Source organism: Carassius auratus, unplaced genomic scaffold (genome assembly GCF_003368295.1).
Source record: "Carassius auratus strain Wakin unplaced genomic scaffold, ASM336829v1 scaf_tig00038321, whole genome shotgun sequence".
Classification (NCBI taxonomy): Eukaryota; Metazoa; Chordata; class Actinopteri; order Cypriniformes; family Cyprinidae; genus Carassius; species Carassius auratus.
Window position 1 is genome coordinate 506 of NW_020526435.1, and position 72,089 is coordinate 72,594.

Sequence of the window (72,089 nt, forward strand, 5' to 3'; positions counted from 1 at the left end):
CCCATTCGGGTGCAAGGTTTGTAGTTTGCTAATAGCAGCCCAAAGTTCTTTCATAGCCACGTTAGCATTAGCATCCGGCGGTACATAAACTGCAGCAGCAACAATGAAAGTAAACTCACGTGGTAGGTAGAATGCCCTGCATTTGATAATCAGAACTCCAGAATCAGCAGAGCAGTAGGTATCAACAATGACAGAGTCTGTACACCCTGATTTGTTTACATAATTGCATACTCACCCACCCTTGATTTACCAGAGATTGCTGCTACTCTGACAGCCCTGAATAAAGAGCATCCATCCATATGGACCACGCTGTTTGGGACATTGTTGCTGAGCCATGTTTCAGTGAAGAACATATCATTAACAGTCCATAAGCCATTTCTGTGTGAGAGTCCAGATCTTTAATTCGTCCATTTTGTTCAGAAGACCATACATTGTCATAAATCAATATCCACTTTAAGGGTGCTACCAGTGAGATTAAATAATTTACACTGCAAATAACAACAATAACAACTGCAATTAATGATGTTATGAGATTAATGTTTTAAAGGCATTTACTTCTTGTAAACTACCAGTAAGTGGCATTAATTCACTTAATGAGTAAGTCAATCATTCATTCAACTGATTGAGTGTGTTATGCTGGTATCTAAAATACATTCAAGGACAGCTGCCTCCTAAAGTTTCATATATTTTTCATATTCTGTGTGTTGGTCAGATAGAAATTAATATTTTCCAATAGTTTAAATAGATTTTTACCTTTAATTGGCATTTTATCTTTATAAAGCCATTTTATTTCTATTAGTGTGCATGATCTTTTGTGTCAAATTCTTACATTTAATCAATAAATTAGAATAATAAGACATCTGGGCTGTTACCAAGCAATGAAATTAGTAATCAACAAAATTCATCTTTGCAATCCAGACATAAGATGCAGCTGAAGTAGAATTTAGAAGTATTTACACACTGTTTAATGCAGAACATGAAGGCATTTAACCTGCAGTTACAAATGCATAAATAATTTGATATTTTAATCATAAAACGGTGAATGCTGCTGATATTTGAAATGATTTAAAATATGAAAAGACACTTTAAATCTGAAATTAAAACCACCAATAGATGGCAGCAAGTCACTGTTGATAAGTGAGTCATTGAACAGATCATTTGAACAGTTGATTTATTCAGGAACAAAATACTGTCTTGTTGCTCAAAGATGCAAACAGCACTGTGGCTTGTTTTGGAATCATTTTTGTTGGCGAAATAGTGTAAAAACAGGCATTATGGTGTCTGAAACGTTAAGTCTCCTAATAAAACTTTGAGTTTATTGAACTGTTTGTAAGTAAATAAATTGATATTATATTAGTATATGGTATTGTTTTGGAAGACAAAAGGCACTCTTCCGTGTGAAATTGATTAAATATGTGAAGTTTTTCTACCCCCATGTTTTGAAACTGTGATCAGAATGTATTTTAATAGACTTAATTATGCAGTCAAAGAGCGCACTGTAAATGCACACTTGCACTAGACTTAAGTAATGCATGCAATCTGTAGGTGTTTTTGAAGGTTTTTGTGTGTGTGTGTGTGTCATGAGAATATGGAGCAAAATAGCCCACTTGTCATGGGTTGCTTAACTATAGCATGTTATGAATAAACTAAACATTCAGAATTTTTACCTCAGCTGTGTGTAATACTGAATTATGTGTGCTGTAAAGTCATTGTTCTGAAGTCTCTTACACAGAGACAATTAGCCAAGAATATTTAAAATTTGAAGACTATTTAAGCCTTATATTAGGAAAACGTTGAGACATTTTAAAACTTTTAAGGAACCCTGCGGATACCCTGACTGAAGTTGCACAGCACTATTAAATGCCAGCTAAAATGCACATCCGGGAGGGAGTTGTGGTCGTAGCAGGAGACTTCAATCATGTAGAACTGAATGCAGTATTTCCCAAGTTTATCAAGTGCATAAATTTCCCGACCAGGGACAATAATATTCTGGATCATGTCTATACGAACATCCCAGGAGCATAAAAAGCTGCAGCATCTCCACATCTTCTCATGTCAGACCACATCTCTCTGGAAATGACACCCGGCATACAGACCTCTTTATCTACCAATCAAGACCAACTGTTAAAACCATACAGCTTCGGAGTGAGGAGGCTTCTTCACCACTTCAGGACTGCTTTGCATTTCTGCACAAACTCTGTCCCACTAAATCCATAGAGTGTTTCCTAACCAGAATCTGTGGCTGGACTGTACAGTGCGGTCTTTGCTAAAAGCATGAGATGTTGCCTATAGGTCAGGTGACCTGTTGGCTTACAGAAGAGATGATATACCTTTACTGAAGCAAGGTATACTGGCCAGAAACATTGCTGGAGTTTCCACCCTCCAGGACTTTTTGAGCCACTGCCCTCAAGTACAGGACCATGAAACACACACAAACACACTGAGAAATAGTTTCTTTATGAGAGCCATGGCATCCATTAGACCCCTTGGACTACACCTTCTCGCTAATGAAATAATGACACTTTTTGTTGCAACTGTTGCTGTTTGTTGTTTATTGTTGGTTGCTATTCATTATTGTTGTTGTTGTTTTTTGTGACTGAGACTAACCAGACAGACTTTCATTGTACTACTGTATGTACAGTGACAAAGTAAATTTAATTTATTCAGTCAAGTTCTATCACATTTACCACATTGAAGAAATTAGCTAATGCCATGCTCTAATGTAAAATACCTTTTTGGTACATGATGGTTTTTCATCACTGAATACCGGAGGAAGATATTTTGAACAGTCACTCTTCACAGACACAGAGCTGGGCACATCTGATCCTGTTCTTACACTAATGACACAAAGAACAGAGAGAAAAAAAAAGCTTTACTACAGAAGGTTCCTTTGTCTCAGCGGAAGAGTACTGTTTAATTCAAATTAAGTCTTGATCTGAAATTTCATCCACAAAACTGATCAGGTGAGCTACATTAAAATCTAAACTGGTAAACAGTCAAGTGAAGCATTGGTTCATCACCCTACACATTATCCATTTCACCATAAAACATATCCAAAATATATCTGAAATGAATTTATTCAGTCAAGTTCTATCACATTTACAACAGTGAAAACAATGCTCTAATGTAAAAAAATACCTTTTGGTAGATGATGGTGCTTCCTCACTGAAATTTGGTGGTTGATCTCTTGACCAGTCACTCTTCACAGACACAGAGCTGGACACATCTGAGCCTGTTTTTTACACTAATGACACAAAGAACAGAGAGAGAGAGAGAGAGAAGAGAGAGAGAGAGAGAGAGACTTGACTTTTACAAGCCTTTTTTATTCACCATAGTTAAAACAATTTTTTTGATTTATAACATTTTCTGTTCCCTCATATTTATATTTCTGTGAAAAAGGAAGCCTTGGATGAATAATTTCATGTTCATAATCACCCTGGAGTGCTCAAAATTGAGAATATGAATGGAAATATACTTCTGAGATATTTGACATAGGAATTTCTAGGAGTACCAATAACTGTGTCCAACAAAAGGATTAACAATGCAGATTCATTTTCACAGCCTTCTTTGATCATATTTACCAAGGGTGCCGATATGTATGTGTGTGTGTGTGTGTGTGTTTATATACACACACACACACACACACACATCGGTAGGCTATATATAAAATAGGCCTGTGTGTGTGTCCCTTATTCTGTCCTTTATTTTTCTATGAAAAACCACGATTGTGTCTTATTTTCCTTTTCTGAAGTTGGCAACCTTAGAAGTACAGGACCATGAAAACACACATAAAGTGACATCCATTACACCCCTTGCACTTACACCCTCCAGCTATAATAATGACATAATTTGCAACTGTTGCTGTTTGTTATTTATTGTCACTTTGTTTTTTTGTTTTTATTTGTTTTTTTTTTTGTGCCCGAGACTCACCAGACAGAATTTTGTTGTACTATGTACAGTGACAAAGTAAATTGAATTGAATTTATTCAGTCAAGTTTTATCACTTTTACCACAATGAATAAAATTCTCTAATGTAAAAAATACCTTTTGGTAGATGATGGTGTTTCCTTCAAATCTGGTGGTTTGTCTCTTGACCAGTCACTCTTCACAGACACAGAGCTGGACACGTCTGAGCCTGTTTTTACACTAATGACACAAAGAACAGAGAGAGAGAGAGAGAGAGAGAGAGAGAAGCTTTACTACAGAAGGTTCCTCTGTCTCAGTTGAAGAGTTTAGTTTAACTCAAATTATGTCTTCGCTGAGATTTCACCCTAAAAACTGATCAGCGTCAGCTACAATAGAATATAAACCAGTAAACAGTCAAGTTTCCTCACCCTGCATATTATTCCATTTCACCATAAAACATATCCATCAGACGTTCAGCCAACAGTCTGTGGGTGTGACATCTGAGGCTGAGATTGTTTTCCAACTGTCATTTTTTGTAATTACTGTTGTTACTTCATTCTGTCAAGTGTGTTGTTAAAATTATTTAGTTATATTCCCAAAACATCTACAGTCATGATGGAAGCACTTTACATGTGCCATTGTCAAGCCCTGATTGCCAGCCATATTTTTATGTTCTAAGTAATAAAAGTCCACATTATTTAAGTTTTCTATGCACTTAATGCACACACTGATGGACATCCAGCTTTGTTTCATTTTCAATACAAGTGAGAGGCGAGATGCCACAAAGAGACCGAATGTGAAATGAGAAAGCGAGTCCTAGATGTAATACGAGACACACAAAAGCGCGTCAGCTTGAAATACAATACGCGAGACATGAACAAAGTGTTGGCTTGAAATAACCAGATCGTCTGTTATACTCTGTTGCTATTGATAATAGAAATAGCTTTATAAGAATATATCAGACTTAGGAATGTGGCGATTGACCAATCAGAATCTAATATTTTAATCATATTAGTCATAATATTAATTTAAGAAAATCATCACTGTTAAAAAGGTTGTTCGTTACAAAACAATAAATAAAATAATGAATAAAATTAAACTTAAATAGTGTTTAAAATGATTCTCTGTAAACAGACTCAGTCTTACCTCGGTTTCTCTGAGAGACTCATCTCAGACAGAGAGTCCTTTTCTTGCTTCTCTGACATACTGCAGGTAAACTGGAAATGTAAACATCAGAACTGGTGTCGGTGTTCACAATCAGCTTCTCAGTATGACTGGAGATGATGATATCTTACTTAGATGACGTACACAATAGTTGCTGATGAAAAAAATAAGAATGCTGATTTAACAACAAACAGACTATTCAAAAAAACAAGCAAAAAAAAAAAAACACATCAACAGCCTAAATAGAACAAATATAATATGATTTTGCAATGTATTGTTATCGCTATATTTCAACAGATTAACAGAAATGCTTCCATATGAAGACAAATATTGTGGGAACAAACATGACAGCACTGCATTAAAAACGTTTTAAACTTACTTTCAGTATTTTCAACTGTAATTTTTTTGTGTTTGCGTTCATGTCCACAATATATTTCATTAATCTGTTATAAAGAAATAAATTATGTTAGATTAATTAACTGGCTTTCATTTTTTTTTTTTTTTTTTTTTGTGATCGAATTCTTTATTTTTACCCTGCTGAATTACAGAAATTCTAATGGTTTCTATTACAAAACCATTAAAAACCATGAGCAATTAACCATTAAAACCATTATCAAATGGTTTCCATTACATAGTGTGTTTTGGGCATATTCCATTAGGATTTATTGGTTTGTATTGGTTTCCATTACAAGTTTGCATTAGTCACGATTTGCACATAAATGTTTCCATCAATTTTGTAATGGGTCGGATGATTCCATTACAAGTTTGCATTGGTCTTTATTTGCACATATTTAATGGTTTCCATCGCAGTTTTGTATTGGTTCTGATTTGAATGTTTACCTAAAAGCTGGTAATTAGGCCATTAATAATAAATTAATTGAAATTATTAATACAACTATACACAGGTTACGTCAAGCATATCATTTTTATTTAATCTACATACCAACCTTTCAATAGCTAACAGTTCAGGTTGTTTTGCAAAGAATTAAGAATATGCACCTAAACTCTAAATTATTCACAGAATACTCAACATAGCTGGTATTAACACAAAACCTTGACATTACTTTTTTTTCTATTATTATTGTTATTCATTAATGCATTATAGAAATACAGGAACTCTGAACTGCAATTGTGGCTTAATTGTAGCTGGCTTAGACCTGCAAAAGAGAAGGAGAATTAATTAGGACAATGTACCACTTAAACCACATTACCAGTATGTGAGATTATTCATACATATATTTATATGGCAATCTCAAAAAAAAGTTGCAAAAACTCATTGACAAAACATCATCACTTTTGTCCATTAGTCATTTTATGTTCATGAGTAAAACGACCACAGTTTGTTTTGTTCAGCATCATGTCCAGGAGTATGGAAATGTAAAGCCAATGTTTCCTACAGTAACAGACCAAAGTGAAGCACTCTTGAACATATTTTAAAACAATTACACTTTAGAATAATGTTCCATTAGTAAATAAATGTTAGTTGTTCCATGGTCTGTCTGAATGCTGGATTCCTCTTGGAATTCTTGGAATACTGGTTCCAATTCAGTTTAATCACGGTTCCATACTCATGCGCTGCTTTAATAGATGCATGTATATTTTTGCTGTTTTTGAAGTAATTAATTGTTTGCAGAGAGAGAAACGCAGACAGTCTTTATATTTTCTTCTTGTTATTTCTTCTTTTTTCTTGTCATTAATTATTGCCCGCTGTTTTGAATATCTCAATGGTTTAGGTGTCATTCAGTGTTTGTTGTTATGATTGAGTGAATAAATGTGTCCCTGCAGCACAGAAGCAGTCATAAGTAACAGGTATATTTGTAGCAATAGCCAACAATACATTGTATGGGTCAAAATTATAGATTTTTCTTTCATGCCAAAAAAACATTAGGATTTTAAGTTAAGATCATTTTCCATGAATATATTTTGTAAATTTTCTACCATAAATGTAGCAAAACTTATTTTTTGATTAATAATTAATTAATTAATGCTTTGCTTTTGACTTTAAATATTTTTCGCAATACCGGTATTTAGATTTTTTTGCTCCCTCAGATTCCAGATTTTTTTTTAAATAGTTGTATCTCAGACAAATATTGTCCTCCTAACAAACCATACATCAATGGAAAACGTATTTATTATTGATATAAAAATCTAAAAAAAAAAAAAAAAAAAAAAAAACCTTATAACTGGTTTTGTGGTCCAGGGTCACAAATAGGCTTGAATAATTACATTGTCTACTTTTTATGGTAGATAGTCTCTATTCACTTAGAGTCATATTAGATAAGAGGTTGTAGCAATTACATTCGGATATGGATATGTAAATACTTACCACTGACAGTTTTATCTGGTTTATGTCTCCTCTATGATCTCCTCAGCCAGGTATTTCTGTACACTTAAGAGGCGTTTATTTCCTCTTAGGTGTGGCCTCTTCAGCTTCTGATACAGACACTCTTGTTTCGAACACACACACACACAAACACACACATAAACAAAAGTGTAAATTCAGGTACTGATGGACTAATCTCAGACTTTAAATCTGACCACTCTCAATTGGAAATTAAGTAGCATATGTGACCTGTGCTGGCATAATAAGTCACAATGACCAAAAATGAGTTTTTTTTATATATATTATTATTATCATTATTCTCATTAAAAGTCCTTCAAAATTATGTATAATTTGTTGAAATCTGACAAAAAAAAAAAAACAAAAAAAAAAACACTACACCCGTTTGAAGTTGATAGAGTTGGCAAAGTCAATTTTGAGAAAAATCAGGTTAAAGTTTTCTAAAGGTTCCAAAGCAAAATCACAGAGCAACATTGCATCTTTTCCTCAAGTTCTTTTCTTAATAATAATTCACTTTTTTATTTGACATCCGAACGAAAGCATTCAAGTAAGAAAAACAAATAATAAAATGTAAAATCCCTTTATTGTGTTCATTACAATGAAATTAATTAAAATCAGTTCAATAAAGAGCAGTGAGTGACAGTCATTCTGTGTATATTTATCAGGATATATATAATTGTAATTTGAATGTCAGATTGAAATGAACACTGCTATTAGAGTAGTTAATTGTTAGCATAAGTGTGGCTAATAATAATAATAATTAAAAAATAATAATAATTTGCATGTTTTTGTGTTTTGCTTTGGTACTGAAATTGGTACCGAGTACAATGGATTTTCACTGGTACTGAATACTGAAATTTTGGTACAGTGACAACACTAATAGTTATTAAAACTGAAGACCTTGATTAATGTGTTCAGGTGCACTGCAGGTTGGAGCAAAACTCTGCATGTAAGTGGACCTTAAGAGACAATGTTGAGTGTTGCAATATATTCTGAACATGACAATTTAAAGAAGCAGAATGACTTCTACACTGATGACTTACAACACTGATGTCCAGTCCTGGGCTGGAGGACCAATGTTCTGCAGAGTTTCTGGTGATCCTTGATCAGCTGCTCAGGTCTGCTTAACTGGGGTTGGAGCTTAACTCTGAAACAAGAGAAGACAACCAATATTATGATGTTAAAAAGTTAAAGTTAATTTGTAAATTTGATTCAGAAATATGTGCAACATCTGAAAATGCACAAAGATGAGAAGAAAGCTATGCTTTTAATGAGAACTTTCAACCCACAAAAAAAAAGAAGCAATATTAAGTCACAGATGCATTTTTATTTATACGTATTAATATTCTTGAAATATGTTACAGTTGCCTTGTGGTTTATCAATGATTTTCAGTCTCTGAAATAGAAAAGAACTATCAGTGATGAATGGCACCATACATACACCATATGTAATATTTAATAAGAGTTTTAACACTGTGTCTACATAAGACAGCACAACAAAATACAACAGAGCATTTTATAATCAGTAATGCTCACTACACTGGATGTGGCACTGCATGAGACAACAAATCACTGACAGTAAACGGATGCCTTGTTCTATTTATGATGTACTGACAAAAAGTTCTAATTATTTTAAACAGTCACTTTGTCACATCCAGTGTAGACACGGTGTAAGAGTGTGTAGCGTGGAGATAGAGAATGGGAATCTACGTCACTGTGCATTGCATTCTGGATATACAATACAAATCACCAGGGGAAAAAAATGCTATTTACATTAATATTTTTAAGAGCTTCTTGCACTTTATTAGAATTGACTAATATTTGAATCCCTTGTGTTATTAAAGTTTGTGGTCAGTTTTTTTTTTTTTTTTATGTTTCTGAAATAAGTCTATGTTCACCAAGAAAACTGCATTTATTAAATGTAAATGAAAAGTAATTTCACAATATTACTATTTTACTGTGTTTTAATCAAATAAATGCAGCAGTGGTGAGCATAAAAGATTTATTTCAAACACATGAAATATCAGACCCTTATTTTTGAATGGTAGTGTATGTTTGAGGTATTGCTTACTATTCATGGTTCATAATGTCTAAAAATGTTCTACGACAGGAGATACGACTCTAAAGCACAGCCATCAGCATGGAAGAACATAGGAACATAAGCATAAGCATACTGTCACTGTACTGGCTTTCCAATGCCGTTGCCATTGATAATAGGAGTTAGCAAGTTTAGAACGCGTACAAACAGTGTCCATGCAGACGGATGTAAATGCATAACAAATGTCAAATTTATTCTGGAGCTCCATTAAACATGATCTCTTTAACTTCTTTAAGCCTCTCTTTGTTCCCATGTACAAACAAAGCCATACCTTATGGTCTGCATACTAGTAAGAATCTACTTTCGGTCAGAAACTGTGTGCTTCCCAATTACCAATGCACACACTTGTTGCTCAGGTGCTCTAATTAAACATAGCCACAGCACCACCCAGTGGACATAAACATCACCATTCCCAAAATGGCTACACACCGTCCCCTTAATTGATTATGACATATTAATATAACAATTACAAGTTCCTACAAAATGGAGCCATGCAAACAAATTAAAACTTTGTATGTATGTAGAGGACAATAAAAACACTCAAAAAATTGAAGGCCCTAATTTAATCTCGTTCTAATAAAAGGCAAAGCTTGCTAATTAGATGTTCTAAGATGTTACTTTTAGTTTGAACTAGGGATGCAAACAATTAATCAATTATCGGTTAATTGTCGATAAGAGATTGATCGATTAAGGCTATCGATGATCGGTAAACTGATGTAATGTTGGGCTGTGTGCGGCTCAAGAGCAGAACACGTGCGAGCGGCTGTGAGTGACGGTGACCTTATATAAATGCATCATCATTAATTCACAATGTACTAATTAAGCTTTTAATGTGATGTAAACTTTAAAAGTACATCTAAATAGAAACAACACAACAGTTATTCAGCATGAAAAGCAATAGAAATGTAGTAACTCCGTAATTTCATCAGATAACTGTGATTTGCAGGGTTGCGGGACACAGGACAGATAGTCAATTCATTCCTACAACTTGTTACTTAGTTCCTGCTAAGACTTATTAATTTGTGGCAATTGTCTACCTTTCGTTAATTTTGTTCCCTAAATAACCCATGATTTAACTGAAATAAGGGAACAAATTAATAAATCGAACAAATTCTTAATTCATGAAATCTTAAATTTCCATGTTTACCGCACACAGTAAGAGATGCGATTAAAAGAGAAAGATCATAAATTAGAACTGCGAAATTAGAGGGTTGTGAAGGTTTATGAAAAGAAACCGGCAAACCAGAACAAAAGCACATTAATAAAGTCTATATCTCGAACAGCATCTAGAGGCACAGTAACGATCTAACATTTTCCTAACCCTGCAAAAAAGTATATATATATATATATCCGCAGTTTCGACCATGCCGGACCCTGGAACACACCTATATTCTAGCGATTCAAACTTACATTGCAGTCTGTTCATTATCAAAATAATAATAATAATTATTATTATATAATTTTGTACGCGTTATACTTTCATTTTTGAACAGTGTTGGGTGTAACGCATTACAAAAGTAATGCATTACAGTAACTTTACAGCATTACTTTTTGCTTTAACGCAGTAATTGCTTAATGCATAACTTACATTTCACAGGTACATTCTCCATCTGTAAATGTAAAAAAAAACAATGGAAAATTCCCATTTTGCTGTCAGAAGTGCATGATCTTTTGCTTTAGCGATTCTCCGCTAATCTCCACAGACTTCAAGAACGAGCGCCGTTGCGCGCATGGGCGCCAAACAGACTGCTCAGTGAAATAGAAGCGCAATAATTCTAATACATTTTTCTGAACTATTTACGTTTGGACATTAAATGTGACATATGTAGAATTTTAGATCCTATAGGTTATATAATAAGTGTATGATAGCACTAACTGTAAAGTGTAATGGGGTAATCGAAATAGCCTCTAAATAAGATAAAACCATATAAATAAGAAACAAATGTAAAATAAAAACTTCCCAAATGAGCTTAGTCTACATAAATGACACTTTAAATTGGCATTTATTAACAGTGCTTGTGGAGGTTTTTTTTTTTTTTCGGGCTGCGGCTCGACGTCCGCTTCCTCGTCATTTTGTTCTCCCTCTTCTCTCACGTCTACTGCACTTTCCTATCAAAGATGACCATTTCTTGGTCTCTTCAAAATTTGGGTCGTGGTCATCACCCCAGGCAACATGTCCATGTGGGCCCCACATGGTATTTATCTGGGCTATTTTTTAAAATAATTGCCTTTTCTGTTTTTCTTTCTTTACTGTCTGCACAGACCCAGTAATAATACCATTCCATCCTGTTCTGTTGAAGTATTTTTGTATTAACACTTTCTATGAAGCCCATTTTATACATTATAAGGGTATTCTTAAAGCATTATAAGGAATGCATTATAATACAACTTATAATATGTTGGATCATCTCATGAATATTCATAAGAACAGGTTTAATATATTTACATATTTGTGGTTATAGCTTTTAAGAGTATGATTATTTATAACACAATGAACAGGTTGCATCCACTTTTACAATGGATTATATTTCTTATAGTTATAATGTATTATGAATGGTTCAACCGCAACAACATAAACATTACTGCGCATGCGCACTTTTGTGTATCAACTATGACTATTTTAGTCATTCAAAGGACAACAAGGGTGGAAAAACAGTAATAAATTAAAACATAAAATTTGACAAACAGCATAAAATGCAGGCCAGTAGCGAGGCCCTCTAGGGGTGCAAGGCCCTGTGTGGTCGCACATTTCGCACAGCCCTTGCAACGGTACTGAGTGTGAGAGCTGCATGGCTTGTTGGACATAGCAAGAGTAACTAAGTAGGGCGGGGTCAATCATAGCAATTTAAGATCAAATCAGATTCACTCCTGTAATTTGGGTAAATGTGATTGTCACTGTTCTTTCTGCTTTTAACGGTCCTGCAGGTGGTGCTGCGGGCTCATACAACGCTCTCAGCAATATTCTGTCCATGATATTTTAGAAAACAATTAATGTTTCTTTTAAACGCTGTTATTCCAAACACTGTTGATAACACAGTCAACAACAACTGTTTTTTCATAGTGGGTCACTTAATAAAATCTATATTTTACTTTTTCAAATCTCATTAATAATGAAAGACATGTAACAGCATTTTATGTAAATTTACAGTCATTTATATTTGCATAATAAATACATACTCAGTCCCAAAGTGCTCTTTAGTAAACATGTTAAAAAGATGTCCAAACTGATTAATAATTTAATAGTAGTTGACTAGTAGTATATATAATAATTACAAAAATATCATCATGAGATGTTTGAGTGTAAAAGAACAGAGAGAATACAGAGGGGGGAAACACAGCTAAACCCTCCATCTATATTTTCTCAAACGAGTCAAAGGAGTACTAGTTCCTGTTCAAAAGTTATAGTGCACAGGACACACAAATAAGACATGCAGTCAACCTTTTGCATCATCTGGCAGAGTTTTGCCTCCAAATAAATGGTGATATTTCGGTACATGTTATTCAGAGAACAGGTAATCATTGTTCATTTACATATATTACCAACACTGTAACAATACAAAGCTGGTTGAAAATCTGTGAACTTACCTTTTAGTGCAATGATTACATTATCAGGATCATATTTGGCAGCTTTGTATGTTCATCTATAGTTGTCATCATCTGAAGTCATCGTGAATGTTGGCGTCTTCTGAAGGCTGGATCCAAACTGTGACTGTCGTAATCTCTAGTAACCTTGGGATGGACATCCTGAGATAGAAAGAGGAAACCAAAAGGAGAAAGATTAGCATAGCTGCTGTTCGTATTATTTCACACAAAAGATTAATTATTTCATCACATATAACTGTAGTGCATGGTTATGAGATGTGTTATGTGTGAATTATGTTCAAATCTAATTGATCGCAGTGATCTAAGCTGAATTCTTTGAATAGCGGTTTTATCTGTGAAAATACAAACCCGATTCCAAAAAAGTTGGGACACTGTACAAACTGTGAATGAAAACAGAATGCAATGATGTGGAAGTTTCAAATTTCAATATTTTATTCAGAATACATCATAGATGACATATCAAATGTTTAAACAGAAAATTGTATAATTTTAAGGGGAAAATACATTGATTTTAAATTTCATGGCATCAACACATCTCAAAAAAGTTGGGACAAGGCCATTATTACCACACTGTGGCATTCTCTATTCTTTTTATAACAGTCAGCAAAAATCTGGGGACGGAGTAGACAAGTTGCTCAAGTTTAGGAATAGGAAGGTTCAAGTCAAGTCTGCTTTATTGTCAGTTCTTCCACATGTACAGTACATACACAGAGAATTGAAATTGCGTTACTCTCAGACCCATGGTGCATACAGATAACAGTAGAGCCTAAAAATACAGATAGATACAGATAAAATCTAAAATCTATTTCAAAATGTCTCACTTTCAACATTTGATATATTATCTATATTCTATTGTGAATAAAATATAAGTTTCTGAGATTTGTAAATTATTCCATTCCTGTTTTTCTCACAATCTGTACAGTGTCCCAACTTTTTGTGGAATCGGGTGTGTAATAAAATGTAATTTATTTATAATTTAAATACACCCTAAACCTCTGAATCGTAGTGTACACATAAAAGTTTATGTGGTGTGGGGGAGGGGGGGCAACGGGACATTCAGTGAGGTCTGCAAGGTGGAAAAAGAGACTGGAGTGAGAGCTTGTGCATGCTTCTCCCAAAAGCAGTGGGATGAACCACACCCCCTTAAAAAGTTTAGTTGGGGGAAAAAAAACACGAAATAAATTCATATTTTATTCAGCAAGGATGCATTAAATCGAGCAAAAGTGAGTGTAAGGTTTGTTTTTCAAATAAATGCTGTTCTTTTGAAATTTCTATTGATCAAAGAATCCTGAAAAAAGCTTTGGTGAGCGTGAGATGTCTTTTGAAAAACAAAATATCTTACTGAAATGTTAACAATAGTGTATATTTGAGGTTAACTTACTAGCCATATTGTTAACTGTTCTTTGTAGATGATGTTGTCTGACAGGACATTAGCACTGAAGAATCTAGGAACATTCTGTAAGCAGTTTGTCACAGAGACAACCATATTTAGTATACGATGCCAGTTTTATTAAAAGGAATCAAGCTAAAGCAGAGAGGAAAAGAAAAAAGAAGACAATACAGCAAACTATATCTTAAAATAACAGCATATTTTTTTCTAGGTTTACTTATTTAATATTTCACATACTGCTTACTTATGGAAGTCTCAAAGACTTCTTAAAAATTTAAGAAGCTTTCCCTGTTCTTCTCCCATGAGAAATTGTGAAATCTTGGAGCTTCCCCTGTTGCCAAGTTTTTTTTTTTTTTGGTCCTGGAATCAATAGTTAAATAGTTAATTGTTAATATTTGTTTACCATGAGAGATCAAAACACGTGATTCAGTTTATTATCAATTAAACTGACAATAAAACGGATTCAAAGACATTAAACCATTTATATGAAGTAAATTCAAAAGAAGCGGGTCAGAAACAAGCAAGAGAAGTGTCGGGGACAGTTGTATGTAATATCTGTGATTTTAGGGACAAAACTTACCGAAAGCAGTGAAAACAGCAGCGAGAGTCAGGGATTCCCTACTTGTCACCCGTTTCCATGGCAACTACTCCATTCCAGTGTTTGAATGAGACTCCAATGTTCAACACACGCCCATTTAAATGCATCAAAGTCACACAGAATTTACATTAATAAACATTTAACATATATGTGATGAGTGGGGCGGGGCAGGGAGCCGTGGGATCGGAGCGAGGCCGGTGGGAAATAAGCAACACCAGCGACACTCACCGGTCTCGAGTCCCACAGAGGAGATGGAAGGATACAAAACAAGAGCAATGACAGTGAAGGATGAGAGAAGGCCAGGCCTGGACTTTATTTTGTATTTTCCTTTTGTTTGTGCGTGGCAGTCTTCCGTGAGGGGCTGTCGAGCTGTTTTGTGTTTATTTTATTATTAAAGTATTGATTTGATTGTCCGCCAGTTCCCGCCTCCTCCTTCCCATGATTATGAAGTTTTTATATTGTTACACTATAGACCCTTTTTGTGCGGACGTCACAGGTACGTCACGGCGCTAGCTGGAGGCAAAACAAACAGAAAACTGGAGGCGGCTCATACAAACCAACACAGGGTCAGCTACTCAGGGGGCTTAAAATGCCGTCTTGTTGTGTTGTTGGTAGCCAGAATCGACGGAGAACATTTATATACATTGTGATTAATTGTGACCGGAATTTAAGAACATGGTAAGAAAGAATAAATAAAGAAAGTTTATAATTAATTTGCAGTCTTCAGAATTTTTATTTCTAGAAAATATTTACATCTTAATAATAATTTTACTGTAATGTCACTCTTTATTTAATCTAAGGATTTATACGCCGACAGTTTCTCTTTACTATACACGCTCGGTTTCTCTATCAGGTAAGTGTAGATGTCAGGCCACTCAATCGGAGGTAATCCTGTCAGATCGTCCATCCAATGAGTGATTGTGTACGGGTCGACCAATCTGGTTCCGTCCGTTAAAGTTAACTTTTTCAAATAATTATCGCGGTCCCGGACAGTGAGTGACCTTAAATATTCAGATAAAGCAGATATATTCAGATTTTCTCCAGCCATTGTTAAAAAAACAAGCTAAGAAAACTCGCTAGCTACCGTTTGTTCAAGTGTTGAGGGGAATCTTTCTGCCTCCAGCTAAGCCCCGCCCACACAAATATGTCACCTTGTTTACCAACTGTAAAAGGGTCTATAATAAACATAATAATTGTAAAATAAAATAAACATAAATAAATAACTTATAGTAACATTTTATTTATTTATTTATTAAAATTATTAAATCATTATTATTATTATTATTTATTATTTTGACTAGTTTTATTTTGTGTTGTGTGTGTGTGAGCTTGTTTATGTGGTTAATGAGGACACAAATTTGTATAATGACATGGGTATGACACAGGTATTACAATGAGGAGGTGGTTTATGAGGACATTTTTAGTGTCCCCATAATTCAAAACGCTTATAAATCATACAGAATTAGTTATTTTGAAAATCCAAAAATGCACAAAGTTTCCTGTGAGGAGTAGGTTTAGGTGTAGGGTTGGGGTAGGGCAATAGAAAATACAGTTTGTACATAATAAAACCCATTACGCCTATGGAGAGTCCCCATAAACCACATATACCAACGTGTGTGTGTGTGTGTGTGTGTGTGTGTACCTGGTATTTATCATGTTATGAGGACCAAATGTCCCCACAAGAATAGTAGGCCTAATACCAGATACATTTTGACCTTGTGGGGAAATTTTTTAGGTCCCCATGAGGAAACAAGTTTATAAATCTGTCAGGACAGGTTTAGATTTTTTTTTTTTTTTTTTACATTTAAAGGGAGCATATATATACAACAAACATAACTTCAGTCTCTGCATGATGTATAGCCCAGGATGTTTTGTTCAGAATTTAATTAAAACTTCATGCTTGACAAGCAGCCACACAAAGAAAGGCAACTATTACACTATATCCGCCTTTTCCTCAATGAGGAGAATAACAATGTGCATGGTAAATGGTAAAATTGTTTGCAGCACAAACCAGTGTGTTCTTAATTAAGATAACATATTCAAATAACATGATAGGACACATCAGTTGTCAATATCAAGCAGAAAAAACAAACTGTTGTGTAACTGTACAGTTACATCTAAAAATAGCTGGACGCAAATGAGACCGGTGTTGTACCGAAATCCGACTCCCCGGACAAATCGCACGCCCCTTCGCGTGCACGCGCGTCACCCAGTTGAACGCAGTGCTTGCAGTTAAACCTTCAGCGGTTTATTTTTTCACAGTTGGCACCAAGAACGAACATAGAAGCGTCGTCTGATTAACAAGCAGCGAACGGATGCAAAAACGCCAACTGTGGAAGGTCGTCAACGGAATTAAACCACAATTTCCAAAGTAAAAGTGAAGTTTTACACTGAAATTATTAATTGCCACACCTTATATCGCAATGCTCTTCCCATATTTAAACACATTTAGTTTGTTAAACTGGGATGAATATATTTCTCGTAAAATATTATTAATTATAACATCTAGGTATTATTAATATCACGCAATATTTATTGTACGATCAGTATTTATTATTTGAAAGTGACAAGAGTTTTTTGTTGTGTTTCTGCATTAATGTTGTATCGTAAAATAACTTTATGTTTTAGTAGATTTTGTATAATCTCCTATTACTTTGTTTAATTTTGTTTGTTTCGTTGCCTCTTTGTCCTGGTTTATGTTTGAAATGATTATTAAAAATTACTTCAACAAAATTAAGCCTACGTATGACCCAAACAAAACCTTTATTTTTTTTTCTATTTAAATAATTGTATGACCTACTGCTGATTTAAAAAGTAAAATCCCAGTGCTGTCATAATTATCATTTTTATTATAAATTATCTCCTGTGTTTGTCCTGGTAAAACAAGTATACAATAATGATAAACGATGCAAATGTGTAAAAATTTAATTGTTTAATATTGATAAAATCATTCACGAAAAAAAGAAAAAAGAAAAGAAAATGTAGAGACGATGGGGGAAACATGTAGAAGTATTATTCGTTTGCAGTGACGCCTATCGACAAACGCCATGTTTTAAATCCATGAACTTCAAACGTTATCTATCTCCAGCAGCTTCTTAACGCTCCGGAATAAAAACAAGACATACTCTAATTCGCTTCACATTCCTGCTGTTTTAACAAATAACAGTAATCGAGGAGGTATTAAAACTTACCTGCAGTCTTGTGCACTAAGATAATAATTTAGAAGTATTTGAAACTTTCTCGATGTTTTTGTCGTTTGCTGCTTGTCACGTGGCACGATTCCAAAACAAATTCCAGTTTCTGGAAAAAGATTCGGCGTCAACTGCTTATATATTTCTAGGCTATGAGAAGGATTAACAGCAACGGCAGCCAATTTTACGTCTTCCTTTTCCAGGCCTTTCCCCAAGTTATTGTCTCCCGGTGCTGAACATAAATCACAGTTTCGAAGTTGAAGATGTTTAACGCGTGCGCGATCACTGCAGTGACAGAGCCCCCCTCAATGCTGCAGTTTTAGGGGGACAGAGCATTAAGTGACATGACACCTGACACATGTCAATAGACTGCGTCATGTGTCATTTGCTTCGGTGTGTGTCGCGCCTTCGGTAGTGACTGACATCTGCTGCTGGGTGTCGCTGCATAGGCCTAATGTAGATTGCGTGACACACACACTTAATGGCAGAAACGATATTGAATTAATTAACGACTTATTACTTCGCGGAGTTAACAAATACTGAGTTCCTATATTGAGGGTCTTATGTCCCTTAATGTGTATTTTTTTATTGTAAGTTTAATTCCAGTAGCCTGATTTGTGCAATGCAGTCAAACAAGTAAATACGAGTTTTTATTTATTTATTTTATATTTAATAATGGCATTCGACATGAAATTAATGACATTGACATTAATGGCATTTAATAATTGGAATTTGACGATGACGTTGGAGCTGTGTGTGCCTGCACAGTCGTTAGTACAGGAGAGGATATGTGAGTTTGATTAATTCATGTCATACATTTTATGAAGGCAGGTTAGGTACATATATTGTAGACCTTCTTGACAAAACCAAGAGTAAATGCCATTTCTGTGACATTTGAATATTGAATCAGAAAACATAATTTGAAGTAGGCTTCAAATATCAATAAACCAAGCTACAAATACAAATAGATACTTGTTTCTGGCAGGTCTTTGAAAGGTGTCACTATGCAACCTCCAAAATAAGAAGAACAAGTTGGTGAAACAATAATTTTAATTGGTTATGAGATCAGTTACAGCATGATTAATAATCATATAATATCATCCTAAGCTCTTACCTTATTTCAGCAGATGTTGTCCAAATCCATTTTGCCTTTGTATAATCTTGCCACATTTAAAACAATACCAGTGACTTCTTCCCACAAAAGCATGGTACTGTAAAAAGAACTGGAAGCGTAAAATGTCAATAATTTTAATACCACTAATATTAAAATTAATAAAACAGTTACAAAAGCAAAAGTTGCTCACCAGGATCACCATCTCTAAGGTGCACAGCATATTTAAAATGCCTTTTTTTTTATAGGAGCTCTTCTGATCCAACCACATCCTGTCTGCAAAGCTGACATTTTTTTTTTCCTTCATTAGCCTTAATAAAGCTAATACAGTATTTGAACATTTGAGGACCTAAGGGAATGCAGCAATACAACAATGCACCTAAAGAATACATAATTGGCAAAAAAATATATATATATAAAGTTATGTTTAAATAATTGCAATTATACATCAAATTTACAGTTTATATAATATATTATATAAATTATATAATGATAGTTTATTGCATTAGTATACACAAGCATACCATTTAAAAAATGCTAATATGCGAGCACTGCAGGCCTACTGTATACTTAACACTACAATATATAGAGTAGGCCACTAACACTGCAAATTATATATTTAGTAATAAGCAATTGGCACATGTCACACATTTTATTGAAACACGGACCACTCTCCACTGACACATGCCACTTGAGAATTGTCTAATTTCCATTGGCATGTGTCAGTGGAAAATGGCATGTGTCTAGTTTTAGTGACACATGCCAAAGTTTTAGTGACACTTTTAGTGACACATGCCACTCTCCACTGACACATTATTTACACGTTTATTATATGTTTTTCAAACATGATGTCAGTGTGTGGCACTGTATTTGAGTGGCAGATGACACAATGTTGCGCAATAGCCTACCAGTGCTTTTGTATGTGGGTGATCACGCAGACTTCCAATTATGCCATACACAGCAAAAAAAAAATAAAAAAATAATAATAATTATCATGGATCATGAATACTGTAACACTTGTATCCATTACTGTTATCCTTTATTTGTGTTTGACACTACGTGCACATCGTTAGGTGTCAGTATAAATGTAACATTGGTCATGGCCAGATTATCATATGACTTTAATATTTTATATAGTAATAATTATGTATAAATGAAATGTAATTCAGATTAAATTTATAAATGCATTAAATGTATGTATTTAGCAGATGCTTTTATCCAAAGCGACTTACGGTGCATTCAGGCTATCAATTTTTACCTTTCATGTGTTCCCCTGGAATGGAACCCACAACCTTGTGCTTGTTAACACAATGCTTTACCACTTGAGCTACAGGAACACAATGTTTTTCACAAGTTTATAATTGTAAACGTTTATTTTATTTTTTAATGGCCTCTGCATAGTCTCTATATTATTTTATAATTAAAAGTGATGCAACCAAACTGTCAAATCTTTCCAAAAAAGAAAAAAGAAAACTCGTATTTACGTATTTGAATGCATTGCACAAAGCATGCTACTGAAATGAAAAATATACCTTAAGAGGCATAAGACACATTTTAATCTCAATATAGGATCTCAATATTTGTTGTACAAATGAACTCCGCGATAAGTCATTAATTAATTCAATATCGTTCTGCCATTTAGTGTGTGTCACGCAATCTACATTATGCAGCAACACCCAGCAGCAGGTGTCAGTCACTACCGAAGGCGCGACATACATCGCAGCATCTGACACATGACGCAGTCTATTGACATGTGTCAGGTTTTAGTGACACATGCCACTGTCCAATGACACATGCCACTGGAAACCGACATGTGTCAGGTTTTACAATGATAGAATATACTTCCGGGCCTTATCTGGGCTAAATATGGCACATATGGCCAGGGGCGTAGCACCAAATTCTGGGCCCTGTATAGCCTACTCTCAATGTCAGTGGGCCCCCTACACATGCCATTGTACGATGCGGGTTAGCAAAATGAAATTCAATTTTGAATGATTTTTTTTATTTTTTATTATTTGAATATAAACAAGTATAAATAGTGTTTAAATCTATTTGGCCTACTTGTGCTCAAATACCTTTAAACCTTAGGCTACATCGGGTTTGTGTACTAACATTTTGATCCATGATACATATGCAAGTTTTAAAGGGACAATAAGTAACTTTTTAGGTATTTTATTATCTAAAATCAATATTTTTATTCATAAATATGCCCTCAATGGTGTGCAAATACCTATGCCAATGTTTAAACTAATCCTCATAAATGAAGAATTTATTATCTTTATATACATGGGACGGGTAAGTCGACTGAGGCTTCCATGTAGTTCCGCCATCTTGCAAAACTATAATAGCAGAGAGGGACAAAAAGTACTAAGCCAACACGTTTCCACAACGAGTTTTCGGTCAGAGCCAGAAACGCAGGTGCAGAGTAGTGAGATGTGCTTGAAACTGCACCGGCAAGTCTGGATTGCATTCTTATTATGGACCATTCATATGCCGCGCCACAGAAGAAGAAAACATCAACGCCAAAACAGTCAAAAATAGAACGTAAAAGGAAACGTGACCGTAGATTACAGAAAACAAGAGTTAATGTCGGGGAAGCTTTTTCTAGGTAGAAAGAGCTAATGCTGGATAAAGATTTCAAAAGAGACGCTGAAGTGGCCTGTTATCTTCTCGATAGGTAAGTCAGTGTTTGATGATGATATCTAACAATGCACATAATTCAGAAAATATAACGAATAAAGAAGACATAACTACTAATTACAATATTTTATGTTTTCCACAGTCCGTAATTCATACTGTAACATTCGTTTGTTAGTTGTCATGTTGCAGTTTGTTTGAAATAACACACCTGTTCACCTGAAGGAAAACTCGACGAAGTGCTATTAGAAGACATCCTGTCAAAGCTTTTTGGTACATATCGCCTACCTGTTACATATCGCCTACCGTAGATGCAACGCGCATTTGAAAAAGCGAGGCGCTGGAGAGCAAAATTAGTTTGAATGCAAAATACGATTTCACCACTAGATGGGAGTAATTCCTACTTACAGTCCCTTCAAATTAAAAACATTTATTTTTTTAACAGGAGAACACGAGACAACTGTACCCTCAGAATCAAATAAGCTAAGCCTGCCATAATGAAAAAAAGTCAACTATAAAAAATAAATAAAAGTCAAATGAGATGTAATCTACATCCCAGTAAATGCCCACTGACGAGTCTTTTTGTTTGCAAAATCAGTGGAGATCTGTAAAGTCCAACTGTTTGGCCAATTGGCTTTCAATTGACAGAATGGCAAGGCTGTTTAGTCTATCCTGGCCCATTCTTCATCTCAGGTAAAGGAATAACCTTTCAGTTTTGTAAATTCCCATTAATTCCCTTATATTCCTGTTAACTCCCATGGAAATTTTCCAACTTTGAAAATTCCCAGAATTTTGCAACCCTATTCATTGGCTTTGATAACATCATGAATTTATTGAGCATTGGCTATAGCTTTTAAGCACAGCACTGTGCTGCAATGCTAGGGGCTTTTCACCAAACAAAAATCATAATTTTCTTTATTGCTCAAATCAATATTACCTGTGTGCACTTGAGAACACAGTGATATTGGTAGGCACATCTACATGTGCAGAAATATAAGCAGATAATTTATTAAGGAGTTTGAGAATATATCACACATTATAAGCAATAGTAAGGCTAGTAACTTTACACTGTGCTGCCACTCTTTCCACCACTCTAATGGCACTAGGCAATAGCACACACATTGAATCAAAAGGCTTACTTATTTAAGGTAAACAACTCACAATTAGGATGCATGGGGGGAGCTCGCCCTTTGAGCAATGATCTCACCTTGTCTTTCCTCATTTCACCTTTTGGAAAGATATCAGTCATCAGCTGCTTCCCCTCATTCTGCCTCCTTTCTTTTCCCTTCCTGTGTTTCTTTTTTTGAAAGTCCGATTTGGTCTTCTTGTGCAGCATGATCAGGCTTCAAGGCTCTAGAGTCTAGACTCTACTGCGTTACATGTTTGTATGGGCGGACTAAACCATTCGGGGGGGGGGGGGGGGGTCCAGAGTGTCTGGCACTGAGTTCATTCTCTCAGTTGGTGTTATCAATATATTTTTAAATTAATAATGACATCAATTGGAGGGCCCAATTAATTCGAATTAGGCTACAAAAGGTTGAGTTTTAGGTTTAATTTTGGCTTGTTGTATGTAGGCCAGATATGGCCTATACCAGGTGACCACATGTGCCATTTTCTGAAGACACATCCGCACAAACACACATTTATTTGTCATATACGGACCTGTTATGAAGCTGCAATGGTGTTAAATTTTTGGTTTGTGAATGTAGCCTCACCAGCTAAAACCAGCTTGACCAGCTAAAAAAAAGTGCTAAGAACCCGGGTCATAAAAGTTAGGCCCGAGCCCGACAGCTCTTTTGTCTTTTGTCAAGAATGAGTCATTTATTCGTGTTTTAACAATGTATTCGTGACTAACGTAGACTAGACCACTTGGAAGTTGGAATAAAGAAATAAAATAAGTCCTCTGTAACATCGTAATATCTTAGCACAGACCTGCTCATTTAGCATATAAATAGACCAACGCACCAATAAAAACGAGTCTTTTTTTTTTTTTACAAATTAAAATAAGATACATTTTAAATGAAGATTTATTTGGCAATGAAATTAAGATAAAGGCTTGAGGTGTGTGATCTGTTGAAATCATCTCACACTATCCTCAGATAAACTCTAAGTGCGGTGTGTTGCCATTGCGACTTGCCTATGATAAGTTCACAGCTGAGTGGACATTTAACTCGCTGGATTCAGGTTCACATTTGCATATGCCGTACTACTGGAACATTTATTTGTACAGTAAAAAAAAATGCATATGATGAACTGATGAAAGAAAGACCTCTTGCATGACAAGGGGGTGAGTAAATTATTGGATACATTTTGATTCTGGTAGTGAAGTAAACCTTTAAAGGGGGGGGGGTGAAATGCTATTCCATGCATACTGAGTTTTTTACACTGTTATAGAGTTGGATTCCCATGCTAAACATGGACAAAGTTTAAAAAATTAAGTTGTACGTTTGAAGGAGAATTTTTGTTCCAAAAAAGTTTTTTTCCGAGTATGGCTCTGTGTGACGTTAGATGGAGCGGAATTTCCTTATATGGGTCCTAAGGGCACTTCTGTCGGAAGAGCGCGCGCTCCCATATAGCAGCGCGCTGAGAAGCTGAGCACAGACATTCACTGATCAGAGCAAGAGACCGAATTGTCACAAAAGAAGTGTGTTTTTGGTTGCTAGGGGAAGACAACCCTGCACAGATAGTGGATGGAGTTTATTTTTACAGAGCATCAACGGAGTTGTGCAAGTGTTTTTGTTTTTTCCCTGCATTTCGAAGATGCTTGTTTTACAAACAAGGCCCAGTTTGATGCTGGATTTGCACATTGTTTATTTCTTAAGGATAATGCAGTCCTAACGAAAAAGGGTCACGATTGTGTGTTGGAACCGCAGGCGGTGAGTAAAACTGCTTCAAATCTCTCTGTGTTGTTAACTTAGCTATCGGCGGGTAAGCACATCAAGTAAACAACATGCGATGTTGTCATCAAACTGCACTTTCCACATGTACAGCTTACACACACCGCACGCGCGAGTGCAGGAGGATTAGAGCCTGTAGTCGTTGAAGTGGTCCACTTTGACTCGGATAACTCATTAAATCCATGAAATGAAGTTGGTGTCCCACACATTTAATGGCTGCTTCACGGCATCGCGCTCTTCTCAAACATGAGAGATTAACTCTTTCTTGGCGTTACAAATTAATTAAAGACAAAATAATAACAAGGCGGCAGAGCAAACTTTCATCCATAGTGGTTCTCACGTAGTCCTTCTCTTAAAGACTGATCACTTATAACTGACTGATCACTTACATTTCAGCCTCTGCATCTGATTCTGGATCATAAATATACGCTGAATCTTACTGTTAGCCATGGTTTGTTTTGGATGATGTTTTTTTCCTCACGGTAATGTCACAGCTTCCAAACGCTCTCAATGCAAAAGCTTACTCGCGCTCGTGATTCTTTAGCTCCGCCCACACGTCACGCCTCCAGGCGCTCGTGTTTTTCCGGGAAAAATCGGTACAGACTATCTTTCTCTTATAAATATAATAGAAATAAAGACTTTTTGGAGTTATGAAGGATGCAGTACTACTCTATAGGTACTCAAGATTAACAGGATATGGAGTAAAAACGAGCATTTCACCCCCCCTTTAATACGCAGGATCTCATCGTGGTGATTATAATATTCAGCTCATCATGTGATGAGCAGCTAAATTCAAATCTGCTTTTGTGTTTTTCTTGGCACTGAGTCAGAGATGGACGCACTCAGCACTTGGCATATCTCAAAACTAATCAGTGTTTCCAACCACATAATGCTTCATTTAAGTTTCAGGCATTTAAATTCATAAAAGTATTAACAAAATATACATTTCTACTTTGTAAAATAGTACACACTGACATACGGGTAAGCGGCAAAACGATCCTTATGAATCTAACTTGTTTTACTGATATCATATACAAATAGTGCAGTTAACAATAAAGTTTACTCTATTCTACTCCTTGTTCACCAGAAACTTACTTTATTGTCAGGAAGAAGGAATTAATTTATGTTTTGTAATTCCCACAGCTCGGATTCAGCACAAACTAACATGGCAGCACTCATCACCCGCTATAGATCAACTAATATGGTACAGTCTTGTTCAAAATAATAGCAGTACAATGTGAATACCAGAATAATAAAGGTTTTTAGTATATTTTTTATTGCTACGTGGCAAACAAGTTACCAGTAGGTTCAGTAGATTGTCAGAAAACAAACAAGACCCAGCATTCATGATATGCACGCTCTTAAGGCTGTGCAATTGGGCAATTAGTTGAAAGGGGTGTGTTCAAAAAAATAGCAGTGTCTACCTTTGACTGTACAAACTCAAAACTATTTTGTACAAACATTTTTTTTTCTGGGATTTAGCAATCCTGTGAATCACTAAACTAATATTTAGTTGTATGACCACAGTTTTTTAAAACTGCTTGACATCTGTGTGGCATGGAGTCAACCAACTTGTGGCACCTCTCAGCTGTTATTCCACTCCATGATTCTTTAACAACATTCCACAATTCATTCACATTTCTTGGTTTTGCTTCAGAAACAGCATTTTTGATATCACCCCACAAGTTCTCAATTGGATTAAGGTCTGGAGATTGGGCTGGCCACTCCATAACATTAATTTTGTTGGTTTGGAACCAAGACTTTGCCCGTTTACTAGTGTGTTTTGGGTCATTGTCTTGTTGAAACAACAATTTCAAGGGCATGTCCTCTTCAGCATAGGGCAACATGACCTATTCAAGTATTTTAACATATGCAAACTGATCCATGATCCCTGGTATGCGATAAATAGGCCCAACACCATAGTAGGAGAAACATGCCCATATCATGATGCTTGCACCTCCATGCTTCACTGTGAACTGTGGCTTGAATTCAGAGTTTGGGGGTCGTCTCACAAACTGCCTGTGGCCCTTGGACCCAAAAAGAAAAATTTTACTCTCATCAGTCCACAAAATGTTCCTCCATTTCTCTTTAGGCCAGTTGATGTGTTCTTTGGCAAATTGTAACCTCTTCTGCACATGCCTTTTTTTTAACAGAGGGACTTTGCGGGGGATTCTTGAAAATAGATTAGCTTCACACAGACGTCTTCTAACTGTCACAGTACTTACAGGTAACTCCAGACTGTCTTTGATCATCCTGGAGGTGATCATTGGCTGAGCCTTTGCCATTCTGGTTATTCTTCTATCCATTTTGATGGTTGTCTTCCGTTTTCTTCCACGTCTCTCTGGTTTTGCTCTCCATTTTAAGGCATTGGAGATCATTTTAGCTGAACAGCCTATCATTTTTTGCACCTCTTTATAGGTTTTCCCCTCTCTAATCAACTTTTTAATCAAAGTACGCTGTTCTTCTGAACAATGTCTTGAACGACCCATTTTCCTCAGCTTTCAAATGCATGTTCAACAAGTGTTGGCTTCATCCTTAAATAGGGGCCACCTGATTCACACCTGTTTCTTCACAAAATTGATGACCTCAGTGATTGAATGCCACACTGCTATTTTTTTGAACACATCCCTTTCAACTAATTCAACTAATTGCCCAATTGCACAGCCTTAAGAGCGTGCATATCATGAATGCTGGGTCTCATTTGTTTTCTGAGAATCTACTGAACCTACTGGTAACTTGTTTGCCACGTAGCAATAAAAAAATATACGAAAAACCTTGATTATTCTGGTTAGTCACATTGTACTGCTATTATTTTGAACAATACTGTATGTTATCATAAAGGTGTTTAAACTACCAAATACATTTACTTACAGGCATTTGAGAACAGGTATATCAGATATTTAATAATATGATAAACTCGTTTATGAATATTTTGAATAAAACAAGAAAAAAGCTCTGTCACTATTTAGCTTAGGGCCCTATAAATGCTTGGGCCTGCCCTGAAACACACACACAAATGTAGACATATATTAGATATGTGAACTGAAATATTCTATGTAGCGATACCAGATTTTTGTTATGTTCTTCTTCAACCAACTAACAAACAAACAAATAGAACAAATAGGCTTTATCTAACGTTACCTGTCTAACTGTGAATGTCCAGTTCAAACAACTGTCGATTTCACATCACAAAAACAACAGCCTAGCATAGAGAAAATAGGGGAAACCTACAGTATTTATTTTAAATAATACTTCCTTAATCGTCATGTTTAAAATCCATGCACTTGAAAATATTTAAGTAATTTCAGTTCGGAGTAGCCTTTCATCCATGCCTTTCTGTCTTTTATGCTTGTTGTTTGTCTCGCGGTGCAACTCCAAAGCAAAGTACAATCTCTGGTGAAAGAGTTTCTGTCATTAGACTGCTGTGTGTTTGCAGACTTTGGTAATGATTTACAGCGATGAGAATCCTTTTTGACATCGTCATTTGACATAGTATTATGATCCTACATGAACATTAGTGGTGTATTGTAATGAAGTAATAATACTTTGTTACAGTACTTACGTTCATTTCACATTAAAGTCAACTCTGGGGTGTGCAATGCAGCATTGTCTGCAATAATATGGTAAGTTTTGTTGTAATGATGTGCAATCTGACATTATCAGGTATTTCACCAAATCACACATAGTGCATGCACATGATTTATTAGTCTATTAAAACTCAAAATCACAGACATTCTTAATCGTAGACGGCAAAAAATGCTTCTGCATGCTTTTCATGTTTATATAATTTAATTTAGTTCACTTAATCTATATCACACTAAGAGTACAATTTTTTTCTGTAAATATCAGCTTGAACACATTTAATAATAATTTTACACAAGTTCAGTAAAGCAAGAAGTGACTTACATTTTAGACATAATATTGCTTGTTTTTTCTCAATTTTGCTAATGAAAATAGTTCTAAACAAAAATCACAGCACTGCTTTGCATCTCTCAGCAATGGATGGTGTTTAATTATTGAATGAAACAGCTTTTTGAATTAATCAGTTGAATCTCAATGACTCACTCATTAACATCCACTTGCTGTCACCTACTGGCGGTTTTAATTTAGAATTTGGACTACCTGTTTCATGTTTTCAGTTATTTCAAGTTTATATTAAAAACAAAACATTATTTATCCATCTGTGACTGCAGGCTAAATGCATCCATGTGCCCTCTGAGACACATAAACTGTAAATACACATAACTTTTTCAAATGCAGATTGCAGAAATGTTTTCTTATGTTGGAATGAAAGACACTAAGTACAGATGAAGTGCTTATTATTCTTATCTAAAAATACAAAATGGATAAAAAGAGTTAAAAATGAACAAAATCTGTCTAGCCAAGCTGTGTATTAAAATATTTTAGATTTATTTGCTTGTTTTCCATTTTGCGTTTACTTTCAATACTTAATTATGTTTAAGATTAAAAAATAAAATATACAACTGCTGGTTACATGAGATCAGTTCTTTTATGCTGAAGTTGATTGAGGTTAACAGGTCTTGCAGTTTTGCAAATGGAATTGTAAATGCATTGCCTCCCTAACTCCTATACATATCTTAATACACAAATGCACTGCAAATTAAAAATCTTTTTGAGGCCAAACGCACATGAATATTCTTTATGTATAAAGTATATTTCTGGCCACCTTCTCTAACTAGTTTTTGATTACGGCTGATGGTCATGAACATACTTCACATGGTGTGATGTACAACTGACATTAGATAAAATCAAAATAGTCTCTCTGTTTACAGCAAACACATTTTGTCTTACATTAGAAAATTTAGTTCACACACACACACACACACACACACACATATAATTTTTTTTTTTTTTTTTGATATTTAGAATCCGCTCTGTTCTGACGATTGACTCTTCACTTCACTGCTCCACCTGTGAATAAAACAACCAACAATAACCATTCAATATCAAATATCATTCCTGCACATGGATGTTCCTAAGAATTTAGCATTATTCATTTTAAAGTGCATGTGTGTATTTCCTTCATTAAAATTACTATCAACTGCAGTATTTTGCAAATATGTGCATACAAGTATAATATATATATATATATATATATATATATATATATATATATATATATATATATATATATATATATATATATATACAGGGAGTGCAGAATTATTAGGCAAGTTGTATTTTTGAGGAATAATTATTATTATTGAACAACAACCATGTTCTCAATGATTCCAAAAACTCATTAATATCAAAGCTGAATATTTTTGGAAGTAGTTTTTAGTTTGTTTTTAGTTGTAGCTATTTTAGGAGGATATCTGTGTTTGCAGATGACTATTACTGTGCATAATTATTAGGCAACTTAACAAAAAACAAATATATACCCATTTCAATTATTTATTTCAGCAGTGAAACCAATATAACATCTCAACATTCACAAATATACATTTCTGACATTCAAAAACAAAACAAAAACAAATCAGTGACCAATATAGCCACCTTTCTTTGCAAGGACACTCAAAAGCCTGCCATCCATGGATTCTGTCAGTGTTTTGATCTGTTCACCATCAACATTGCGTGCAGCAGCAACCACAGCCTCCCAGACACTGTTCAGAGAGGTGTACTGTTTTCCCTCCTTGTAAATCTCACATTTCATGATGGACCACAGGTTCTCTATGGGGTTCAGATCAGGTGAACAAGGAGGCCAAGTCATTAGTTTTTCTTCTTTTAGACCCTTTCTTGCCAGCCACGCTGTGGATTATTTGTACGCGTGTGATGGAGCATTGTCCTGCATGAAAATCATGTTTTTCTTGAAAGATGCAGACTTCTTCCTGTACCACTGCTTGAAGAAGGTGTCTTCCAGAAACTGGCAGTAGGACTGGGAGTTGAGCTTGACTCCATCCTCAACCCGAAAAGGCCCCACAAGCTCATCTTTCATGATAGCAGCCCAAACCAGTACTCCACCTCCACCTTGCTGGCGTCTGAGTCGGACTGGAGCTCTCTGCCCTTCACCGATCCAGCCACGGGCCCATCCATCTGGCCCATCAAGACTCACTCTCATTTCATCAGTCCATAAAACCTTTCTTTGCCCAGTCTTGACGTTTCAGCATGTGTGTCTTGTTCAATGGTGGTCATTTTTCAGCCTTTCTTACCTTGGCCATGTCTCTGAGTATTGCACACCTTGTGCTTTTGGGCACTCCAGTGATGTTGCAGCTCTGAAATATGGCAAAACTGGTGGCAAGTGGCATCTTGGCAGCTGTACGCTTGACTTTTCTCAGTTCATGGGCAGTTATTTTGCGCCTTGGTTTTTCCACACGCTTCTTGCGACCCTGTTGGCTATTTTGAATGAAACGCTTGATTGTTCGATGATCACGCTTCAGAAGCTTGGCAATTTTAAGAGTGCTGCATCCCTCTGCAAGATATCTCACTATTTTTGACTTTTCGGAGCCTGTCAAGTCCTTCTTTTGACCCATTTTGCCAAAGGAAAGGAAGTTGCCTAATAATTATGCACACCTGATATAGGGTGTTGATGTCATTAAACCACACCCCTTCTCATTACTGAGATGCACATCACCTAATATGCTTAATTGGTAGTAGGCTTTCAGGCCTATACAGCTTGGAGTAAGACAACATGCATAAAGAGGATGATGTGGTCAAAATACTCATTTGCCTAATAATTCTGCACACAGTGTATATATATATATATATATATATATATATATATATATATATATATATATATATATATATATATATATATATATATATATATACATTTTTTTTTTTTTGACAGTGCTACAAGTTTAAGCTTTAAAACTGCTAAAAGCATTGATTTCATTTTTCTTTTATGTCCTGATATTTAAGAAAAGAGTACAAAAATATATAATGAACATAATAGATTCTGGGTACAGGCGTCACATCACACATTAATTTATGCTCATCCTATAATGAGGCTCTTCTGAAGATCCTCACCTGATAATGAAGCTCCTTTTCATTTCACAGGTTTCTAAGATTTAGACCAGGATGTAAATTGCCTACCAGTGTGCTTTGTAGCAGCTCTAAACAAAGCCTGTTCACGGTCCTGTCTTTAAGGGGAAATTAGAAGAGAAAACAATCAGTGTTGGCTGAAAAGGATTGCAAATTTGATACTATATTTCAATTTAAAAAGTAAAATGAAGTCTCACATTAAATTAAGATTTTTTAAAGTTAGTTACACACACATACATCTAAAACAATATTTAGGTTTCAAATATAATCCATTTAAAACAATGTATGTTCAAATGTTATTATGACTGCAGAAAAGCCTGAGTCTGTAAAGTACTGTAAAAAGAAACACGTGCTGATGAGTTTGTGGTTTATGTGACTGATGATAAGCAAATAAAAAGAGTGAAACTTTCACTATTTGAAGCTATTTGTCCTCTAGCTCAAACATTGCTTTTATCGGTCTTAGTAAATAAAGTTAAATAATGTGAATAATATTTCTTGTACAATGTAAAAAATTATAACAAAAATGTAAGTTTTGAATGTCATATTTGTTCTGACACAAAGTCTTCCAATAAAGATTAATACAAAATTATTTTGACATATTTTTGAAAGATATCCCATGTATTAAAGCTATAAAAAGCTCTCTTTAATACCACAAAGAGATATTTACTCACTTTAGTTTACAGTTTGAGCCTCGTAGCACATCAATGAGCTGCTGCTTTGAGTCTCCAATCATATTGTTTGTCAGATCAAGCTCTTTTAGAAACTGCAGTGCTTTTGTGTTTGTCAAAGACTGAGTTAAAGAAGAAACATCTGTAATGCCACAGAAATTTAGGCTAAGAAAAGGCAAACAGAAAGACAGAATCATGAAACAAAACATCATTAATAATAATATGTATAAAAAAACTTTAAAATAACCGATATGAATCTGATTTAAACTATGTGCTTTTATGATGTTCCTCACCTCAATCTCTCCAGTTTACAGTGTGGATCCTTTAGTACATCACATAATTGACTCATTCCTGTGTTTTTTATTTGATTCTCACTGAGGTCCAGCTCTCTCAGGTGTGATGGGTTTGATTTTATAGCTGAAGTCAGGATGAAACCCTGTTCGTATGTAATACTGCATTCACACAAACTGGAGAAAGAGAAAGGAAAAGAAAATGATTCAGATCCATGTTAAGCAAGTGTGAGTTATATGCATAATGTTACATTATTTTATCTTCTTAGTCTTCTTTCACAGCCAATTTGTCAGATTTCCGTACATGAAAAAAAAAAAAAATATATATATTTAGCCACTATAAAGTATAATGCTTCAGAGTTTAATGTTCTTTATACTGACACACATACTGAACAATCAGAAGCTAGTTAGCCAATATACATTTTGAGTCTTTCTTTAGATGAGGAAATGCCAGATGGTGTATCTATAAATTATGTGATATGAGTCTGTTTTCTTTATATTAACAGTGAACTTTAACCACACCGCAACTGTTGTTCAGTACAGGTGCTGGTCATATAATTTGAATATCATTAAAAAGTTGATTTATTTCACTAATTCCATTCAACAAGTGAAACTTGTATATTCCCTTCATTAGACACAGACTGATATATTTAAAATGTTAATTTCTTTTAATTTTGATGATTATAACTGATAACTAAGGGAAATCCCAAATTCAGTATCTAAGAAAATTAGAATATTGTGAAAAGGTTCAATGGTGCCACACTCTAATCAGTTAATTAACTTAAAACACCTGCAAAAGCCTTTAAATCGTCTCTCAGTATAGTTCTGTGGGCTACACAATCATGGGGAAGACTGCTGACTTGACAGTTGTCCAAAAGACGACCATTGACACCTTGCACAAGGAGGGCAAGACACAAAAGGTCATTGCAGAAGAGGCTAGCTGTGTGTCCAAGCACATTAATAGAGAGGCGAAGGGGAGGAAAAGATTTTGTAGAAAAAAAAGTGTACAAGCAATAGGTATAACCGCACCCTGAAGAGGATTGTGAGACAAAACCCATTCAAAAATGTGGGTGAGATTCACAAAGAGTGGACTGCAGCTGGAGTCAGTGTTTCAGGGACCAATACGCACAGACGTACTATATGGACATGCAGATTTCATTTTCCAACAGGACTTGGCACCTGCACACAGTGCCAAAGCTTTCAGTACCTGGTTTAAGGACCATGGTATCCCTGCTCTTAATTGGCCAGCAAACTCGCCTGACCTTAACCCCATAGAAAATTGTGAAGAGGAAGATGCGATATGCCAGACCCAAGAATGCAGAAGAGCTGAAGACCACTATCAGAGCAACCTGGGCTCTCATAACACCTGAGCAGTGCCACAGACTGATCGACTCCATGCTACGCCGCATTGCTGCAGTAATTCAGGCAAAAGGAGCCCCAACTAAGTATTGAATGATGTACGTTCATACTTTTCATGTTCATACTTTTCAGTTGGTCAAGATTTCTAAAAGTCCTTTCTTTGTATTGGTCTTAATTTATATTCTAATTTTCTGAGATACTGATTTTGGGATTTTCCTGAAGTTGACATTTATAATAATCAAAATTAAAAGAAATAAACATTTGAAATATATCAGTCTGTGTGTAATTAATGAATATAAAATACAAGTTTCACTTTTTGAATGGAATTAGTGAAATAAATCAACTTTTTGATGATATTCTAATTATATGGACAGCACCTGTTAAATGATACTAACCCTAGTTTCTCCAGTTTGCATTGTGGGTTCATCAGTAGATCACTGAGGTTTTTCACTCCAGAGTCTCCTAGTTCATTCCTACAAAGGTTCAGTTCTCTCAGGTGTGATGGGTTTGATTTCAGAGCTAGAGTCACAGCAGAACAACCTTCATCTGTCACATCACAGTATCTTAACCTACATTAAGAGAAATTAGAAAATAAATCACTCTTCATTCTGTTTCATTTATATAAAACATTTTTTTTCTTGTATACGAATATTCTTCACCTCAATCTCTCCAGTTTACAGTGTGAATCCTCCAGTACATCACATAAGTGATTCACTCCTGTGTTTTTTAGTTCATTTCTACTCAGGTCCAGTTCTCTCAGGTGTGATGGGTTTAATTTCAGAGCTGAAGTCAGGATGAAAGACTGTTTCTCTTTAATACTGCATTCACACAGACTGATGGTGAAAAAATAAAAGGCAAAGAAACAAAACACAATTCATAAGTAAATACAATAAAGTAAAATTATAGAAGAAAAAAAATTACACCATCTACACAATGTACACCGATAAAATCATTTATAATAAGCACTGCAATATTCCATTAAAAAAAAGGTGAATTTAAGAAACTAAACAGTTAATCACACTGTAACTCCTGTACAGTATAATGACACTGACTGTAGTTTCTCCAGTTTGAATTGTGGGTTCATCAGTAGATCACTGAGGTTTTTCACTCCAGAGTCTCCTAGTTCATTCCCACTGAGGTCCAGTTCTCTCAGATGTGAAGGGTTTGATTTTAGAGCTGAAGTCAGAGCAGAACATCCTTCATCTGTAATATAACAGCAGCTTAACCTGCATTAGAAAGAGATCATAAAAAGAAAAAGAAAAAGAAAAGTAATTACAATTAAATAATAATAAAAAACACAGACAGAGGAAGAGGGTCTGAGTACCTTTGGATAAATTATTTCCATGTTTTTACCTTCAAAACAGAAAAACAAATAAACCATTCATTTATCTCACATTTGGTTTTTGTTCTGATCTCATGCATCAAGATCAAAAAAGCTTTTAAACCATTAAGAAAGCAACAGTTATACAGGGCCATAACCAGAGCTGCTGCCATCATTCTGGTGTATGTGTGTGTTGGTGGGGGGTGGGGGTGGGTAGATATTTTAATTTATCTTTTCCCTTTAACATATGTCACTAAGTGATCTTCCAGAACACATCATCAGTGATGTTTCCTGGGATCATCAGGTGTTTGAGTTCTATAGCTTGGTGTTATCTTCTCCCCAGCCTTGATAAAAGTTATAGTCTTATTCACTGAAGGTAAGCACTTGCAGTGAGTGATCCTGCTGGAGATGGTTTCTGCAATGGCCTTCTGGATTTTGTCATAATGTCCGCGATAAGGTTGAGGATTTGGTCCAGAGTCCCTCTCATCAGGCACAGAGAGCAAGCTGGTGACTCTGCCTTCTCCGAGTTGAACAAGTTGGAAGGGCCTGGTAGTACATTGAATGAAGTTCCTAATCCCGGTTGAATACAGTCGGGCTCGGATTTCAAGAGACCAGCCCAAGTGACTTTGCACTCCACCATTTTTTTCCACCTTGTCTAGGCTTCCTGGTGCTGCATCTCAGTCATCCTGCTGGCTCTCATTTCCTTGGGTGATACTCGTACCTCATTTTGGAGATGTGACCTCCTCCTTGCCTTGTCATGGCAAAATGTCATGTCACTTCCCAGGCCTGTTCTTTCTTGAGCCATGGTGCCTACCAACACCCCTTTGCTCCAGATTTGATTCAAAAACATGTAATGAACTCAATCACTGCCTGAGTGATTTTTGGTAACATGACTTATGGTAATGAAACTGTAGCACCTCCCCTAGGGCCTCATTTATCAATCGAACATAGAGATGAGCGCAGAACCGTGCACACAAATGCATGTGTGATTCATGAAACATCTGTATGGACCCAATCTCATCGTATAAAAGATCACGTTAATAAATGTGGTGGCAGAAAACAATAGACATTTGAATATTACGCCCCTAAAAACACCCCCAACCCTAGAGTTTACAACAAAAAGAAAACCCGGCCAAAAAGAGAAAGTAATCTCATGAAAGAGATACTGGTCTTACTCTAAAATAATCCACAAGAATCCAAATGTTTGCAATCTTGACATATATATTTTTTTATAATATTCATTATGTAGCCTAAACATGGCTTTAAGCTTCATTCATGCACAAATATCGGTTTAAAATCCTACACATTTGCAAAAATGTTTGTATGGGCACTGCATGCTGATTTTACAGCGGACCATTTTTAACAATAAACTTTTATGTTTGGTTGACTGCATTTTAGTTTGTTGACCAATGGCTGAAATGTAGATCAATACTAGAAGTAATGTTTTTTAGTTTGCCTGTGTATATATATATATATATATATAAAGAAAAATAAAATAAAATGCATTAAGAGCGTCACAAAACCAAGAGTAGCCTATACTTGTTGCACAGTGTGTTTTTTTTTCTTTTGTTAATTGGTTAATTAAATTACAGCCTATTAGCTATATATTTTGTGTGATCCTATTTATTTTAATTCTTCGGAAGAATGCTATGTTTGTAATCTAAGCCTTGGCCTTACCAGGCTTGATTTGGCCACTGCAACTTGCAAAGCTTCTAGCTCTTGCTAGATACAAAACATTTTAAATAAAATATGATTCACAAACATCTACATGCAATATGTTGTGTAAAATCAAATGATCTTTAATTATATAGTGCATTGTATAATATAGATTGTCAAAGCAGCTTCATAAACATAAAAACAAACATATAGAAACATAGGTCAAATGAAATCAACGAAAGTGATCTTAAACAATTTGATTCCTGTATGTGAATGTTACTGACCTCAATCTCTCCAGTTTACAGTGTGAATCCTTCAGTACGTCACATAAGTGATTAATTCCTGTGTTTTCCAGTTTATTCCCACTCAGGTCCAGTTCTCTCAGGTGTGATGGTTGTGATTTCAGAGCTGAAGTCAGGATGAGACACTGTTTCTCTGTAATACTGCAATTCCACAGACTGAGGACAGGAAGTAAAAAAAAAAAAAATGTATTTTTGGTTTTAGAGCATTTTTTGTCATTACAGATATTTGTCATTTGAAACCGACAACTCAGAAACTACTAATATCTAGCATTAAAAAAATTAATAAATGCTCTAAAAATATATCGCTCATTGTTAGTTGAATTAATACTTTAATTACATTTAATAAATGAGTCAGGAGTTGATAAGAAATGATTATGACTGTGTATATAAATCTTCAGTGAAGAAAACTGTGTGAAAAGTGAAATTGAATGACAGGAACTAAACACTTCAAAGGATTGTGGCCAAACAACACAAAACTACTGCAGCATTGTGACAGCAAAATTCTAAATGCAAAACACAAATATCAAATATTCACCTTACAGGCCCTATTTCCACAAAAAGAAACCACAAAAGAACTTTGCAAATCTATGAAAGAGCTGCCACTCCAACAACTTTAATCAGACACCAGTACTAAAATGTGAAGAAGAAAAAAATGCAGTCATGATAAAAAAAAAAAAAAAAACGTGGACAATAGAGGCACCAAGATGAACTTCAACAGTTGTCCTCACCGGAAAAATCACCTGACCTGAATATTATCAAACCACTGTGGACAGTTTTGGAGTGAAGCATGAGAGACTGATTCCATCTGTATCTGAAGCAAATGACAGATGATTTTATAGACAACCTTCAACTCAATACTAATCAAATGTTGCATGCATTAATTCTAAGAAAGTTGGTGTCAAACTAGAAAACAGACAACAGGAGCAATTCTGAATCTTTATTCATACCAGACAAGGTTACCATAACAGTTACTCTGTTCTCTTTAACAAGGTGGTAAATGTCAAGGAATGATGTCATATGATAATAGATGCATGTGGTTAATATTCAGGTGATGTTGAAAGAAGGGGAAGAGTTCCAGGATCTGGTACTGATAGTACAGCTGAGTCAGCGTTAGAGGCAAATGGTGGTAAAACACTTTAATTTAATATCACCTATTTCCCATGAGTCCACATTATTTTGGCCAACTCCTGTATAATCTGATACAATGATGTGTAAAAACTGAACCATATTTATATTGTTTTTTACCTCTGATTCACGCAATGTCTGAACTGTTTGAATTCTTTTAAGCGCATTCTCCTGCGTGCATTCTCCAGCAGGCGTATTCTTCTTCTTGCTATATGGTGGATCACAGACTTATAAATGCATTACCACCACCTATATCTCAAATGGACCATTGACACTCCTAATTGAGATTGTAGATAGAGTGTCAATGGTCCACTTGGAAGATATGTGATGGTAATGCACATATACCTCTGCAAACCCCTAAATGATCCCTGGGTGTTCCAGCAAATAAATAAATAAAATAAAATAAAATAAAATGCCCACTGCTCGTGGTGTATTCATAGTGTGCGTGTTCACTACTCACTGCCGTGTTTTTGCACTTGGATGGGATTAATGCAGAGCACACATTCAGGGTATGGGACACCATACATAATTTCACTTTAAGTGTACTGTTGGAGGACCAGGAGCACTGAATTAGTTGGCTCAAACTGGTATCATAGGAACATACTGTATACACCAGTGGTTTGGGTCAGACGGGGAGTGTGTAAGACGTCCAAAAGTGTTTTTTGATTGAGTACTTTGTAGATCTACATTAAGTAGACATCGAAAACGCCTCTTGTACCGCCGCGGTGGCGGTATAAAGTGCATTTGCAGCTTTTAACCCGCTGAGTGGCGCTTTAACCACAAGTGATCAAACAAGTGCATGAAAGCACATTTTCGCAAATAGACGTCAGTTTTGCCTCACTGATGTGTTACATTTGACTGATTCAGTCACCGAAAATGAAAGAAAAACACAGTAGTTTAAATATGTAATATATTTAATATTCACAGATGAAAGTTTGGTAATTATGAAGTTATGTGCATATATTATATTAATTATTCAAAATAAATTGTGGTTTACTTTGCATCGGACCATTAAAAGTGGTAGCCTATTTTAGGGGGGTAGGCTACATGGATTAATATGCAAAATGTCAATATTTTAATATATTATGCATATATTTTAATTTATATTTTAAATATAAATATTTTTTCCTTTAATAAAACAAAATGCATTTTTGTTATTCGTTCCCTGTCCCTTATTTTGACATAAATTATTGGGGAAAAGACATTTGTCTGTAAACTGATTAAGAAATTGTTGCATGTTTAAATGTGAAGCACTGTATAATTTCATTCCCATTATTTAGGCCTAACTTGCCTAAAACAATAAACGAATAAAATTAAACCGGCACGGTTAAATCGTTGAAACTCTAAAGAATTAATAAAACGTCCTCACGATTAAATTCAAGTTCTCTCATTATAATCAACAACATTCAGCTTTAGTAATTGACAACTTAAGTGATTTTAAAGGGAACCTTCTTTACTTGCTTTTAAAGTAGGGTAATATCATATGGCATAAAAAAAAAAAGTTTTTTATTTTAGAAAAAAAAAAATCTGATTTATGATTTAAACCGATTTTTAAATCAATATTCAAATGACGAAGACATTTTACAAAACATGTTTTAATATAGTTCTTTATCATTCATTTAGCAGTCAAATTTATAACTGCAACAAGATGATTAAAAAAAAACATGTTTCTTTTTTATCTTAAAAAAGTTGTTATTACCTTAATGCTGGAAAGACCTTTATTTTTATTTTATTTTTTAATACTAGCCCATCATGCATCTAACCATCCACTCAGCTTTAAGAGCTGTTCAGATTAAAACTGCCAGCTCCGCAGTGAGTCAGTGTCATGGACGGAGGACCTGTTAATATATTTTCTAGTTTATATTTCCATCTCGTTATGCCACTGGTTAATTTTTTATTTTTAGAACTTATTTGTAAATAGAGCAGCGACTTTCTGTGTGTCATCTGTCCCCCACAGCGAAAAGTGTGTCTAAATTTGATGACATCACACTATAGTGTCAAATCATCTGAACACAGTGTCAGAACATTTCATCATAAACAGAACAAGCATCAGTTCACTGATGGGGATTGTGTCCAGTGTATCCGTCACTGTGTTCTGTTGTCTTTTGTTGGATCACTCCACTTGTGTCCGGTTTAGACCTGGCGTGCGTTTTTTATTGTTTTATTTTTTAGCCCTGCTTGTTTTAATGTTTTTATTAAATATCTGTATTGACTGCATGGTCATATTATCAAATTATTTACTGCCATGCGACCTACAAAAGTAAAGCTTGGCGAGTCGATCAACGAGCATTGCTGCAGGTTGATTTTTGGCGGATGTGCTGTGTTTGTGTTCCCGCGGTCGTCTTCGTTTCATCGGGTGAAACGTCTCTCTTACTCGCAGCAGAGTCTGTGAGCAGCAACAACTTCCCCTCCGCGTGCACTGATACCAGAAACACGCTCTGCCTTCACTCTGTGAATAAAGTATTTCAGTATGTTTGAAATGTTATGTTCATAACAAAGCATATAAAATAATAATAATAAAAAAATAACAGGAGAGTTTCAAAGTGGCTTAAGCTATGTTGTATAAACTTTTTTCCCTATATCACATGCAATAATATCACATTGTAAGCATTACTTTAATTGCGTCTTTTTTGTTGGGAACATTTTGTTTGTGATGAAAATAACATCTTAGTCAGTTATTTTATCTAAACAGATCGATTAACTTCTTCAAGATTTCAAAATCAGATAGCATGCTGATAATGTAGTAGCACTGTAAGATTACATTTGTTGAATGCATTATTGCGAAAGCGATTGAGTGTGAATCTGTTTAAATCATGCTTTAACCCGAAAATAATCAGTAAAAGGAACAGACTAACTCTTAACATCCCGCTCGACTCTTGCAGTCAATGTGCATTAATGACAGGGAGGTGCAGTCTCATCACTTTAATTTTTTCATGATAATGAATGTATAATATTTTAATTAACATAATATCGTGGTGTCTCACATACATTAAAATATATCTACAGAAAGCTTGAAATGTTTTTAACCCCTTACTAGTAACCCCCCTTTTTTGGCATGGAGACAGAAATTACATACCCAAAATAAAAAGGTTTCTGCTCATGATTCTTTCTGACTAGATACATAATCAACCTTTGTTCACAAAGCTGACACTTTAAAGTTTACTGTTCAGGAATCAGAATCACTGAGACTGTTATGATAATAGAGATATATAAGCTCAAACATAAAACAAAAATATTAAAAAATATATGTTTTAAATGTATTTTAAAAATTGTTGATGAAGGAAATGAGTTTGAAAACACAGTGTAGCTAAGGCCACAAGTCTTCCAAAACTTAATAAAAAAATTCATAATCGAATCTGTAAAACTGTGAATTTTATTAAATATTTTCTAAGGCCATGTCATGTGTGTTTTTAGAGAAGGCTAATCAGATTGATTTATGGCCCTTGTCATCTCTGTAAGATCTCGCATGTATACTCTCCTGTGTATTTTGTATGTGGGCTTTGCAAAACTCCCCGATTCATTGTTGTATTGTTCTCACCAAACGAGTCTTTCACACCTCCGCCAGGTATGACACATTATCCGCATTATTCTTTAATTATTATTCTTTTGTTTTTATTCCACCTTTATTAGCCTTTATAGTGGTTTTTCAGGCTTTACAAAGACACAAAGCAGCGATCTCACTTCAGTCTCTATTTGCATTTAGCCCTTATTTATCAAAAGTCTTACTATGAAAATACAACAAAACATTTTCTTACGACCTTAACCCCTTTACGTGCAAACATCGCCGACGGCCCCAGTTTATTATTGTTTCACTTTCACAGCATGTTAAACATCACTCTCTTACTTGATCAGGACAAACTGTGCATCAATTGAAAGTTTAAAGACTCTAGCTTCGATATTTGACCAATATTTTGATACAACATTGTTGCAGTGACAGATATTTAGTGATTTATGTCAGGAGTGCAAAATAATAAATCCGTATTATGCCCCATTTTGAATAGAAATTAATCACTCACTCATATTCAGTCAGGTCAGCAGCGGTTTATTTGTGTTCACATAGACTCACTGAACAGCGTCAATAAGGATTTATAGACCAAAGATGCATATCTGCGGAGATATATGGATATATTTACTGATGTTTACTTCATATTTCTTCAGACAGAATCGTCATTTCTATTCATTTTCCACTGATTTACGCGATCTGATGATAAATAGCCTCTGCCAGAGCCGTCTCTGTTTGTTTGCTTCCATGTGCTCGAGCTGTGACCCAGACAGACTCTGATTGGACCTTTGGGTTGCCAATCTGACAGTCCCAAAACCGGACAGCGTCAGATCGTGTCACATGGTTCGTGAACAGTTCCTGGTTCATATCTGCTCACAACAACACTGAAACATCTCTGTATACACGAAATATCCGAATAATAAACCCGCGATTACAATAGAAAAGCTTGGTATGAGATTTTCTTGAGATCTGGGGCATTTTATAAAATATACAAAAAAATGTACATGGGAAATGCTAACTTGTGCAGCGATGAAAAAGGCTACAAATAGCATATTTTTACAATAGTAAACGACCAAATTCCACCCCTGATCGCTAAAGGAAGTTATTATAAACACTCGATCGGGGTTTAAAGTGAGTTTTGTATAAAAGTGTACTAATAATTTCATAAATTGTCTGATATAGCTTGATGCTAACGTTAGCTCCGATGCTACTAATAGCAGGTGCTTTTCTTCTTCATAATGCATTTTTGTCTCAATAATTCACGTCAATGTCGTAAGAAAATGTTTTGTTGTATTTTTATATTAAGACTTTTGATAAATAAGGGCTAAATGCAAAGAGAGACTGAAGTGAGATCGCTGCTTTGTTGCTTTGTAAAGCCTGAAAAACCACAATCAATGCTAATAAAGGTGGAATAAAAACAAAAGAATAATGATAAAAGAATAATGTGGATAATGTGTCGTACCTGGCGGAGGTGTGAAAGACTCGTTTGGTGAGAACAATACAATCATGAATGGGGAGTTTTGCAAAGCCAACACACATACAAAATTCACAGAAGAGTTTACATGTGAGATCTTACAGAGATGACAAGGGCCATAAATCAATCTGATTTGCCTTCTCTAAAAAACACACATGACATGGCCTTAGAAAATATTTCATAAAATTCACAGTTTTACAGATTCGATTATGAAATTTCTAATGAAGTTTTGAAAGACTTGTGGCTTTAGCTACACTCTATTTCTAAACTCATATCTTACATCAACACATTTTTTAAATACATTTAAAAAATATGTTTTTAATATTTTTATTTTTGTTTTTATGTTTGAGCTTATATATCTCTATTATCATAACAGTCTGAGTGATTCTGATTCCTGAACAGTAAACTTTAAAGTGTCAGCTTTGTGAACATATGTTGAATATGTATCTAGTCAGAAAGAATCATGAGCAGAAACCTTTTTATTTTGGGTATGTCATTTCTGTCTCCATTCCAAAAAAGGAGGTGCCTAGAAAGGGGTTAAGTGAATTATTGAGACAAAAATGCATTATGAAGAAGAAATGCACCTGCTATTAGTAGCACTGGAGCTTACGTTAGCATCAAGCTACATCAGACAATTTATGAAATTATTAGTAAACTTTTACTCAAAACTAACTTTAAACCCCGATCGATTGTTTATAATAACTTCCTTTAGAGGTCAGGGGTGGAATTTGGTTGTTTACTGTTGAAATAATATGTTATTTGTAGCCTTTTTCATCGCTGCACAAATTAGCATTTCTGATGTACATTTTCAATTTTTTTTTTATAAAAACGCCCCAGATCTTAAGAAATTCTCATACCAAGCTTTACTATCGTAATCGCGGGTTTATTATTCGGATATTTCGTGTGTACAGAGGTGTTTCAGTGTTGTTTTGGCCAGATAACTACCAGGAAGTGTGCAGGAAGCATGTGACACAATGTGGCTGTGTCCGGTTATGACACTCTAACATTGACATTGGGAAGGCCCAATTTTAGTTCACAACTTTAAGTTCCGTTGTTAAAAAAAAATGCTTTATTGGCTAATGTTTCATAAACCTTCAGTTGCTATAAAATCCTTGCCATGCCATAATAAATTTCACAGTATTTTTAACACCTAAATGACTAATCTTTAAAGTCACAATTCTATAATGGTCAAAATTACTCAGGCCAATGGAATTTTTTAATGACATTATTTTATTATTTTTTATTTTATTTTTTTGAATAATTGTAGCCTACATAAATAGGTAAAGCAAAACAAATATTCGGATTGTCCCTTATTTTTCCCTTGTTCTCTTAAAGAATAAACATGTATTTTTTTACAAGAATAAACATGATAACCTATTATTAATTAATAAAAATAACTTAAGCAATTAAAACCTTTTTTTAAAACTTGAATTTAAATAGAATTAAACTAACTTTAAATTCTCAAGGAGTTTTTAAGTAAAAAGGTTCTAAATTAACTTGTGTAAACAATATAATTAGAACTAACAATATAATTCAATTTTTTAAAATGAACAATTCCTGTATAAAATGTGACAGCAACCTAGTGGTTCTCAACCTTTTTTTCCAGCGGGCCGCACTATGGTCTAAGTGCAAGTCGCATATAATTTACATATTACGTCAGCAATACAAATCAACCTGATTTATAATATTATAGCCTAACTATTATGTTATATAATATATTATATTCATTGAAATAAACAATTTTACTTCCCATAAATAAAACACCTGATGCTGTCGGGAGCTGACCAATTTTGTGAGATTCAGCTTGAAAGGAGTAACAGCACAAAGAAGTTGTGATTGTAACACCTGTGTAATACTTTCCGCATGAGCAATCCGGACGCAGACTTCTTCAATGTATACTTCTAAATGCGCAGGCTGATGGCCAGCTCTGCAATTGCCCAGAATTATTGCACATCTGACTGTCTTTATATTCTTTTACTGACGGATTGCACAGATTCGAGTAGCAATGAGCTTCTTCACTCTGCCTGCACATGTGCAATTTAGCTTTTGAAGCCTACTGACCATGCGCACCTGTACGTGCGGTCGTCTGCTCAGAGCCTTGGCACACACTCTCCAATGACGATTTTTACGTCACGCCTACCTAGCGGTCCATAGCGGACTCGCGGACGCAGAATATTTGACAGAGGCTTTAAGATGCAGACTCGCATGACCTGACGCGCAACATTTCAGAAAATGTGCGTTCACAAATGTAGCCTATTTTGATTGGAAAGCACTTTTGAATTTAATAATATGAGGTTCTCTCCAGAGATGTTTTGCCACATTTCTTCAATTAAGGATTGCTACATAGTGTAAGGCGTTTCTATTTGCCTGAGCGGGGCTAAAAAAAAAAAAAAAAAAAAAAAAAACCACTTCTTCAATACTGATAATGCGACTATTCACAGTTTGTACATGTTCATTCGCTGGCATTTTTTGAATTTCTTTTTTTTTCTCCCTTAAAAAACAAATTTGTCAATTCTGATGCGCAATTTTACCTTAAAGGCAATTTACCTAATGGCTGTTGATGACTTTTTGAATTGAATTCTGCCAAAGTGCGTGCTTGTATGTGTTTGTTAAATGCTTATGCCAGTAGGTCTGCTCATGTCTGAAAATAATATATGAAGAAAAAAAATTAACATAAAAACATTATGATATAGCTTACATTTCATTAGTAGCATAACTTTTTTTAATTGATGTAAAAAATAAAATTTTAAAACTGATGATTTTTTTTTATTCAGCATGTGGTGCGGGCCACATTTGAATTCGTGACGGGCTGCGGGTTGAGAACCACTGCTTTATGTCAAACATTTCTAAATCGTCCACAGCTGAGCATCGCGGGAGGCTGATCTGCGCCAGAGCATGTGTAATGTAAAGTGAATGTAATGAACAAAGTCATTTTCAGATGCAATGAAAAAAATAAAAAAATAAACCCTGGATAGCCTACATTAGTCCCAGGCTCTGTTCTGAAGTATAAAATAATTATAATACTGTTAACCAAGAGTAACAAATTTTAACGGATTAATCACCTATTTTCGTTTGCTGCATGTTTTTTTTAAACATGGTAAAAAAAAGAGAGAGTTTGTGAGAGGAAAAAATATAAGAAAATATTTTACAACAAATCCTTTACATTTAACAAATTTATCAGAACAAAACAATAATTACAAATATATAATTCTAATGGATAAATATAATTGCAGTATATAATAATATAGGCTTAGTAATAAAAAATAAAATAATAATAATAATAATAATTTAAAGCTAAGCATAAGGTAAGGTTGGGCTTTCTCAGTCGGGAGAAATCTAAACATTTCCATATTCGTGATGTTGCCCATTTGAAGCTTAACTATTATTCATGAGGTAAATAGGCTGTGTGCATTTCAGTATTGATGGAAAAAAATCCTAATTAACAATAGCCTATGTCAAAGTGCTCACGCCGAATGTCTCGTGAACGACTGCTGTTTTCAGTGAATATGTGCGCAAGGCACCAGCGAGATCAAACAGCTGAAACAAATAATACTTACTTTTTGGTCACACATAAGGCATCATTCAAAACAAAGTCATGCAAACAGTCACATTTTAATTGTACATGTTTATAATTGCCTGTTTAATAGTTCATTCTATGTGCCTTGTTGATTTTGTAAAGTTGGAGCAGGACAACTTCATAACACCTAGTAGTCATGTAACATGTCAAATAATGTAAAATACTCACGTCAGTGCGCTGAGTTTACAGTGTTTATCCTGCAGTAGAGCAGAAATCTGACTCACTCGTGTGTCTCCTAGTTCATGTAAACTCAGATTCAGCTCTTTCAGGAGTAATGGGTTTTCACCCTGAACTTCAGTCGCATACTGACAGGCTTCATCTGCAGCAGGACCCAAAAACCTGCAGAAAATAATTTAAAGTAGGATCCAATTCAGTGTGCATTATATATATATATATATATAAACATACTACGATTATCAAACTGTCACTGTGCAAGAGGGAGGGACAAGGAGATGCTGGAGAATACTTATTCTTGGAATTTAATTTGACAGTAAACTAAGGTTAACACTCAGGAATTCAGGTATGACATTTGTACAACAACATTTACCAGCAGACAGAGAACTAGGGACTGGGAACACATTAAGTACACAGACACCAATGGGACACACCTGGGAGCAAATTAACCAATTGATGAAATACAGCTGGGAATTAATTCACATGATGAGGACAGGCACAGGAAGGACCAAATGAGGATTACAGGAATATACATGTGAGAGATCGCTGGAGTGCACTCTGGGGCTGGAGCCGACACTGGAGCAAGCTCTGGGGGTGAATGGCTTAACAGGGAATCAGGAGCCCTTCCTGGGCTTAAAGGGCAATCAGTAGCACTCCATTGGCTTATTGGGGACCAGGAGCCCGCCGTGGGCTATACTCGGGAACAGAAGCCCTCCTTGAAAGCAGGCACAGCAAAGTACTTTTAAGGAGCTGGTACAGGAGTGATTGTTTTGGGGTGGAAGGCTTGCCACATTAGCAACCACCAGGCTTGGGTGAGAGGCGAATGGCAGCAGGCAGGAGAGTTGAGTGACTCTCAATCCTTGGCAGATGTCTAAAGAGGAGCTTTGGAGGATTCGGGGAAAGTGTGGAAGGAAAGGATATGTTGAAGGAGCTAGCTTGTGGTGAGTTGGGAGTGTCCAAATGCTTCTGCATGGGAGAAGGATGAGGATCCTCTGCATCTACTAGGAACTTAGAACCATGCATCTCTAATAACGTAATTAACAAAATCCACTAAGGGTCTGCGGCAATCGTCTGGAGTCAAGAATTTAAGCAGACTATCATATTTTAGTCACATCCTGAAGCAGTCTGTGCATTTATTCCTATAAATACATAGACACCAATGGGAAAGATCTGGGAGCAATTGAAGTAATTAATGAAACACAGTTGGGAACCAATGATGAGGACAGGCACAGGAAGGACCAAAATAAGGATAACAGTAACATACATGTGACAGAAATTATGTTTGTGAATGAAAGCTGTAGCTACTTTGAACAGTTTTACTTTGAACATTTAAATACATAAACATTGTTTTGAAACGAAAGTCAAAAAGGCAACAATTATTCAAGTGAAATCAATTTTACTACAAACATCGGAAGACTGAAATGTCCAACAAAGCAAAAGTTCACTAGATCATGAGTCTCCAAAATGAAATTACCATCTCAAGATCCTTCTGGGTTTTAAGCAGATAAGACAGGGTAGCAAATAGATAATTAGCTTGTGACTATGTCACATCAAATTTGTCCATGATAAATTTCCAATGTAAAATTTGTTCACATCTTACCTCAGCTTCTTTAGTTGACATTTTGGATCCTGTAGTAAATCATTGAGCTCCTTCACTCCTGATTGTCCAGGATCATTTCCTGTTAGATCCAGCTCTACCAGGTGTGAAGGGTTTGATCTCAGAGCTGAAGCCAGAGCTTTATAACCTTCTTCAGTGATTCTACAGTCTGAGAGTCTACAGAATAAGGATAAAAAAAAATAAAAAATAAATAAATAATATATATATAACTAATAAAATAAATATCAGTGTATGGTTTTTTATATCTTAAAACCCCAAATACACTAAATTAATTTTCTATTCTTGGCTGAGACGGCATGCCTAGGGACAGAAGCATGCCTCTTAATTTTCCTTATTTTACTGAACACAAGATAACAACATTATTAAACTCCAATGGTGGTTTATTAAACTCACCTGAGTTTTGTGAGTGTGCAGTTTGTGTCTTTTAATCCACTCTGGAGTTTCTTCACTCCTGAATCCTGCAGATTATTGTTGCTCATGTCAAGTTCTTTCAGACCGGGGTTTGATCTCAGGACTGTAGCGAGAACTAAGCAGCTTTCCTCTGTTAGACCACAATTGCACAGCCTAAAATGAATGTGAGAGGAACCATTTACAAATACAAAGTACTTGATTCCACTGTTAGGGGATTCCCGAAAATATATTTTGTTTACCTCATTTAAGATATTTTGAATGTGTAATAAAAATGTAACTAAAAATGCTTACTTCAGTGTTTTGAGTTTACAGTGTTTATCCTGCAGCAGAGCAGCGATCTGATTCAATCGTGTGTCTCCTAGTTCACATTCACTCAGATTCAGCTCTCTCAAAAGTAACGGGTTTTTACCCACAATTCCACTCACATACTGACAGGCTTCATCTGCAGCAGGACCCAAAAACCTGCAGAAAGAGGAAATATATTGACATACATTGATTATGTATTTTTTCACAAGCTAAATATGTTTTTTATATTATTTTTCAGCTAAACTGGGTTTATGTTTATATTGAATCTCAATATTTTCAAATTCATTTTGTGAAAGGGTCTTAAGTCAATCAAAGCTTTTATGAATTAATTTTAGACAGTTACATTCTCTTTAAGCTACAATGATTTTAAAACTATATTGCACTTAATTATTTTAATATCACTCACCTCAGTGTCTTCACCTGACAGTTTGGATTCTGTAGTAAATCATTGAGCTCCTTCACTCCTGATTGTCCAGGATCATTTCCTGTGAGATCCAGCTCTTTCAGGTGTGAAGGGTTTGATCTCAGAGCTGAAGTCAGAGCTTTATAACCTTCTTCAGTGATACTGCAGTCTGAAAGTCTACAAACATTAAAAAAGTAACATTTGAATTAATATTGAGGCTCAAAATCATGACTGTTTTATAGTTTAATTTTATTTCTTATGTATTTATTTAGTAGTTTAGGGCTACAGATCACATATCAAAAGATTAATATGTATGTTTCAGGAATTACATTTCTTTTTTTCTTTTCTTTTTTCCTTTTTTTAATTTCTCTGTTTAATTGATCTCCCTTATTAATTTATTAGCCTTTTCAGTGTTGAGTTTAAAATAGTCTAGTGGTCCCGCCAGAGTGAGCAATTATTCCACAGCTGTACTGCCCCTCTTCTGTTTGCTTTTGCCATGGGGGGGGGGGGGGTTGAGGGTCCAGTTTTCAAGTAACAGTAGCAATTCAGAAAGTCACACAAAAGTAAGAATGGAAAGATAAAGAGCCAACACATGGGATTAATTGGCGTAGATCATCTTTTTCTCCCTTTTATGACATTACGTCTTCTAACGGGCAAAATATTGCGGCCCCTTTACCCAGTTTGGATGTGTATCATTCTAATTGGTCAAGAACCCAGCGGAACTGCTCTCTGACAACATCTCCAGGACACTTTGCTCCAAAAAGTTTGAGCTCATAAATATTAGATCACTCACACCCAAAGCAGTTATTGTAAATTAATTGATCACAGATAATAGTTTCGATGTACTCTGCTTGACTGAAACCTTTCTAAAACCAAATGATTATATTGGTCTAAATGAGTCTACTCCATCTGTTATAAGCATGAGCCCCGTCAGACTGGTCGTGGGGGAGGTGTTGCAACAATATATAGTGATATTCTCAATATTACCCTGAAAACAGGATACAGGTTAAACTCATTAAAATACTTCTGCTTAATGTTACACTGTCAGATATGGAAAATAAATATATTGTGTCTCTTGCTCTGGCTACTGTGTATCGACCACCAGGTCCGTATACAGAATTTCTAAAAGAATTTCAGGATTTCCTCTCAGACCTTTTGTTTACATCTGATAAAGTGCTATTCATGGGAGATTTTAATACTCACATTGATAATACAAATGATGCATTAGGACTTGCGTTTACTGATCTAATAAACTCTTTTGGAGTTAATCATAATGTCATCGGGCCCACTCATCAGGTTATTAAGCCTCTTATTAAGAAAACAAAACTAGATCCTAGTTACCTGCCAAATGATATGCCTATTTCAAATCTTCCATTTGTCAAAAATTTTAGAAAAAGTTGTGTCTGCTCAATTTAACTCCTTCCTGCAAAAAAATTATCTGTATGAAGAATTTCAGTCAGGTTTCAGGCCCCATCATAGCACAGAAACGGCACTTGTTAGTATTACAAATTACCTGCTTCTTGCGTCAGATCAAGGCTGCATCTCATTGCTAGTTTTACTTGATCTTAGTGCTTTGTTCGACATCATAGATCATGACATACTCATAGATTGATTACAAAACTATACAGGTATTCAAGGGCAGGCTCTAAGATGGTTTAGATCCTACCTGTCTGAGCACTACCATTTTGTTTATTTAAATGGGGAGTCAGCTCATTTATCACCAGTAAAATATGGAGTGCTTCAAGGATCTGTCCTAGGTCCCCTTCTGTTTTTTTCATTGTACATGTTGCCCCTTGTTAATATTATTAGAAAATATGGGATTTGCTTCCACTGTTTATGCTGATGATACTCAGCTATATACTGTATCTCAACGAGACTAGATGAAATTTCTAAATTATCTAAGCTAACGGAGTGTGTTAAAAATGTAAAAGATTGGATGACCAATAATTTTCTCCTATTAAATTTGGATAAGACAGAGATATTAAGTATTGGACCAAAAAACAGTACACAGAATCTAGTAGACTACAGTTTGCAACTAGACGGATGTACTGTTACTTCCTCTTCAGTTACAAAAATCTGGGTGTTATATTAGACAGCAACTTGTCTTTTGAAAACCATATTTCCCATGTTACAAAAACTGCATTCTTCCATCTTAGAAACATTACCAAGCTACGAAATGTGTTACCTGTTCTGATGCAGAAAAGCTAGTTCATGCATTCATGATATCTAGATTGGACTATTTTAATGCACTTCTAGGTGGTTGTTGCATCAGTCCAAAATGCAGCAGCTAGAGTCCTTACCAGTTCAAGAAAATATGATCATATTACCCCAATTTTACAGTCTCTGCACTGGCTACCTATTAAGTTCCGTATCAGTTACAAATTATCATTACCTACCTGTAAGGCTCTAAATGGTTTAGCTCCTGTGTACCTAACTAGACTTATACCACGCTATAGCCCATCACGCTCCCTAAGGTCACAAAACGCTGGACTTTTGGTAGTTCCTAGGATAGCAAAGTCCACTAAAGGAGGTAGAGCTTTTTCACATTTGGCTCCCAACCTCTCGAATAGCCTTCCTGATAATGTTGGGGTTCAGACACACTCTCTCTGTTTAAAGCTAGATTAAAAACACATCTCTTTCGCCAAGCATTCAAATAATGCATCTCATAAATTGTGACTGCAGTTGCATCTGATCAAATGCACATTCTTATTCTTTAGCTTGGGTTAAACTAATTAAATTTACTGTGTTGGAACAGCAGCTACGCTAATGATGTCTCTATTTGTTTCTCTGTTTTGCCACAGGATTTAAATCTCGTGGTAACTAGGATTTACACAAGCTCCAGTCTGGATACAGAATACCCGAGAAGAGATGATGCCAACCCCTCAGAGGACCCCAGATGATGCTAACCCTGAATCAACTAACAGAACTAACAAATATTGCTACACGTGTGATTGCATCATCTAATAATTGCTGTTAATAATGTTCATCGTCTGGCTGACTACGTCTTGTATTAATTTTTCTGAAAAATCCTGTCATATGCACATAAACTGACAGTTAACACTTATAAGCTACTACTAAATATTGTAGAAACATAATTAAATAAATAAACAAACAATAATGGGTGAAGCGTACACATGATCATTATTTAAATAATCATATATTTTAACCTTTTCAGTGGGTTAAAAATATTTTAGCTGTCCCCCAAGAGTGAGTTTTTTTAAAATGACCATTATTTTAGAACGTTCCTCTTACTGCTTCCATGGCTACACGTCAGGCTTGTCACGTGACACAATGCATCTACAATAACACTGTATGAGGGATCGCTTTTATTTCATTTTTCCTTTTTTATTTAAAATATTTACAAACTTGCATACCATTTAATAAACAAACTGATATTCCTATACATATGTGTAAATAAGTGTTTTGTCATTTAAAAACTCAATGATCTTGATCGTGATCTGTAATGTGAGATGGGCACCGCCCTGTTTGTTCACACTACAGTTCAGAAAGGCCTGTCAGTCAGATTTACAGACGTGAATTCATCAATTTCTACCGAAATACAAGTAATAAGCGGGCGGTGAACTGTGTTAAGAATAGAGTGAACTTTATAGTTCATAAGTGTATCTGACAAGAATAAAAAACATCTGCAAATTTAATTTGAATGGATTGTTAGTGTTGCTTCCATAGACATATGCATGTATTTTTCCAACTCTAAATGTATTGTTTTTCTAGTATTTATGTGTATTTAAATGCATAAAACCTAACATTTGGATTATGTGGTTAATAATACTGCATAGTTGTGATAATATGACAAGAGCAGTGCAGTCTCTCTCTGGCTCAGTGCCAGCCAACATTCGAAATGCAGTTTGAATTTGGCAGTTATATGACATCAAAGAACGTTCTAAATCCCATGTGTGTTATATATTTACATTTGTATTGCATTAAACATTTGTATATTCTTCATGTTTGATGAAAGCAATGTGAATATACGCCTATAATTATATTATACTGCTTAGGAAAAACAAATGAATATGTAGTATTTTTTATATGAATTGGTTTTAAAGAGTTTAGTTAAGTTTTTCTGTTGTGTTTGCTTTTATTTTAGTACAGTTAACAAATTTAGATTTTAGTTTTAGTTAGAAAACTGGTAATCTTACATGTTTTCCTGTTTCTGGAGGTGAACACATTAAAAATATCTGTATATTATATTTCCATAATCTGCCAATGTGCAATATTGATCTCACTGCTGTGGTGTTGAGTGCATATGGTAAAATGTACTAACTTGAGTATCTCCAGCTCACACACAGGATTCTTCAATCCCTCACAGATCACTTTGACTCCTGAGTTCATCAGACAGTTGTTGTTCAGGTTCAGCTCTTTCAGGATGGTTTTGGTGGAGAGAATAGTAGCTAGAACTGAACAGCTTTTCTCTGTCAGCTCACAATTATTCAGCCTAAACAGAATAAAACAGCATTAATTAATATTCAGGACATATTCAACACACATCAGATCAACGGCGTTTATATCTGATCACACGCGACTGCTAGTCTTTAGTAATGATAAAAAAAAGTTATTAATGGATAACATCACTAACTTTATTTTCTCCAGTTTGCAATGAGAGTCCACCAAAAGAGCAGAGAGCTTCTCCCAATACAAATCTCCAATTTTATCTTCACTCAGATCCAGTTCTGTCAGTAATAATGGACTTTTACCCAGAACTTTGGTGAGATAATCACACACATCTTGTGCAGCAGGACTTTTCAGAAACCTACAGGAAAAAGATAACAATTTAGATCATTAGTTAGTTAATTTAGTGTTTTTATATCGAGGCATATGCTGTGACCAGCTAATGCGGTCAGCTTTCAAATAGCTCCAATCACTACCATTCTCCTATTAGACACAGGACATATACATGGCACTACTGCTCAGTAAGTATGCTCAAATGGCTTGCAAGGCTCAAACTGCTTGCAAGAGCTATCGCTTGCTCAGGAACTAATCATATGACGAATCCATCTCCATAGGAAGCGTTAAATCAGGATTTTTTTTGGCAGGATTCCCACTGAGTAGCCTATCTTTCCAGATTTCAAGTTGTCAACTTAAGCGAATTTGCTTAAGTTAAGTCAACACACTGTTAAAATCAATGATATGCTGTTGCTCAGGCTAACTGGTGTATCGATAAAGTGCTTGATACTAAATGTACAGATTGTAAATTTAGCTCATATCAATGCTAAAAGTTATCTGGACAAGGCCTAATGCTTTTGCCTAAATTCGAGTACTGATCTTATGCCGTACTGCTTCAAAGGGGCATGTTGATCTTTTTAGCTGTTTTAAAAGAGCATCCTTCGGTACTTCTATCTTCCGTAAGGGGATGCTGCCACACTCTATGCACTTCAGAAGGTCTTTGCTTAAAGCTATCAGGGTATTTGGATTGCTTGCTTGTTTGAGGCTTATCTAGTGTCCAGTACCATATCGTGCTAGACCTGATGTTGCATAAGCGGGATTTATGTTTATGCTGGCTTCCCAAAAGGTCAAGGCTTTTTACTTGTTGCGTTCACCATCATATGGGATCATATGGATGCTTGAAATCCTTGAAAATGATCAAGACAAACTTAATGCAGTGATTTCAAGGTTTAATAATAAAAAAATGCTTGGATTTAGATAAAGTGCTTGAAAATGCAGTGTATTGGTTCATAATTAGCTTTCTTACTGAATGGTTAATCATTGTTGTTCATAAAAAAGCAGCTCCTCAAATCAGCGCGTGTGGCTGTAGAGTTCTCTTTAATATCACGTGCCCTCAGATAGAGGAGAGGGAAAGAGGAGAAGAAAAAAACATTGCCAGAGGTTGCTGCTTCAGTCAGCGATGGCTCGAAATGACATGACAAATTATGGTAAACCGAGAACTAAATACTTGAGTAGCACCCTGTTAAGTCTGCTTGGTTGTTTTCCATATGAAAGGTTGCGCTTTGAGCATATAAAGGTAAACAAAATGTCCCCTGCTCAGTTAAACTAAATCTTAAGATTGTCATAATTAAAGAGAAACGTGAAAATGAAGGAAAGTGTTATTGTGGTATACATATAAGATCGAATTGCAATGCATATAATTTTTATGCAGGGTTCCCCAGCATTAGGGTAGGTATTATTGGCATTATAATTAATCACCCACAGCGTTGAATGCTACAGTTCTGTTCAGATCATGCGCTCACTGGACTGGACTCTCTTTGAATATTGTCATCATAAACAGTGGAAACAATATAAACAAAAATTAATTTGTGGTGTAGTTCGTGAGATGCAGTGGAATCATCAGTCATTAATCAGGAATGTTTGTTGCTCAGTTCTGCATGTTTAAATCCCAAATGGGTTAACCATCTTGTTTTATGCTACTAAAACTACCTATTGAAGGATGTATAAATATTACATGTCATTACCCCACCAAAAATATAATCAATATTAATCGTCACTGTGACTAAAATCTAAGGACATTCAAATGTAAGGACGATCATACAAACTGTTAGCCTGACTACGTCAGACTTCCTACTTCCGCTCAATTTCATTTAGCTTCTGTACTCAGTCTGATACAGCTTCAGAGCTTTCTGTTTCCCACCGGTCTGAAAACAGCCGGGCCAATCTACGAGCAGAGGGCGGGCTGAGAGCCGTGACGTAGATGCTTAGCGCTGAGTTTTACATTGTAGGTTAGAGAAATCGAACACCGAAACGACCGCGGAAATGGGAAACGAGACACGGGATGCAATTTGCTCTGTTATGGAGAACATTCAACTCTTTTTCAAACTGCAAAAGTCGTTTACAGCTATGTTCACTACGGTATTTCGCTAGCATCATCATGTGTTAACAACAGGTTTACAGTGGAAGTTCAATCATAGATTTGAGTTCGATGCATGATATCTGTGCTTCGATGCGGCTGTACAGGGGCATAACAGACGTCATAACTAAACGTATCTGATTGGCTACGGGTAACCAATGATTTTAAACTTCAGACAATCGCCCCCTAGCGAGAGAGAAAACACTTCTCTATTATGCCATTCCAGACTCTGTCTACGAAGCAAAGTGAAGTAGCAGAGTCTGGTATTACCAGGCTAACAAACTGTTTGAACCGGTCCAAATGTGCCACCTGCTGGCAATTTACAGATTTGTTTGGAACAATGCAAATTGCTAACGTACCTTCAAAAATTTACAAAGTAAGGTGTGTCTGTGTTGTATCTGTGCATGTGCTTTAACTAAAGTAAGATTATGTATGTAAACAGGTAATTTTACCAAAGTTGTTAAGTGCTGGAAAATTGAAATGTCCTTGGAAGTGCTTGAATTTTACTTTTGAAGGTGTAAGAACCCTTGTGTACTATTCTCTGAACAACAGGTGTGACGAGGAGTAATCATCCTCTAAAACCATCGGGAATCACTAATGAAAATTTACTGGCTGCATCCAAAACTTTAGGCAGCTGAGTATCAGGCATTCGACTTCACGCAGCACTGTGCAAAACTATCCCAATCTGACTCGAAGCAGTGCATGCCGGTTAGAAATTTTGTCTGACATGAGACTGCACCGATGCCACAAGACTGTCATGTGTGGCATCAAAGTATCGTGAGAGCTTTTTGAGAGCAGTTGGTTGACTCAGCCGCCGCAGTTTCTCCAGAGCGACTGCAGGAGTGCTGATGATGATACAGTTGCTTCACGATTGGCCAGATTCACCGCATGACAATGATCACGTGTGTTTCGGGGTTTATTCAACATTAGCAGTTCCAATAAATGGCTAAAAAAATTATTTTTTTAGAACGGTAAAAGTTTTTTTTTTTTTTTATGTAGTCGCAATGCCGTATTAAGTAACGGTTATTATACAGCACAGATAAAAGCTTATATACCCCACTGTATTAGTATTTAAATAATATAACAATTGTTGAATTTAGTCTTGAAAATATGTTGCTGTATTAAGCAGTATATAAAAAGTGTTTCTTTTGCTCATAAAACATTTCTGAAACGTCTGTGTGTTTGACAAATACTGCATTTTATTTACTTTATCATGTAATAAAGTATGCAAACACTGTGTGAGTGTCACTAACGGGAGAAGAAAGTGTCTGGCTTGACATGTCTGTTTTCAACTCCACCCTGACTGCAAGCGGCTGCTCTCGTTGACCGCCATCCGTAGCCATGCTTCAAGTCGAATGCACCCCATGACTTGCAGGCAGCATTTTTTGCCAAAAGTCACCTCATGAACTGATTTTGGACAGGTTTCTGAGGCAGAGTGATGGTATACAGCATGATCTACAGCTAAATATAGAAAGTTTGATGACTAAGTGGATATTTCGTATTAAATGTACATTTACAAAAAAAATACGATAAAATAAAAAATAGGGCCTGCTATTTTCACCCGCTGGAGAGAACATTCTTTGCTGCTCTAACTGTAGGGGCCTGCTGTTTTCTCCCGCTGGAGAGAACACCCTTTGCTGATATAACTAAAGGTGTCTGCTATAACTACCACTGTTGGGAACATTACTTTAAAGAAGTAATTAGTTATAGTTACTCACTACTTGTTCCAAAAGTAAGTTAGTTAACAAGTTAGTAACTAAATTACTCTAAAATAAAAGTAACCCATTACCAGGGAAAGTAACTATTTGCGTTACTGTAAAAAAAAGAAAAAGTTTTCAAATAAAAAAAAAGAGTCAAATTTTTTTTTCAGTTTTCACAAGTCAGTTGAAATGAGTAGAACAGACAGGTGTTCGTAAATAACTTTCAATATTTATTGCACGTCAACAGACAGCAAGAGTTTTATCCTGAACTTCAACTATTATCTTTGTAAGAAAAGTGTTTTTGGCCACTAGCTTTGTAGATGTGTGCGTCACACATTACATGTAGGCTACAAATTACATGCACGTTCCTGCCTTTGACCAAAATTAATTTGAAGTAGTGCTTATACTGTATCTCCACCTTGAAAATGCCAACTTTTCATTGGATTGCTCATGACTTGCCATCTTTGCTGCTGCTGCAAATCTCTGTTTAGCTGTTACGTGTGTGTGTGTGTGTGTGTGTGTGTGTGTTTGGCGCTGCTGGCGCGTGTGCTGGCATGTGTGTAAAAACACTGGCTCTGATTGGCTACTATGAAACATGACTCCGCCTTAGCCAATCATAATTGCTTATCTCATTATCAATCAACCCACCTCCTCACTCGCTGTGTGAGCCAGGGGTGCGTTCGGATTACATAGTTTATTAAATCAATGCATAGTAACGTACGGCATTTAACGTCCAGTAATGTTAACGGCGTTGTAATGATGGGAAAAGTAATTAGTTAGATTACCCCGTTACTGAAAAAATAACATCGTTACCTAACACCGTTCTTTTAAACGGCATTATTCCAAACACTGATAACTACTGGAGCTTGCTGTTCTATCCCTCAGCGAGGGAAAAGAAAGGGCCTGCTGTTTTACGGCTGGAGAGAACACCCTTTGCTGTTTGACTGCTACTTAAATTGAAGAGGCGCTTGCCATTCTGCATTAAGTTTGGGGGGGGGGGGGTGTTATTTTTAAGCTCTTGAATGTACAATTAATTTGGGAGCAAGAACCCCCATAAGGAACCAACCATGGCCTTGCAGCTGCTGATAGTAGCTTCGTGTAGCTGTTTTTTTCTCTACAATCTTTCTCTTACTATCACTCTCTCTTGTTTAAAGTGATAAAATATAACTTAATTCCCACCATATTTCTGATAATATCTATCAATCTTATCAGATTAATTTTAATTCATTTTGATCGTTTACTTTTATTTTAAATCTGTGAGTGCAATGCTCCTGCATTGCATTAGCACTCATTGGCTTGTCATTAGCGTTTTCATTCGTACCTATCGCTGTTTTTTTATTCTCCTGTCCTCTCTCGCTCCAGTTTTTCAAACAACTATGGTAAGAATATTTCATCAAGCACTTGTAAGTAATGGCTTCTCCTGCTATTTGCACATCTTGCCATATGTAAAGTTTATCTATCTATGTCAGCGATGAGGGATTCACATGTGATAAATGCAGATAAATGGTTAGGCTGACAGAGAAGATTTCAGAATTAGAGAAACACATCCAAACTTTAATTGAGGACAGTAAGAATGTTAGGGCCCTAGATACGGCTTTGGATGTGTCTAGCTCAGGGATTCCTGTACATTGTTCTGTTCCTGCAACAGAGGCCCTGCAGCAGGGCAACTGGGTGACAGTGAGGCAGCGTAGTCGTGGCCTTTGTAAGTTATCTTCCTGATGTATCCGAATTCCTTAGCATATCCAAAACTTGATAATGTAACGAAAACTATGGACTCTCTCTTTTATAGCATTTTAAATACAGTTGCTCCTTTATGCCGAAAGAAGGTTAAGGAAAACAGTCACCATGGTATAATGAGCATACTTCCACCCCAAAGAGAGCAGCCAAAAAAATGGCGCGCAGCTGAAGGAAAACAAAACTAGAGGTATTTCGTATTGCTTGGCGGGAAAGTAACCTATCCTACAGAAAAGCATTAAAAACTGCTAGGTCCGATTACTTTTCTTCTCTTTTAGAAGAAAACAAACATAACCCCAGGTATTTATTTAATACAGTGGCTAAATTAACGAAAAATAAAGCATGAAAACTGTAGATTCACACTGAAGGCATCAAAACTATGAATTAACACATGTGGAATTATATATGGAATTATATACATAACAAAAAAAGTGTGAAAAAACTGAAAATGTGTCATTCAAGGTTCTTCAAAGTAGCCACCTTTTGCTTTGATTACTGCTTTGCACACTCTTGGCATTCTCTTGATGAGCTTCAAGAGGTAGTCACCTGAAATGGACTTCCAACAGTCTTGAAGGAGTTCCCCCGAGAGATGCTTAGCACTTGTTGGCACTTTTGCATTCAGTCTGCGGTCCAGCTCACCCCTAAAGCATCTTGATTGGGTTCAGGTCTGGTGACTGTGGAGGCCAGGTCATCTGGCGCAGCACCCCATCACTCTCCTTCTTGGTCAAATAGCCCTTGATGCCTTCAGTGTGACTCTACAATTTTCATAGTCATGAAAATAAATAAAACCCTTTGAATGATAAGGTGTGTCCAAACTTTTGGTCTGTACTGTATCATATTGATCACAAGTGCAGTATGGAGTACCTCAAGGCTCAGTACTAAGGCCGATACTCTACACGCTTTAAATGTTACCCGTGGGAGATATCATCAGGAAACATGGTGTTAGCTTTCACTGTTATGCTGATTATACTCAGCTCTATTTTTTTTTTTCGCAGCCTGGTGAAACACCCCAATTTAAAAAAACTAATGGAATGCATAGTCGATATAAAAAACTGGATGATGAGTAATTTTTTACTGCTAAATTCTCCAAAAAAGAGGTGTTAATGATAGGATCTAAAAACTCTGCATGTATTAACATAGAACACTGTCTAAGACTTGATGGCTGCTCTGTCATTCTCTTTCATCAGTTAGGAACCTAGGTGTGCTATTTGATAGCAATCTTTCCTTAGAAAGCCATGTTTCTAGCATTTGTTGTTCTGCATGGTTAGTAAACAAACTACAGCTAGTCCAAAATGCAGCAGCAAGAGTTCTTCCTAGAACCAGGAAGTATGACCGTATTAGCCCGGTCCTGTCAACAATGCACTGGCTCCCTATCAAACATCGTATAGATTTTAAAATCTTGCTTATTACTTATAAAGCCTTGAATGGTTTAGCACCTCAGTATTTGAAGGAGCTCTTGTTGCATTATCTCCCACGTCCGCGGCATTCTGAAAACTCAGGCAATTTGATAATACCTAGAATATCAAAATCAAATGTGGACGGCAGATACTTTTCTTATTTGGCTCCTAAACTCTGGAATAACCTACCTAACGTCGTTCCAGAGGCAGACACACTCTTGCAATTTAAATCTAGATTAAAGACCCATCTCTTTAACCTGGCTTACACATAACCAGTGTTGGGTAAGTTACTCAAAAAAAGTAATCCACTACAAATTACTAATTACTGCTCTAAAATTGTAATTTGATTACATTACTGATTACTGCATGTAAAAAGTAATTAGATTACTAATTACTTTACTTTCAAGTTACTTTGAAAACCTATTAAACATACAAGGAAAAAAACTACAAACAAAGTGAAACTCAGTTCTTTCCGTAATTTAATATTGACTGAAAAATATTACAGAAATATGAAAACAGCAACTTGAATTAAAAATGCAATGCATTTCTATAACTTAACATTCTTAACATAAACTTGCCTAACAATGAAAACTGTAGTCTTTTTAAATGTATCTACAGTATGTCTTAACTACATGGGTGTCATTCCAAGGAAGCTTCTATTATTACAAGTCCAGATGTCTGCGGTTGTGGAGACATATTCCAAACGATCGAATGTTTTTTTAAGTTCATACTGCATACCCGCATAGGGCTGTCACTTTTCGTTCGAAAATCGATTGCACAATCGATCGGACCAACAAAAAAAGTTTCGAAAATGAAAATAGGGAATCGATTTTGACCAAACTATTAATTTTAAAATAATTAAACAATTAAAAAAATATAGATGTAAAAAACTTGTGTTGGGGCTAACTTTATATCATGTTACGCGGGCTCGGGCTTGCGCTCCAGTTTGTGAGTTAAATGAACGTTCATGTGTGTTTCGCGAGAAAGATGTGAAATGGATGCTGAGTAGGTGTAACAGAGGCTTGCCTCTGGCGATTACGTTTTGGTTGCACCAGCAACTAAAGCAAAGTTCTGAGGTGTGGAAAAGTTTTGACCATGTTTATAATGAGAATAATGAGTGAATAATGACGCACCATCAGTGAGCGCATGGAACACATTGAAGACATCTACAGTGGATTCAATCATTTTCCTCCACAAAAACATGTTGACCTAGCCATATCTCTGTGTGTAAAGGTTTTTCAAATGATAACTATATATTCATTAAGGCTTAAATGCATAATGTGGCTTTTAAGGCCCGATTAAAGCTCTAATGCCAATAAATAAGAAATATTGCTGACTTGTGCGTTTCCAAGGGCTCTTGTTCGTCCGATATTTGGCGTTGAAAAAAAGGAAACGTCTTTTTTTTAGACATGGAAAATCGATTTTACAATCAATTCAATGAACACTTATGTCTTAAAAATCGAAAATGCTTTTTACACAAAAGTGACAGCCCTCCATCCGCATAGCATTTATCTAGATACTTTGCAAATGTCTTTCGGTCCTGCAAGGATACAGAGCTGTCCGTCACTATCATCGTAAGCAAGTCTCTAAATGACTGCGATTCCACAGTCGACAAGCGCAGCATTTCCTCCACCACACACACTGCTACATCTCTCTTCACCTGTCCAGAAGTTACTCCCTCCCGATCTTGAACAAAAATCTCCGTCCATTTTAACAGCACGAGTTCTCCAGTAATTCATTAAAGCGCATGCTCAATAACTGATGCAGCCGCCCCAAAACGTGATTAGAAATGCATTTTAATTTATTAACTTTAATATTTTTTCTTACCAATACATTTGTAACGCAAGTAACGTAATTTTATTGACATCAGTAACTGTAATCAAATTACATTTATTTTAAATGTAATGAGTTACATTACTGCGTTATCACAAAAAGTAATTAGAATACAGTAACGCGTTACTTTGTAACGCGTTATACCCAACTCTGCACATAACACACTGATATGCTTCTAATATCCAAATCCGTTAAAGGATTTTTAGGCTGCATTAATTAGGTAAACCAAACCCGGGAACACCCATAACACCTGATGTACTTGCTACATCATTAGAAGAATGGCATCTATGCTAATATTAGTCTGTTTCTCTCTTATTCTGAGGTCACCATAGCCACCAGATCCAGTCTGTAGATCAGAGGGTCACTGCAGTCGCCCGGATACAGTACGTATCCAGACCAGATGGTGGATTGGCACCTAGAAAGGACCTCTACTGCCCTGAAAGACAGTGGAGACCAGGACGACTAGAGCCCCAGATACAGATCCCCTGTAAAGACCTTGTCTCAGACGACCACCAGGACAAGACAGATGATTTTTCTGCACAATCTTACTTTGCTGCAGCCTGGAATTGAACTGCTGGTTTTGTCTGGTCAGAGGAGAACTTGCCCCCCAACTGAGCCTGGTTTCTCTCAAGATTTTTTCTCCATTCTGTCACCAATGGAGTTTTGGTTCCTTGCCGCTGTCACCTCTGGCTTGCTTAGTTGGGGTCACTTCATTTACAGTGATATCATTGACTTGATTGCAAATGAATGCACAGACACTATTTAAACTGAACAGAGGTGACATCACTGAATTCAATGATGAACTGCCTTTAACTGTCATTTTGCATTATTGACACACTGTTTTTCTAATGAATGTTGTTCAGTTGTCGCAATGTAGTAGCTAAATAAAGGTGACTTTACTTGACCGCCAAAGATAAATGTTCAATAAACTCAAGTACCTTGCCAAAGTGGTCCTGTCTGAAATCCAGCCCAGCATAGTTCAGTCAGGCCACGGAGGCATAGGCTGCAACCAGTTGATGCGGTCAGCATCAGCTGGTCACAGCCTATGCCTCCATGGCCTGACTGAACTAACGCTGTGATGGATTTCAGGCACAGGACATATATACGTGACACTACTGCTCGGTAGGTATGCTTAAATGCCTCGCAACCCTCCTTCCCTCGCCATTAAAATGCTGAAGCATATTACTCTGCACATTTTGGCTGTCGTCTCTTTGTTTCAGATCACTAAGTCTTTTAAGTCCTTGTTGGCATGGACCTCACTGAGGTCCACTGAGAGACACTTATCCTCATAACCAAGCTACAGGACAGACCTCCCACTGCCACATCTACACGATTACCATTGTTTGTTTTTAAAGAAAGCTTGTGAAAGGTCTTTTAATTCTTGTAATTGCATTAGAATTCATTTCATTTTATTCCTTTTCCACACTGGTCTATTTAACCCTCTTTTGTCATACAGTTGATTTCATATCTGTGGTTCAGTTTTAAAATTTCAATGTCTCAGTGTATATTACCTGATGATCTTTAATTTACAGGAATCATCCTGTAGTAAATCACTGAGCTTCTTCACTCCTGATTGTCCAGGATCATTTCCTGTCAGATCCAGCTCTATCAGGTGTGAAGGGTTTGATCTCAGAGCTGAAGCCAGAGCTTTATAACCTTCTTCAGTGATACTGCAGTCTGAAAGCCTAAAAACATATGTTGTTGTTAGTTTAGGTGATTAATACAATGCCTGTTTTCTGTCAAACAAACAGCAAACGACAGTTCACTATATTTTCCTCCTTCAATTGAGGGAGATTTTAATTTACAGAGGAAGATTTTTTTATGCTTACTAAATTTACATAATATTTTATGCCAAACTCAGTATCAAATCAGTATAAAAAATCTTATTATTTTTTATCAATTATACATAAAAAAATGTATAATTGCAGTACAGAGGAGTCTCTGATGCCTGCATTTAATGTGAATTTACATAGTTACATATGTATAACAGATAATAATAGAGTGTAGGCCTGCTAATAGTGTGATGCATATTGAGACATATATTAATATAATGTAATAAAGATATTAGAAAACAATGTAAATAGTTTAATGTTGTCTGTAAATTTTGAACATAAATCTTAAAACATCAAAAACTACATTTTTGCCTATGTAAAAAAACTTTTAATTTTACTTTAGAGTATTCAATTGACTAAGTATTGTGATTCTTGTATGTGAATGTTCCTCACCTCAGTCTCTCAAGTTTACAGTGTGAATCTTTCAGAACGTCACATAAGTTATTCACTCCTGTGTTTTTTAGTTCATTCTCACTTATGTCCAGTTTTCTCAGGTATGAAGGGTTTAATTTCAGAGCTGAAATCAGGATGAGACATTGTTTCTCTGTAATACTGCATCTATATAGACTGAAGAGAGAAAGAAAAAGAAAATAGGTACATTTTATGATAATCATTCGAGGTTTTGGAGGATTTGTCGGAGGATTTGTGGGTAGGATTTGTAATTTTAAATAGACTCAGATTAATTCAATTTCACCCTTGGTTTGTAGCATCTTTTGGTCATTTTTCTCTCTTCAATAAGTTATGATTTTAAAAAATGGTAAAAATAAACAAAATAAAAATAAACAATTAGTTAACATGGACTTACAATGAGAAATGATATTTTAATGTAAACAATGCTACTACTCATTTTTTTTTTATTAAAAGTTAGAAAAAAAAAACAGAACTAACATGAACAAACCACTGAACTTATTATCTAAAATTAACAAAGATTCATGAGTGCTATAAAAATATATTTTGACAAGGCTGGAAGCTGTACTATAGGCAAATGGTGGCAATATCCTGAATAAAATATTGGCTATTTCCCAATTGTTCACACTATTTTATCCAACCCCTGAATGTGCACTTTAATATAACTTATATTGAAATTACAGCTGAAAATAGTTTTTGTAACTCTATGAAAGAGATCTGTGTATTCATATCGACGCTATATTTTTGGGTTACACTTTATTTTGATAGTCCACTTTAGACATTCTACTAACAACAAGTAACTTTGTAACTGCATATCAACTACATTGGACCTAAATCTCATTATTTACTAATACACGTCTACTAACTCTCAGAGTAGACTGTTGGGATAGGTTTAGGGTTAGTTTGATAATTTGACAAAGAAAGTGTTAGAATATTTTAAGCAGACAGTCTACTAATACCCTACTAACTGCTAGTTGACATGTAGTTGCAAAGTTACTTACTGTTAGTAGAATGTCTAAAGTCAACTAAATACGAAACAAAATAAAGTGTTACCTATTTTGTGATTTTATTGTGATGCTAAGAGAAAAATTGTACTGACCTGAATGAGAATTATCAACTACTGTAACATGCTGCTAGAAGTTATTAGTATTGAAATGCTATACGATACTCACATCAGTGTGTTGAGTTTACAGTGCTTATCCTGCAGCAGAGCAGTGATCTGATTTACTCTTGTGTCTCCTAGTTCACATTCACCCAGATTAAGATCTCTCAGGAGCAACGGGTTTTTACCCACAATTCCAGACACATACTGACAGGCTTCATTTGCAGCAGGACTCAAAAATCTGCAGAAGATGAAGCAGGATTCAATTTAATGTGCATTCTATTACAAAACATGTTAAGATTATCAAACATTGTTTGTAATTAAATCTCTTGTTAATCTAACAGTATTACTTTGAACATTTCATTAAACATCTCATGGCCTGAACCATTTTGTGAGGCAAGGGGCTGAGGAGCTTATAAGCACCACAAAGGAGTGAATCCTGCTGTCACCCGGAAGCAACTGGGAGCTGAGAGCTGATCTTGACCACCAGTTGAATGTCACTCATAGTGTTGTCACTGGATACTGGAATTTCAAACTTCGATGTGATACCTTGAAAAATATCGATATTCTATACCATTTTCAATACCACAGGGGAAAAAACTGCCACGATATTATTTTATTTATAGATAAATATAACAAGTCTTACTGACACATTGGCAATTGAATCGCCATTGGCTAGTATTTTTTTTTTAATTTACTTGCCAGACTGATACACTAAGATAAATATTATACTGTATATGTTTTTTAAATGGCACAGGTTTTTAAATACCTGAAAGTACACCTGAAAGTAACATCAGTCAGTCAAGCATTATAATATGATATCTGGATAATCAAGTATTATTTAATGATAGAACTTTAATAATTATAATTAAAACTTGGTAACCATATATGAAGGCATAGACATTTTAACTGAATTTAGGACTGGTGGTGGTAATTTGTTGATCATTCAGTGTTTCTGTTAAAAAAAGGAAATAACTAACAATAACACTGATAAGATGATAATAATAATTATTTGACAAATTCTGCTAATAAGAACAGTAATGGATTCATAAATATTAATCAGGTTGTCTGCATTTGGTCAAACTGGTTTGCTCAGTAGGTGAACATGAGCCAATGACATTGCCGTTTGTGCATTTGTTCCGCCCACTACTAAGGAACTCCGTCATTTTTACAGGAAAATACAACAGAGAATATCGTTTAGTGCGTACATGTAGCGCGTCTATTCTGCATGTATGTAAGACTCTCTTGCTCGCTCTCTCTTTCTCAATCTGCACTCTCTGCATGTGAGAGAAAGCGAAGGTGAGTCGTGCGCCTTCACACTAGAGCTCATGGTACATCAAACACAGGTGTACTGCGCGTCCATTGAGATGAACTGAGAAATATCACAGATGACTTGATGAGAATGAACTCTGAAGTGCTCAGTCAGTGTTCGGCGAGTAAAAATATATTTGCGCTAACCTTAAACTTGTCATCTTTCTATTCACTTTAGCCATTTAACCAGAGTGAATGAGACGAGACAGGCACTGCGGTCATGTGTGGGGTTTGTCATCACACCTGTGGAAGTGAATGTGACAGCTCGGCTAGTATCGGTGTATCGATACTTAAGAGAAATTAGTATTGGTCCGTTCAGATATTTTAGTATCGATATTTATCGAAATATCTATATTTTTGACAAAACTAGTCTCTCAGAAGATCACCGTAACCTCCCTCCAGCCAGACATCTTGCTTTGGTCTAATATCACAAGAAAAGTCATCATTGTTTAACTGACTGTGCCATTGGAAGATGGGCTGGAGGCTACTTTTGAGTGGAAGAAGTACACAAATCTCTCAGTCACGTGCAAAGCGGCATGTTAGAGTGCTTTCTCCTATCCAGTGGAAGTTGGCTGTTGAGGCTTTATTGGTACCTCCACTCAACAGCTCCTGAAGTCTCTCTTGGTATCAGAGGAACCAAGTTGCCAAAGGCACTAAAAGACCTGGCGAAGGAGGCAGAGGAAGGGAGCTACTGGCTCTGGCTTCAGAGAAAAGACAAGATGCAGGGGCAAGACTGATCATAGAACTGATTGGACGGGATAGCAGGGAGACATGTCTGCCACTGCTCCACCACCCAGAGATGTTCAAGGATCATCAATGATGGGTGGCTCCCGGCTGATGACTCTGCTGCCAGCCTAATGGCTATGTATGATCTTTCAAGTTTTAACAATCTTGATGCAACAAATTGTGTACCTTACTCTATTAGGGAAATAACACATTTATAAATAATTCACATGCACATCATTTATTTTTTATTATTTCATCATCTCTCACCTCAGAGTCTTCAGTTGACAGTTTGGATCCTGTAGTAAGTCACTGAGCTCCTTCACTCCTGATTGTCCAGGATCATTTCCTGTGAGATCCAGCTCTATCAGGTGTGAAGGATTTGATCTTAGTGCTGAAGCCAGAGCTTTATAACCTTCTTCAGTGATACTGCAGACTGAAAGACTAGAAAAAAGAGGATAATAAAAATAAATCAAATCTATTACAAAATTACTACATGTGAATGTTTTTTATATATATTATAACCTCAAATACAATAAATTTATTTTCTTTTCTGGGCAGAGAATGTCTGGTATAGGGTCAGAATTAAGACTTTTCATTTTCCGTGGTTTACTCCAGTATTTTTTTTAAACATTGAACAAAAGATAACAATATTATTAAACTCCACCAGTGGTTTATTAAACTCACCTGAGTTTATTGAGTGTGCATTTTGTGTCTTTTAATCCGTTCTGGAGTTTCTTCACTCCTGAATCCTGCAGATTATTGTTGCTCATGTCCAGTTCTCTCAGACTGGGGTTTAATCTAAGGACTGTAGCAAGAGCTGAACAGCTTTCCTCTGTTAGACCACACTTACGCAGACTAAAATGAACGTGAGAGGGACAATTTACAAACAGAAAGTACTTGATTCCACTATTAAGGGATTCCCAAAAACAGATTTTGGTCACTTTGTATAAGATATTTTAAATGTGTAATAAAAATGTAACTAAAAATGCTTACTTCAGTGTTTTGATTTTACAGTGTTTATCCTGCAGCAGAGCAGCGATCTGATTCAATCGTGTGTCTCCTAGTTCACATTCACTCAGATTCAGCTCTCTCAAAAGTAACGGGTTTTTACCCACAATTCCACTCACATACTGACAGGCTTCGTCTGCAGCAGGACCCAAAAACCTGCAGAAAGAGGAAATATATTGACGTACATTGATTATGTATTTTTTCACAAGCTAAATATGTTTTTTTATATTATTTTTCAGCTAAACTGGGTTTATGTTTATATTGAATCTCAATATTTTCAAATTCATTTTGTGAAAGGGTCTTAAGTCAATCAAAGCTTTTATGAATTAATTTTAGACAGTTACATTCTCTTTAAGCTACAATGGTTTTAAAACTATATTGCACTTAATTATTTTAATATGACTCACCTCAGTGTCTTCACCTGACAGTTTGGATTCTGTAGTAAATCATTGAGCTCCTTCACTCCTGATTGTCCAGGATCATTTCCTGTGAGATCCAGCTCTTTCAGGTGTGAAGGGTTTGATCTCAGAGCTGAAGTCAGAGCTTTATAACCTTCTTCAGTGATACTGCAGTCTGAAAGTCTACAAACATTAAAAAAGTAAAATATGAATTAATATTGAGGCTCAAAATCATGACTGTTTTATAGTTTAATTTTATTTCTTATGTATTTATTTAGTAGTTTAGGGCTACAGATCACATATCAAAAGATTAATATGTATGTTTCAGGAATTACATTTCTTTTTTTCCTTTTTTTATTTCTCTGTTTAATTGATCTCCCTTATTAATTTATTAGCCTTTTCAGTGTTGAGTTTAAAATAGTCTAGCGGTCCCGCCAGGGTGAGCAATTATTCCACAGCTGTACTGCCCCTCTTCTGTTTGCTTTTGCCATGGGGGGGTGGAGGGTCCAGTTTTCAAGTAACAGTAGCAATTCAGACAGTCACACAAAAGTAAGAATGGAAAGATAAAGAGCCAAAACATGGGATTAATTGGCGTAGATCATCTTTTTCTCCCTTTTATGACATTACGTATTCTAAGGGGCAACATATTGCGGCCCCTTTACCCAGTTTGGATGTGTATCATTCTAATTGGTCAAGAACCCAGGGGAACTGCTCTCTGACAACATCTCCAGGACACTTTGCTCCAAAAAGTTTGAGCTCATAAATATTAGATCACTCACACCCAAAGCAGTTATTGTAAATTAATTGATCACAGATAATAGTTTCGATGTACTCTGCTTGACTGAAACCTTTCTAAAACCAAATGATTATATTGGTCTAAATGAGTCTACTCCACCTGTTATAAGCATGAGCCCCGTCAGACTGGTCGTCAGACTGGTCTTCTAAAAGAATTTCAGGATTTCCTCTCAGACCTTTTGTTTACATCTGATAAAGTGCTATGCATGGGAGATTTTAATACTCACATTGATAATACAAATGATGCCTTAGGACTTGCGTTTACTGATCTAATAAACTCTTTTGGAGTTAATCAAAATGTCATCGGGCCCACTCATCAGGTTATTAAGCCTCTTATTAAGAAAACAAAACTAGATCCTAGTTAACTGCCTAATGATATGCCTATTTCAAATCTTCCATTTGTCCAAAATTTTAGAAAAAGTTGTGTCTGCTCAATTTAACTCCTTCCTGCAAAAAAATTATCTGTATGAAGAATTTCAGTCAGGTTTCAGGCCCCATCATAGCACAGAAACGGCACTTGTTAGTATTACAAATTACCTGCTTCTTGCGTCAGATCAAGGCTGCATCTCATTGCTAGTTTTACTTGATCTTAGTGCTTTGTTCGACATCATAGATCATGACATACTCATAGATTGATTACAAAACTATACAGGTATTCAAGGGCAGGCTCTAAGATGGTTTAGATCCTACCTGTCTGAGCACTACCATTTTGTTTATTTAAATGGGGAGTCAGCTCATTTATCACCAGTAAAATATGGAGTGCTTCAAGGATCTGACCTAGGTCCCCTTCTGTTATTTTCATTGTACATGTTGCCCCTTGTTAATATTATTAGAAAATATGGGATTTGCTTCCACTGTTTATGCTGATGATACTCAGCTATATACTGTATCTCAACGAGAC

General features: G+C 35.7%; 2 long non-coding RNA genes across 3 annotated transcripts; both read right to left on the reverse strand.

The window, feature by feature from the left end:
- Positions 1-2,730: 2,730 nt before the first annotated feature.
- Positions 2,731-5,256, reverse strand: LOC113083484 (uncharacterized). 2 transcript variants are annotated; one of them, XR_003283277.1, is made up of 3 exons: positions 5,053-5,256; positions 3,139-3,244; positions 2,731-2,837 (listed from the first exon to the last, which is right to left on the reverse strand). It is a non-coding gene; the product is annotated as an uncharacterized LOC113083484 (long non-coding RNA). The 2 variants fall into 2 exon arrangements; XR_003283278.1 differs by lacking the exon at positions 5,053-5,256 and adding an exon at positions 4,045-4,105.
- Positions 5,257-29,791: 24,535 nt separating this feature from the next.
- LOC113083485 (uncharacterized) lies at positions 29,792-32,718 on the reverse strand. The gene is made up of 3 exons (XR_003283279.1): positions 32,613-32,718; positions 31,927-32,039; positions 29,792-29,868 (listed from the first exon to the last, which is right to left on the reverse strand). It is a non-coding gene; the product is annotated as an uncharacterized LOC113083485 (long non-coding RNA).
- Between the last annotated feature and the right edge of the window lie 39,371 nt (positions 32,719-72,089).